This window comes from Octodon degus, unplaced genomic scaffold (assembly GCF_000260255.1).
Source record: "Octodon degus isolate 3935 unplaced genomic scaffold, OctDeg1.0 scaffold00217, whole genome shotgun sequence".
NCBI classification, from domain to species: Eukaryota; Metazoa; Chordata; class Mammalia; order Rodentia; family Octodontidae; genus Octodon; species Octodon degus.
The window spans coordinates 2,689,895-2,740,960 of record NW_004524793.1 but is presented as its reverse complement, the minus strand read 5'-3'; the positions used below and the strand labels follow the sequence as shown (position 1 = coordinate 2,740,960).

At 37.9% G+C, this 51,066-nt stretch overlaps 1 pseudogene; it reads right to left on the bottom strand.

The window, feature by feature from the left end:
• Positions 1-22,473: 22,473 nt before the first annotated feature.
• On the bottom strand, positions 22,474-23,134 carry LOC101571173 (annotated as a pseudogene).
• Between the last annotated feature and the right edge of the window lie 27,932 nt (positions 23,135-51,066).

Below are 51,066 nucleotides of genomic sequence, written 5' to 3'. Positions count from 1 at the left end.
TGGGAGAGGGTGCGGCCCACACTGCGCCTGGGCTGGGACTGGTCCCACCGGCGCAGGGTAGCAGGAAACTCTCCGCACACTCACCGGACCTGGGCTAGGACCCTTCCAGCTCTTAATGGAGGGAAATTGCACGAATAAATTACCTCCAAAGATTTGGAGGTAGTATGAAAGCGGACACTTACACTGTACTACTCTGGTGTCTTGTGTAGCATTTTGTTCAGGGAATACATTCAGTTAACATCTTCAGACTAGCTAAAGAAAGAAATTATCCAGCATGCCTTCTAAAACTCTTAAAAGGTAAATGTAAGAGGCTTCCCAAACACATCTTGGCTCACCCTTTTCTTTTTACAGTTGTATTTTACAAAATATAACCGATTTTTGCATCCAGGTTTCTTCCTGTGTAACATGATGAAGGGGAATTATGAATAATATCTATGGTTTGCTCAAATTCCCATTGCATTAAATATATCTGACATTTGAATACTATTTTCCCCCCTTGTGCACCAAAGAAAAGATCTCAAATGACCTCAGTATTTATTTGAAGCCAGAAAATAAAAATAAATAACAAGATTTACAAACTCCAGAGGTGCTTCTAACTGAATATGAAAAACTGATTTTTCATAAAGGCATCTTCTCTACTTGAGGTGTGTGTGTGTGTGTCTGTCTCTCTCTCTGTGTGTGTGTGTGTGTGTGTGTGTGTGTGTGTGTGTGTGTTATCAGGGATCAAACTCAGGACCTTATGCTTGCCAGGCAAGAACTTATTCCACTGAGCCATCTCCCCAGCCCCTTATCTTCTCTCCTTGAAAACCATATTTTTTTTTATTTTCCCATGAGAAAAGTAACATCTCATTAACAAAATCTAGACTCACTGTGGTTAGTGATATTGAACAGTGGAAAAAGTCTCTAAAGCTATTACCCAACTTCTTGTCTTCTGAATTTCCTTTGATTCCTGGAGATCTCTAGTAAGTTATTCCTGATAGCTCTGTGTTACTGTTCTACATAGTTCTCGGTAGCATCCTGATCAAATGTGATACTCTGACTCCTCATTTCACGTCAGGCTGAAACAAGGCCAGTAAGGATGAATCTGTGTCCTCTAGTTCAGAAAGACATAAGTAAATGTCCAGCCAATGTTTGGTGCATGACTTTGGATTTATTTATTTTTTCTTTTCTGTATCAGGAATAAAACTCAGGATCTCGTGCTTGCCAGGCAGGCACTTTTGACTCTGAGCTATCAAGCTGGCCCTGGTGTCTGACTTTGGACAAGTCATTTTATTCCTGAGTCCCACTTTCTTCATCTACAGAATATGTAACATTAATAGAAAAAAAAATCTGTACCATATATGATGATACATATGTATCATATGATGTATCACATGATCTGTTATCTATCTTCCCCTTCCCCTTGGACTATTGTGAGCCTTTAATTTGGCAATTCTCAAGAAGCTTAGCATAGTCCTTTGCACATAATAAGCATGAAGCACATTACAGTTATTATTTTTGTTACAAAATACATTAAGATGTGATAAAAGAGACAAATATGAGAAAAGAATATGATATAGATAATTAAGCTGCAAGAAAAAAAAATTGCTTCCCAGACTAATCAGATTTGAATCACTCTATGATTTTTCTGCCTTTATGAGAGGAAAATCTCTGATCACATTGATCCTAAAAACCAGAGCCTGGACACCAGGGAGTGACACCAGAGCACGACAGCATGTCCCTCTCACTTCTGCCAAGACTTTCCTTCCTAGTTTCATTCTCCCAACTGAGACGCTCCCTCTTCCAAGATAATGGAAAGTAGAATTGCCTTTGTCTCTCAGAGAAGAAGGGTCATGCTGATGTGGGAGAGACTCCAGTGTCCTTAGCAGGAAAATACAGCAAAACAGGCTTAACACTCATATAAAAGACACAAATAGTAAAAATGGGGACATTTCATTCCATCTAAAACTTGTTCTCATTATTCCATGATTTTCCCTATTACCTGCAAATGTACTCTCCCACGCACAATTAAGAGTTATTTTGTGTTCTCCTCTCTTTTTAAAATCCCATTAGCAGCTCCTTTCCTGGCAGGAGAGGAGTTCCCTCTGCAGTACTAACAGGAAGCAGGGTAGGGCACTGGCCAGTATGAGAAAAAGGCACTGCTGGCCATGCAGGGTCAGAGGATGTGATGTGGAGGAGGGGGAAGATGACCACAGCAACCACTCTGGCAAAGCACTGGACACCCCTAACCTAGAGCCAACCGTGACACTCAGGAACTCCAAAGATAGAGAAGGCACTTCCTCTGATATGAGCAGATACTGTGAAGGCCGTCAGAAATCCTCTTGCCAGGGCTGGGGAGATAGTTCAGCGGTCTAAGCACCTGGTTGGTAAACACAATGACCCAGGTTCAATCCCTGGTATCACAGACATGCAAGCCACCAAAACTGGGCATGGTGGTGCATACCTGTAATCCCAGTGTTGAGAAGGCTGAGACAGGAGGATCACTATGAATCTGAGCTGCATAATGAGACCCCATACCAAATAATAAATAAATACTTATTTAAAAAATAATCCTCACACTACTTCCCCACTACTCTAGGAAAGATCAAGGCTAGTACAGACTAGAATGCATTAAGAAACATATTTTGTGCCTACCTCAGGAATTACCTTGTAAATAAGAACTTTTAGAAAAAATAGATCTATGATCCATGGTAAATTGTTCTATGCAGTCAGTCTGATTGGGAAAGAGAGCTGATAGGGAATTAGAATCTTCCACAGTTGATGTAGTGAATTTGCTTTGCAGTGGCCTGGGTTCAGACCCCAGCGGTGTTTTTTTTTTTTTTTTTGTTTTTTTTTTTTGGGGGGGGGACCTAGGGATGAACTCAGGCCCTTGCCTGGGAGGTGCTTATTCCACTGAGCCATCTGTCCGGCCCCCCTCAGTGGTGGTTCTTGATCGCCATATAGTGTTAGGTACATTCTTTGATCTCTCTAAACTATAGTCTTTAAAATGCTTGTGAGACAGTCTCATTGAGTTGCCTAAACTGGCCTCAAGCTTGAGATACTTCTGCTTCAAGCTCAAGTTATGGTTTAAATTTGAAAGTAATAGGCCCAGTTAGTGCAAGTAACTGCTTCTAAACGTACACCCCAGTGTTGGTCAGAAGAGTAAATATTTTGCTTCCCAAGATCTCCCCTCATTAGCACAATAACAACTTAATTAACTTCATTTCTGAAACCTATGTCAGAGCATGCACTCCAACACAGGAAATAAATAAATCCAGGAAGATTTACTGGGTACCATCCATTCAGAGAGACCCAAGAAAAATTATAATATTTATAAGGTCAAGGGGAAAAATAGCAGAGAGTTTCTCCCATAGATAGGGCAGAACTCATCCTATTTTGGTGACTGTGAGCTTAGGTGTTGTACCCTACCTACTTAGATAAGTGCAGTTTTTCACTTTTCCTGATGGTCTGTCTCATGAGGCCAACTTCTTGTCTGCTAAGTTCTTTGGCTGTACCATCTCTTGGCTCATTTTTTTCCCCACAAAGCCTGACTTAGATGATGTATCTTTCAGGGTTTGTTTGAGAAAGCAGAAATCTATGTAATTTTAAGGCACAAATTATTCAAGAATTCGATTTCTCTGCAGAAGGCTGGGGTGCTAAGGGGTTCTATAAAGCACCTGTATTGCCTTTGAGGACTCCACTAGGACAAGGGACTCTAGAACCCATTGGAAAGATAATAGACCAGTCATGGGCACATGACAGTGAATCTTGAGTATCAACTTGATTCCCTTGAGAGATACCTAGGAGATTAGCAAACCACACTTTTGAGCTTGTTGGGGTAGGTTACAGAAGCATGACCTTGGGGACTAATACCAAAGGAACTCCTTTGTCTCTTCCTATCTTGGCTCTTCCCCTATTCCGTTTGCTGCTGCTCTGCATAGAGTAACTCTCCCTACCATGATGCCTCTGTCTAAAGCTTACTGATTTGGACTGAAACCTCTGCAATCACAAACAAAACAAAGCTCTTTGGCTTTAATTTGTAGTGTCCGGTGTTTATCTTAGCAAGAACTGACTGATGCAGGGAGGCTGCCACCACCACCACTACTGCTACTGGAGGATGGTGTTCATTGGTTGGTGATGGAATCTGGCCACTGCCTTCTTTGGAATTACCTCCTCATTGCTAGGAACCTGAAATATAGACATTGAAACAATACTGATAAAAAGACTTGGCATTTCCATGGAGTTGGTTCTCTGTAAGAATAGCCCCACAGAATTTATTTAGTCTTTCAAACTACATCCAGCTGTGTCCATAAGGTAAACTGCCATTAACACCCAGCACCTTGGCATCATGGACACTAAGAAAAGTCTTAGTGTTATGGCTCTGAGATACAGAAAGGCACATCAAAGGAATCCTAAAAGGTAGCACCATCAGAAGAAGATGGAAGATTTGGGAAGATCAATTCAGATTGTTCATTAGAAAAAAAGATAGAGAAGAAAGATGACCAATGCATCCATTGGGGAGCAAATCAGTCAACACTACCAGTTAAAAGAACAATAACAAGGCTGGGAAGATAGCTCAGTGGTCTAAGCATCTGCCTGGAAAGAGCAAGGATCAGAGTTCAATTCCTGGTACCACATATCATGCTGATCCCAGAATCCGTGGTGTGCCATGCCAGCCCTGAAACTGGAGTGGTGGTGCACATTTGTAATCCCGGCACTGGGTAGGCAGAGACAGGAGGATCACTATGAGTCCAACCTGCACAGTGAGACCTTGTATCGAATAAATAAAAAAAATAATAAAAATTTTAAAAAGTCAAACATAAAGAAAAAATAATTTGGGGAAATTGAGTGATGCTTATGAACCTTGACAAAAATGTCACAATTCAAGCTAACCACAGAATAGGGCCCCAGACAGTACGCCAGCTGGTCTTAGAGTTATGAGTATCTGGTACCCTCTTTTTTCAAAGCCTCAGCCCATGTAGAGTATAGACAGGCTTATGTAGAGGGACACAGGCTTATTCAGCTGGACTAGGGATGGAAGAAAGCAAAGGGAAAAGCAGTTTCAATGCCAAGTTCCGATCCCACTTCCCTGTCCCAATGGCTCTGGCCTCTGTTCTGGACAGATTAATTCAGTACTGTGTCTATTCTCACACCCTCTGCTCTTTGCTGTGCTTTCTTTAGGATGCAAAGTGTTAAATTGACAAAACTGAGGTCTACATAGTTATATAAATATGGTCTAAGTGTATTTTGAGACTATTGGGAAAAGATACTAACAGCCAGGGTTATACGTGCCCCTGACTTAGAGATAACAGATCTTAAATTCACTGTTAGGAAGCAAACAAAATACTAGCTCCCTTATAAAGTGTTATTATGTAAAAATTCCTAATGCAGGCAAAATAATTTACACTTACTGTAAAGTTATAGTAGATATTAAAATGAAAATTCAAGGAATAATTTAAAAACTGAGTTTTTATATAGACACAGATGTATGGCCATATGCAACTATGTGCACGCATACCCCTACCAATATACACACATCTGGCCTCATCCATGCACATACGTACTTTAAATGAAATTGTTTCAAAGGAAGACAGAGAACAACAGTACCTTTCTCATCACCAGATTTTTTATGACTTCTAAGGTAAAAAGTAGTAAGCAGTTCTCACACACCAAAAATTACTTCCTTGGCAAAATAAGGTCTTTTGTGAAAGGAGTTTTTCAGAAAACAGACTTTGACAATTGACACCCCATGAGCACCATTTGTGAAAAACATATTTTCTCTTGCTGTGATTTGATGAAGCAGGAAGTAGAAATCGATAGGACATTGCCAAATGCGTTCTCTGCCGATGCCCCTGTCTTTCTCTTCTTTGCTCCTGTTCTGTAGTAGATAAGAGACAGGAGGAGCTCAGAACACAATATATGGATTTAAAAGAAAATAACACTGCAAAGGAAGCTACAGAATACTTTTAACTCCAGAAATGCTTTCTGCACCCTGTTGTATATTGGTTGTGTAGCAGAACAGGTTTATTTTAAGTCCAAAGGTTGGGTGGGAGTTTATATGATGCCCCAGAACTTCAGGGAGAACCTTCCTTACTGGAGCTTGCATTGCAGTCACTCAGCAATGCTGGTTTCCATGACAACCCGGCCAATATGCAGCTCAGTTTTGCAAATACTTTCCAAAGCCCATTAGGCCAAAAATCTTCTCTTTAGATGCTCAAATCTGCCTTACTCCCTCCAACATTCTTTTCTTTTTAATCTTTCTCATCCAGTGAGTTGAGAAACACAAGATTTTATAGCAGCGAATATACTGAACAGTTGTACAGAAAACAAATGCTAGATAAAACACAAGCAAAAGGGAGTAATTTAGTTCCCAAGGCACCTACATTTCAGCTGCCTGATTGTTGCTTGGTGTCTCAACTTGTTTTAGACTCCGGGTTGCTTATTTGCTTGATTTTCCGAGTAGGTGTACTCCCGGCAGAAAGAAAAAAAAACAACAACAACAACAACAAAAAAAAACTAGGATTCAAGGAAGTGGCAGAAGCCCTGTGCCAGGAGAGGAGACCTGAGCTCTACCCAGATCTTTGGTCTCTGAGACCTTGAGTGACTGTAAAAGAGGGATGGGAGAGAGAGAATCTAGAGGAACCTCCATGATCAAGGTGAAACAGGACCTAGTCTAACTATCTTTGAGTACACTGGTGTTTCTCTGATAAAATATTCTTCCGGCTAATTGGTAATTAGACTAATCGTAGTGTTCAATTAAAATATTATATAAAAAAATGAAGAGTCAGCCGGACAGTTCAGTGGATTAAAGCGCCTGCTTAGGCAGACACATGGACCAGGGTTCTATCCCTGGTGTGCTGTGCCAGCCCCGCCCCCAGGGTGCACTGAGACTGCGATTGAGACTGGGTGTTGTGGTGTGCACCTGTAATCTCAGCACTTGGGAGACTGGAAACAGGAGAATCACTATGAGTCTGATCTATGTAGTGAGAACCTGTAGACCCTGTATACATAAATAAATAAATAAATAAATAAATAAATAAGTATTAGTGCTCACATACAGCCCTTCTAGGTGTGCCACCAATAGAGCCCACTTCATTCCACAGCTCAGAGTAGGAATGCAACTTTTAGGAGTATCTCTAAGGATATAGTCTTTATTGGGCAACAAGTCTGAACTCAAATACATGCTGGCATTTGCCTTATTTAAATGTTTCAAAATCATTTCCTATCTATGCACAAGATTGTTCCTAAAAAACCTTACAGAAAACTTTCTAGAGAACAAAGCCATTATCAATAGTTGGTTTAAGGTCAAAGTACAGTTATGTTTATTGTCCTGCAGTTATAGCCACTCCTATATAAGTTTAACTTTTTAATTATCTTTAGCTACTTATCCTCTGGACAGCAAAATTCATTGAATGACTCCTCTGTGCACTGGTCACTTATACACACAGAAGAACATGGTTATTCCAGACGCTGAGGTGGGAGGATCATAAGTTTGAGACTATTGACTTCTCAGTGGTACTATGTTGTATGAGGAGGAAGCCTTTATGAGGCTTGCTATCTCTGAGCACTTTCAGGAAGTTGGTTTAGGAAGGTTTGAACCAATGCCTTTTTTCTAAGCATGGGTCATGCACAATTGTCAGCGATTAGATTGGACACAAATTGGGCTCCTCTTCCATCTCAATGAGCCGTGTTTAGATAGCTCAGGAAAAAGTTGCATTGCATCAATGGATATTTCCACTCACTGTGAATGAATAAATAAAGTGCAGTAGGCAGAGGAATCATAGAATTATCAAATCTTGGTGATAAATACAGATCTTTTTATTTTGCTAAGGTTACCTGTGCTGCCTTGGAATGAGCAGGTCTTTTCATATGCAAGAATAAGGATTTGTCTGAAGGCTTCAAATATCATCATCATCATCATCATCATCATCATCATCATCATCATCATCATCATCAATCATGCTAGGTCCTAAGAACAGCCATTTGATTCTATTTAGTTCAGTTTCTGTCCACCTCGGTTAACTCCTCCCCACCCCCAACTTAAAAATATGGTGCCCACAGAGGTTTACTTCTAAGTAAAATGAGATTCTTAAAAATTGACATAAGGCTCAATAATTAATCAATTTTAAAGCAGTTGCATTAATCCAAGAGAGAAATCTTTTTATTCATGATGTCCCTGAAGGACAGGAGAAGCTCAACTTTCTGTCACCATCTTGCAGACCTTTGGCTTGGAAGGTACTTTCACAGGCTTGCTCAATGCATTTGGAGAGAATTCAGAAAGAGGCTTATACATCAAAGTGCAGGAAATCTAACATAAGCTTCAGAATAAAGACCCAAATCTCCCATCTCTTCATATCAGTTACTTGATGTAATCCATGTAAAGTAACATCCAATAATTAAGGGAGGGGTGGGAAAATGAAGAGGAGGGGAAAGTATTGAATTTGAATATCTGATTAAAGAGAAACAAATATGAAAATTCTGAGTCTTAAAATATGAATTGGACAATGTAAGTAGTTAGGGGAAAGATTGAAAGTGTTCAAAATCTGTATAAGCTGCTTATAAGAAAACATATCTCCCAGTGAGAACAATTTTCCACAAAGATTACTATAGCGTCATTGTCAAGTTCCACTTACCATGTAGGGGAAATAGAGACTGAATCTTGGTCACTATGACCCCCTTGTTTGTTGAGACGGAGTACCTACTTCATAGTTTTGTAAAAATTAGATTCAGTTAAAGTGTATTTATAATAGTAGCTGGTATATTTTAGGTATTGTCTATGAGTTCTCTATTATGATTATTTTTGATAATGATAAATAACTTTTGATGATACTTTAATACAGGCTTTCTCAGCCTTGGCATTACTGACCCTTTGGGATAATTCTTTATTCTGAAAGGATATTGTGTGTATGGCATGACAGCTGCCTAACCAATACCCATTAATTAAAAGTAGCCTTTATTCCTTCCTTTGTGAAAACCAAATATATCTCTAGACATTACTTAATGTCCCTTGTGAGAGTAAGTCACCTCCAATTGAGAAACACTGCCTATAATGTATACCATGTCTCATTCCAAGTCCTTTTGCCTATATTATTTATATGGTAGTGCTATTTTAATCTTTATTTTATAGATGCAGTAACTGAGGTAGAGAAAGCTAAGGGAACTTGCCAAAGCCACATAGTTAAAATGGTAGAGTCAGAATTCACCCTGAAATGGTCTGACATTGTCTACTGTATTAAAATATGTGTGAGATTTTGTCATAGAAAGAAACAATGATTGTTTCCTATGTAGTGTTTTATTTTAATGTTGGGGGATTGATGTGGCAGTAGTTGAATTGTAGGAAATAGGTAACAGTTCATGTGCTGTGCCTGTGGGTAGTAAGAAACTCAGCTAAAACACTTTACAAATAAAATTGTGATATGTGTATGTTAGAGTTCAAGTTTTCTTTTTTACTTTACTTGTCAAAATAATATCGTTCTGCCACAATTAAATTCACACTTGTTAGACATCTAAAGGTATGAGACAATGTTTCACAAGTAGAATGGTACCTTGATTGACAAATCTAATTTGTTCTCAGAGTTTGAAAGGATGGTTACATTTTTGTTTGTGTGAGAAATATGGCCACAGTTATGTTTGTCACCTTATGCAGAGTTTACAAACAAAAAGAAAATTTTGTCAAATGCTGTTATTTGTGAGTTCTCTATTATGAGAAACTCATAATAGACCTTCATGAAGCAACAAAGGCCTTCATGAACCAAGCTACCACTTTATTTTTTGAACATGAGAATGACTGCTTGCTATAGTCTGTGCTGATGTTGTCTAATACTTATCCATGAAAAAAATCTTTCCCTTACTCTAAATCTTTGTCTTTAACAAGGAAGCCTGCATGGCAGGATGAAGTGATCCTGCTTTCTGCAAGGGCCTGCTCCACGCTGGGGCAATGAGTTTAAAACATAGGCATTTAAATTTTAGGACAAAAAGGAGCTTATGGAATGAAAACAGGAGAGAGAAACTTTCAGAATTAGTAAGATTTCTACTACTTTCTTTTACATGGAAGGACACCATCTGCAGCCCTGGAAAGAAAAGTTGGCATACAGAGAAGAGTTTAAGATAAATTACGGATTACGGAAAATTTCTATAGCCTGGGCTTCATTTGTCGTTGGGGATAGGATATACTCCTGAGCAGCAGACAGCTGGACTGGCCCAACTGTTATGTGATTTTCTAGGTCAATGAAGTCCCATTGGGCTGATAGCAAAGTGTCTCTTGTCCTTGCCAAACAAGAGGGCTCTAACTAATATTACACCCATTATCTAGAAGCTTATAGGGCTCAAGAGGTACTTTGTCAATTATGGAGGGATTTGCATACCTTCCCACAGAAAATGCTCCTGTAAAATTCTTTCACACAGATTTGATAACTCTTTCATCATTCTGAAGGCTGGATTTGGGTACTAATACACTGGATAATGAGACCTTTTGGAACTGTTTCAGAAGTTCATGGGAAAGAAATGGAGAAAAAAGGTGTTGAATAAGATTCTAAGTAACTCATAATACAGGAACCAAGTGGTCAATGTTAATAGCTATGTCATCTTGGGAAGTCGGGTCATTAATGGTAGCCAGCAAACTTTAGCATAGCTGAAAGTAAATTGAAAGATTTCATTACCCTTGGATAGACAATGAGTCACACCAGAACTGAGTAATGCATTTACACATTTAAGGATGTGTACTGGGGCCAGGGAGATGGCTCAGTGGAATAAGTGCTTCCCTGGCAAGCGCAAGCACCTGAGTTCAATCCCTGGTTCCACAAAAAAAAAAAAAAAAAAAAAAAAAAGGATATGCATTAAGAGCCTATGACATACAATTTCCTAAATGTTTGGCTGTATCAGGGGACCAAAAAGACAAAATCTTTGTTGCCTTGAACTTCCATTCTAACAGTTAGCATGGCAGGATTTAAATGTGTTCTGGGAAGACATCAGACAAAATTTGCAATTTTAAATCATGTAGGGTCCTTTGAAAAATAACACTCGTCTGTTTTGGAGCTTTGTTTGTAACCAAGGACCACGTAGACATCAAGAAATCCACATGCTCAGAACAACACTTAACAATTTCCTCACAATTCTTTCCTTCTCCAGTAGCAAAAGCACTGTTTGTATAACTAACAAAGAGGCATGGTAGTTGGAGCGGGGATATATCAACTGAAGCCACATAGTCTTTTCTTTGTCTTGGAGATGATTTCCACCTTTTTCCTGTGAATTCCTACTGTTTTCATAAGGGCAGAAGAGCTTGGTCTTTATCATGTATTCTAGCACAAGAGACTCCCTCAGATTTAAAACCAGGAGGTACAATTAATCACACAGATTTCACATAACCAGGAGAAATAGAGAAATCATCAAAGAAAACTTGGAATCCAGTGTGTTTCTAAGTGTCTAGGTTTCATGAATCAGGAATGAGGATGGGGCTCTGTGTAATGCCCTAGACTGGTACTTGTACGCCTATGAGACTTCTGCTTCAGTGGGAATGTTTCCTATCTGTACTCTGCAATGCTGTTGCTACCATTCACAGTCAGCCACAAAGCATGAAAATACAGCTAGAGCCGCTGAGGGACTACATTTTAATTTTAATTTATTTTAATTAAAATTTCAACAGCCATATGTACCTAGTGGTAACTGTATTGGCAAGTAGTTCCCAGACTCTTGCTTTTTACAGGAGGAGTCCAGAATATTTTTCTAGTCCTAATTCAAATTACTCTAAAATAATTTTCTTTTAAGATTAAAAACTTCTGGGAGCATCTGAGCAGAAATGAGCTCTACAATTAGGTGTCTGAACCGAGTGCTAGGAAAGAAAATGATCAATTATTTCCTCCAATCTATGTAGTTACTATACAAGAAGATGTGTTTGCAGCTTTGCTACCAGTTGTACCCCTCTAGAGCCCAGGCAATAAATAAGAAACCCTTAGTTCCACTTCTAGTGAGGCTCTGTATATACCTTCTGGAGGTTTCTATCTGGGAAGCCACCACATGTGAGGGATTTATGGGAATAGCTCCAAAGTATCTTCCCTGTTAAGTTACTGCAGCCTTCTCCCCTTGCCCACAATAAATTCCTCTGCCTCCCTCTTCTTGTCTCCTCTTCCCCCTAGGAGAGATAATTGGACTGTGCAATTTCTATTAAATGTAATGTACCACATGCAGATGAAACACAATGGCAAAATGCATTAAGATAGCATCTCTTGAAAAAAATAGGCTAGATGTTTTTTCATTTGTTAAAATTAGCTACCAAATTATTTGTGTTTTTGCACAATTAAATACAACATTTCATTTACTCTTTTTAAAAGTTATTTGCATTTCATAGTCCTGTAAATAAATGATCTTTTCATAAGAGAAACATAATGATTTTCTGTTGTTATATTGTTCACACACACACACACACACATATAAAAAAAGAATATACACACATTTTTACACACACCAAAAGACCACATAGTGGTGCTCTAAACCTGCAAAAATCACACAGAGCTTTGCAGTTGTTAGATAAAAATGCAGTAAAGCCTGATTGCAGTTACAATTTTCTCTGAAATGGACTACTGATAAGTTTCCTTTAAAATTACGTCTTCCAGCCTTCATCATTTTGCGGATAGATCCTTTGTACGTCCTCACAAGTGACGAGTTGAACAAATAGCACTAAAAGAGAAAGCCATTGGAGGAAGCATGGCCCCATCTACAAGCCTGAAATAACCATGTCGATCTCTGCCCATAACTATCACATTATAAGGTTTTAATTAAGTTCGCGCTCCAGCTCAGTGCTTAGGTTTAAGAACCATAGCTGGACAAAAGGCAAAATGAGTTTAATAGGATTTATTTCAGGTTTCTTAGGTCATCAATCTCCTTGTCCCTTCCATAAACCATTTGGGCAGTTGTACTCGGTGGGCTACGAAGCCATCCACAGTGTCTGTCTCAGAGCATTGTACTACCAGAAACTATCAAGTGTTAAGCAGTCTTATTTGTTCTTTGAAGGTGGCTAGGTTTTGTCAGTTATAGGAAACATGAACTGAAATGTATCACATAGCACATGTTGTAAAAGTACAGTGTGATGAAAAACAATGCTGCCTTTTCAGCCAATTTGAAATGTGTGGGGATCTACCTTATGTTCCAAGCCAACTGTCTTTTCTTTTCATGACTGGATTTGGCTATTTCTGTTACATCTGTTTGGAGGACTATAATTCACATATCATTTAATTCTGCTTATAATAATGGGAGTGTATGACTGGGAATGGCCAGGAGACACACATTCTTCTGGAGCTGAAGAAAATGTAGAAAATGGGAATTTGGTAAGCATTGTACTGTGTATTGAACAAGGTTTTGTCTTATATTTTGGATAGTTCCAAACCAAATGATCTATGTATTAATTATGTGTTGCCAAATAAAAACAAAACCAACAACAGGGTGTGGTGGCACACACCTGTAATCCCAGAACATGGGAGGCTGAGGCAGGACGGTCATTGCAAGTTCAATATCAGCCTGGGCTATAAAGTGACTCAAGGCCAGCCTGAACTATATAGCAAGACCCTGTCTCAAAGAGATTTAAACAAAATCCAGAAAAATGAAGTACCTTAAATGACAAATATTTTGTGAATATGCCAGTTGATGGGGTGTGCCTTTTGGGTATAAGTAGATCTGTCTAATCTTGGCTACCCCCTCCCCCATGCATCCACAGGTAGAAGCAGGTCAGCTGGCAAAGGCTCTTCTAGTGTAGAAATCTGAATTTCCCCCACGTTGTCTCATACCTTCCAGAAGGGCAGAACCAGCTTATCCCAGTGCAATATGTGGGTTCTGGACAAGAAGAGCATGGGAGGATTCTACACTCTTTGAAGCAAGGACACAGGCTTGCTAACTGTTTTTTCTGCAGCAGTGTATTCTCCAGAACAGCTCCCCAAGCTCCAGACTATGGCCTGGTTCTGGTCTTCAGCCTTTTAGGAAAAAAGCCACACAGCAGAGATGAGCAAGAGGAGAGTGAGCCAAGGTTCATCCATACTCAGACTCTCCCAACTCTGCTTTGTAGCCTGACCTCCACCTCCTGTCACATCAGTCAGCTTTTGATTCCCACAGGGGAGAGAACCCTTCTGTGAACCACTCATGTGAGATATCTAAGTTGTGCACTCCTTTAAAATACTGATGCCTGTGACTTTGGCAAGACCCATTGAATATGAATCTTCAGTGTGTGAGACCCAAGCATTAGGGTTTAAAAAATGTCCTCCATGGTTCCAGTGTGGAGCTTAGATTGAGGCCCACACTCTGGGTGAGTGATCCAAAATTATGAGAATCTAATTCCAAAATCAAAACCTTTTTTCCAAAAATTGATTCTTGGTGTCAAAAAGTTTAGACACCAGTGTTCTAGAACAAGTTAGAGGCCAGCCCAAATTGAAGGACTGGGAGGAGAGACTACACTGCCAGATAGGAGACTCAGAGCCATGTTTTGCAGTAAATCCAATTTCACCTGAGTGTTTTTCACAAGACAATAGAGAACCCTGAACTCCAAAACCAAATTGGAAATAAAGAGAAGTCAATATTAGAGAATTTCTTCAGAGTCCCCCTAAATTAGCAGTGAGAAGAAACACTGCAACAAAAGACAACAGCAAATGAGAAAAGCAAGCAAGTTTATTAATGAATGTAGTAAACATCAGAAGAAACTGACATGGAAGAAACTCAAAGCAGTGGCTTATATCTCTGGACCCAATAACATGTTAACAAAAAAATAGTACATTGTGGGGTGAGACAAGACAAAGGAAAAGGACCCTGAGGTCCTCTGGGCAGCAACTTGGGGGGAAGGTAGACAAATGGCAAATGTAAGTTCATTGGTAATGCTTGCTAATTCAAGTTCCTCTAGCAGCATCTCTAGGGGATGAAGGCTGATGGAGGTTTAACACCATCTAGTAAAGGGGGAAGGACAATTTTTATCTTTGTAAATCTATTCCCTGCTTTTAGGCAAACAAAAGGAAGACTGAGAGCTTTCTGCATATTATTTGTCTTCAGCTCAACAATATTTGATATTCTGGGAGACATCTGGACTCCCACCACACCAAGTCTGCATGAGGTATGAGTACTGGATTTAAACCCTGCCCAGTGCTATCAGAATATGCAGGGTACTTAAGCAGGACCAATGTTTATTTTGAAAAAAAGTCACAATAAAACCTGATCTATTTGTTACAGTAGTTGATTACTAAGCTAGAATAGTGCTTATTTATATTTGCATGGTATTTGGTAAAATCTCTAAGCTTTCTCAATACTTTAGTAAAACCCAAGTATTGCACACTGAGGACAGGAATCTACATATTGATTAAAATTATATTAAATCACCTACAAAGAAGCACAGGAGCTGGGGGTTCCATCGCCAGGCCTGCTGTGCTGGCCACACCCCCAGGACACACTGAGACAGCAGTTGAGACTGGGCTTGGTGGTGTGCACCTGTAATCCCAGCTCTTGGGAGGCTGTAAACAGGCAGATCACTATGAGTCTGATTTAGTAGTAAGACACTGAACACCCTGTATACCCTTCCCTAAAATACAAAAAAAAAAAAAAAACCCAACCAACCAAACAAACAAAAAAAAAACAGGAATTAGTAAGCCTGAAACAACAGCCAGGCTGCAGCCCACAAGCCCTTCTGCTTTCCCAGTGAGGGTGTAAGAACTAAAATTCAGTGATCAGGCAAGGTGTTGGGGGAAGCAGTCAGAACCTCTTTCAGGCTCATTGTCTACTAGGTTTCCCAATACCTGGACAAAGGGATGTTGTCTCAGGATTTCTGTTCCTTCGCAAACACTGGCTTTTTCAAGGTGGTTCAATATATTGTTGTATGTCAATGAAAATAGAAGTTAATTCAACAGTATTATGTCCTTGAGTGACAGACACTTTTTGATATAGTATCTTACTTCATTCTTACAGAAGTCCTTCAAAATAAATACTCTTTAGATCCACCTCCTGGAGACATAGAAATGAATGCAGGAAATCAAATAGCTTTCTGGAGTAGTTTATTAACTCCTTCATCTGGTAAATACATTGGATGCCCAAACTCATACTATTTAAAATCATTCACAATGTATCAGGTTACTTATGAAAATCTGACTCCACTTTAAGTCAGGGAAGATGTTGGCCAGTGTGTGACTTTTTTCACTGGTTATGGGCAATGAGTATGGTATAAGGCAGGGATCATAAACTTGCTGGAGCTTTCAGTCATGCAAACAGCCCACTGTGGTACACTCACCATAGATTTATCACCACTACTATACAGTTTGCATTGTATACACATAAGACATATACACACAGACAGACAGACAGACAGACAGACAGACAGACAGACACAGAGTTCATCAACTCAGCTTTGCAGTTTGTTATTAATATGACCATCAGAGTTAAGTGGCACTGCTTTTGTGCACACATTGAATCTTTTCATTATATCTGTTTCCTCCAGGAACATGATGCATTCACCTACAGGCAAATTCTATTCCTCTTACAGTTTCTGACTTTCAGAACTTGAAAGTCTGAAAAAAGTTGCTTTAGTCACAAGATTTAAAACTTCAGTCTATTTCTAGGCTTTTGAACACTGGCGGCAGTTAGGTAATTAATTTGGTTTGCTATTCTCTTTTTATTTTTGGTAAAAAGTGGTGCCCAGTGCAATGTCCTTGCTCTATTTTCCCTGTAGTTACTTTGCACTAGGGAATTCCTCTCAATGAGTCATACTTTTTCTCAGCTCTAAGCAAGTCTCTTCTGTTTGGATCTCCCTTGTGGTTCCACTCCAGTCAACATGGACGGCCCATCCTGTTAAGCCGAACTTCCTGGAAAACAATGTGAGCACTGACTGTCATCACTTTGAAATTTGGATGTGTCTTTGCAAAATAGCAAATGTGTATTTTCAGAGCCAATTTTTAAAAGGTCAGTACATTGCACTTTCGAAATCTGTACTACAGTTTTGTTTCTAAACAGTTGTTCTGGCACATTTGGTTATTTGTAAGGGTAAACAAAAGAGGTTAACCATCTCTCTCTCTCATGATCATATGCCAGGATATTTCCAAAATGCAGCCTTGAAACTCATTTGAAGAAAAAAAATATCAACCTAAATGTGTAATAGCTAAACCTTTATATGCAGTTGGAATGCTCAGGAGAAATCATTGGTATGTATAACCTGGTGGAGCAAGAACTAGGCTTCTTCTCTGTGAACAGTTGATGGACTGGCTGTGTATCATGCCAAATGTGGCTCTTTTAGTGATCAGAACATAGTTTCCCTATTGTGCTGTAAGCTACTTTAACTATACTATACTAAGACCAATGGAAGAAAATGATGACATCACCATGCCTCATTTGGTATAACAAGAATGAAGCTATTGTATTAGAACATTTTCCTATAATCACTTTGCCTCGACATTTACTTTCAACAAATATCTAGCTTTACCTTGGCATTTATCTAGCAGCAGGGATCTAGTATCTTATAACAGTGTTCCAGTCCAGTGACATTGTCTCTCATATGTATATTTTGAAAAATCTGTGCAGTAATGAGGAGAATATTAAGAAACAAAAATATAAATGAAATATCTAAGTAAATGACATCATTAAGATTCATATCCTACAAGATTAAAAAAAAGTGAAACATGAGACCAACCTTGAAATTTACATTGAGAAATTTACCCAAATAGCTTCTTATTTCAGTCTACTTTTTTTTTTTTTTTGCATTATTCTTTATGTCTTTGTCCCAGCTGGTAACCATGAAAACTGTGCAGATTTTAACAAAAATCCTCAAGTATTTAAGAATGAGATCTTGAGAATGTGTACTGGGTATGTTATAGGAAATGTAAACATATATAATTATTCTAGAGGAAAAGACTAAAAGCTGACTTGTTTCAATGAGCCAATATGTGCTAGTTTAAGGCAGTCAACTAGAAAGACTCTAGCCTTTATAAATGGACTCAGAAACCTAGAGGCTGAAAATATGTGATTGTTGTGTTCTAGTTTTGTTGTGTTTCAATTTTGTATTTAGAAAGGAAAAAAAGCCTCTTTTTCATATTTGATTATGTTCCCATCTTTGATGGCAGTGCATTCCTTTAGCATAAAAAAATTACAAGCACAGTAAACATGATATTTGTATGTCTGAAAAACCATCTAGTTAGAGCAATAGATTCTAAAGAGAGGTGGATTGTAGTTCATATTCTGTTACTGATAGTTGGTTATAATCCTTTTGTACAAGGGGTTGAACTCTTTGAGTTCATTTTCTTCATCTGTAAAATATGGAGATGCCTAGTTTATTTGATACCTAAAGTCTTCCCATGTTATCAATCTTAGAATACATGGAATGCTTCCAAAAGGGGGACTTCCTTGTTGATTTCTGTATGTGAATCAGTGTATTCAGTCAGGTAGCTCTGCTATGGTGATCAGACCAGAGTAGAGTTACTACCAGGGCATCATTTTCTGTTTTGGGATTGAGTTCACTACGACTGTTTCACATAGTCTTGTTTTGCTCTAAAGGGTTATTTCCCATGTTTAGGTGGCCAGGTTGCCTTCTGTTATTTTTTTGTGAATGTGATAGCTAGGTATGTCCCCTCCTGAACTGTTTTAAGTCATTTCCATAAATTAATGTCACTGACTAGATGAGGAATAGAATGAAACTCAGGGTTTTGAAGCCTTCTCATTTGTCATGTAGATGCTTAATCATTGCTGTTAGATGAGATAATCTGCCAAGTTGAAATAACAGCGCAGGTGATATTGATGGGCTATGATATGATTAATATCATTCAATATGTCAGGACATTGTAACATAAAGAAAGGCAAAAGCATGCTTAGGTAAGCCAAACTTTTCACACATATTCCTTTAAGAGGATTATGCTGGGAATCTGGGGCTTCTTTGATTAGATAAGAGCCATACACCTTACGAGGTGACTATGACTCAGCACAGACTTTGGAAGAAATGCTGCTGGAGCCAGTGAAACTAAAATAACTATCAGTTACACATCCTTAAATGGAGATCTCTTTTAACTAAGAATCATTTCTAAAGGGATTTCTGTTTTAGAAGAGTGTGTGTGTGTGTGTGTGTGTGTGTGTGTGTGTGTGTGTGTAGGGAATTGAACCCAGGACCTAAGCTTGCCAGGCAGGCACTTGTGCTACTGAGCTACATCTCTTGCCCTATCCTAGAATGTTTTGTTTAAACAACGATGAATGGAACCAATTAATTTTCATTTCATTTATACAAAATAACATAGTGTTTTTGTATTATAATTCCAGCACATACAATTCCATTGCATTTATGTAACTCAACATATTTATTGAATTGCGTACCTTGAGAGTCTCACAATTTATCTTAGGTGCAGAAATAATAAAAATATACTAATTAGAAATCGAAATTACAGTAGGCCCTGATTATAAAAGAAGACTTAATTTACTCTGAGTTCAAATCCCCTTCTATTTTCTTTGTAATCATCAACAGAGCAATTCTGGAAAATAATTCTGTGGCTAATGACACTGGGAGAAACTTGAGGTGAATCAACTAATAGCTTCATTAGCTCGAATCACCGACAAAAGCCACATTCAGATCCTGTGGCTTTCAGTTCTTTACTAACTGTAAAACCAGTCACTTACCCACAAACCTCCAAACCCTTTTAAATATGATTTGGCTTGTTATTTTAGATAATTCATTAATAATAGTAAAATACGGAATTATGTCTTTGAGCAGTGTTAAGTTCAAAGAAAGAAAGTAGCTGTTAAGCTCACCCACTAGCTGCTCTGCAGAGTGGTGCATCATGGGGCATCTCAGGCTGACAAGAAAGCAGCACAGGCAGCTCCTGTGAAACAGGTCAGCTCTGTTTGGCTCAGCTGGAAAATATTGATTATAAGCTTCTAGTGGTTTTCCAAAATTTAGAAGATAGAAAACATATAAATTCCAGAAATATATAAATTCTAGAACTTGCTGTTAGGAGGTGGGAGCTGGCTGGAGGTAGGTCACTGGGGCGTGACCTGTAAGATTGTGACTTCCTTCTTAGCTCCTTATTTGTTTCTCTGCTTCCTGGCTTCCATGACTGGAGTGGCATTCCTCTATCCTAGGCCCTGCCTGCCTGCCAACCAAGCACTGACCTTTTGAAAGGTTGGCCAATATGAGCTTTCCATCCTTTAAGTTGCAGTTGTTGGGTATTTTGTCCCAGTGAGAGTAAAGTGGCTAAGACATAGTGTGTAAGTTGATAATAGGCATAGACAACTGTGGAAGGATGAGTTGGATCTAATAATGCATAAATCAATGAGTATAACTGTGTATCACAGAAACCTTATTTACAAAAAAACATGATAGTCACCTCCTCCTGGTTCCTTCGGAGACTTGACATATTAGGCAGTGGGAAATAAAATAATTTGGAATACATTGCTAAATATCTTAAATATTATATTAAAATATTTTAAATCAATGATATTTTAAGTTAGCATTGCTTTGAGTAATAGGATAAAAAATCATACTAATGAAGAATTAGTAATCATACTAATCTGTAAGATATTATAGTATATATACTTTCTATATACAAAATTTAAGGTGATTTTTTTGAGTTATCAGCTTTCCAAGTATCTTTTCTATCATACATCATATGGTGCATACTATGGATAGACACGAACAAGGCCTTTGTCATACTTCTATAGAGCTCATAGCTTAAAGGGCATTAAATTATATAAACAAATAATTATGGCATTAAATGGCATATAGCAAATTGCGCAAATTGGAACTGTACTAATGTTAAGGAATGATTCTATTTAAAGAGGTCAGATAATACATCAGAATATACTCTTTAGGATAGGTATTTGAGAACATGCCTATCTATGTCTCCATATAACAAGAGAAGTACTTTGGGTAGTGCACATGGCAAGGTATCACAGTAGATTAAACATGGGTACTAATTCAGTATGTCAGTCTGAATTTAATGTAAAAATCTTAAAGTGAGCATAAAGTTGTTAACTAGATAACTGAATACAGCAATAAGGGAGTAACATTACACAGGCAATAATTGTAGGAATCAGGGCTAGGAATATAACAGGAAGATACTGTAATTGCTAAAGTGTAAATCAATGTAAAAAAAAAAAAATGAGTGGGACTGGTACCCATAAACCTGAGGAGAAGGATGCATGACCAGAACTGGTATCACTGGGGGGCGCTATTAGGCCCATTTTATGCATGATAGAAAAATTGCAAAATGAATACAGATACTTACATGCGAAGAAACTAGAATTTGTGGTACAAAGAATCATTGCAAGGCTTGATGCTCACAGAAACAGGAAGTAGACAGGAAGTAAACATAAAATATACAGGAAACAAACAGAAAAGACTGCTTGTTTTCTGCTTTATTTCATCTTGATACATCTATTGTTATCTCCTGTGCGCTGGGTTTATATTTTTATTTTTATTTTTTTAGAAAACAATACTGTAGCAAAGATTTATTAGTGTGTACAAGTTAGCTTTGAGAATCTAATGATTAGCTGTTAGAGTAAATTATCAACATTCTCATTGCAACAGTATTTTCCCACACATGTTAGAATCTGGAAGGAATATGCCTTTCTCACATTGCCATTTAGTGTTTTGTCCCCCTCAAAACACAGAAATAGATTTCCGAATATCAACGAGCCATTTATGAAAGCCATGAGATACAGACATTCATAAACATTACACAAGTGACAATGAAGATAACTGGACAAACACAACCAACATTTACAAAAAAAGTTGGTTGTTGAAGTAGTTAAGTGCTAAAATAGTTTTAATCAATACTATTCATGTCCGGAAAGCAAATTGAGGAAAAATTTTATTGCCATTCTCCCAAACACCATGTATGTAACTAAAAACACTGTGCAAAGAAACATGAATTCAATGTACTTATCACAGGATTGAAACTGCAAAAAGCAACCCACTCAATGAGATAAGCTAAAAAGTAATATCAGATTTCTTTAATATACCAACAGTATTTTGGAAGCATCATCCGAACAAATAGAAATTTATTTATGGAATGGCCTGAGTTATGGTCGGTACTGAGATTATGCTTAGTATTAAAAGAGAATGTCAGACATTCTAGGAAAGATGTGAAGTCACGCTCTACCTACTCCTCAAAGGAAATCTTGACAGGTTTGGTGGTATCTGTTTACCTCCCAGTGGTTCTAAGAGTTCTACATACCAAGTAATTCAGTAATTAATAGAAGTTAAGCAAAAGAGACCAAAAGCAGACTTTGTAGTAACATGTTCTAGAGAATGGTGTTTTAAAAAAATTACATGATAAATGTGAATCATAAAATCAAATGTACTCATAAAAGCACACTTATTTTATGTTACATAAAAAAAAACTTGTAGACTACAAACTTTGCATGCTTACCATGACATTTTACCTGGGAAAGCCAATGAGTGGCATTTCTTGCAAATATTTACGGCCATGATAAAAAATAATTATGTGCAAACTGCAAGGTCCCTAAAAGAGCAGTTAGAGTTGTTTTATACACAGAAAGATGTCACTATCTCACCAAACGCGCAAGAGATAGAACTTCCCAGAGTTCATAACACAGAACAGCAACCACCACAGGCTCCTCCTCCGCGGATTTCTTCCATGTGTGACAGTTGGATTCCTTAATTGTGATTCTCACTTTCCCACAGTCCAGGTGTCTGAATGATCTTTTCAACAAGTTCCTCAAAGGCACATTGTACACCATCACAAGTTTTTGCACTTGCCTCAATAAATAACATGAAATGCTTTCATGCACATTTCAGGCCTTCATTTCTATCAACTTCATGATTTTCCTTATGAATTTTATTTCCAACTAACATATTTACTATGGCATTTTTTGTACAGTATGTTTCCAATTCATTTAACCAATTATCCAGCTTAACAAAAGTGTCTCTCCTTGTGACATCATAAACTAATATAACACCCTGTGCAACTCTATAGAAGCTGGGAGTTAATATTCGTAATCTCTCTTAACCAGCAGTATCCCATATTGCAAGTTTAGCCTTATTTCCATCCACAGAAATTGTTTTCACCTTGAAATCAACACCTATCTTTACTGCAAGTTCTGGATCAAAAGTATCATCTGTGAACCTCAAAAGCAGGCTGGATTTGCCCACTCGACTCTCGTCGATGATAAGGATCTTCAGAGTAGTCAGCACGTCCTCGTCCATCCTGACCCTGTGCCGCACCGAGCCCAGCTGGCCTCCTCAAGCGTCTCAGCCCTTCCCCCGGGGAACAGCCCGCACAAGCACATGCACGCTGGGTTTAGAAGTGAGATGCAGCACATCGATAGGATATGTTCAGTCCCGAACTCAGCTTCGTGAAACCGAAAATACCGAAGGGCGTGCTTGGAACTGAAAGATAAATTCTTGCTCACTGGAATCGTCAACATAGGTAACGTACATTGCATGCATGGGAAAATGAGGAAGTGTGCTAATCAGCTTTTGGTTCCTGTAATAAAATACTTGAGCAGATCAACTTCGAAAGAGGAAAAGGATATGTTGGCCCGCAGCTTTGGGGCTCCATTCCATTATCAGTTGGCCTGTGTGGAGAAAGTGCATCACAGAGAGATGATTCCTTATCACACTGTGGTCAGAAAGTGAAAGCGAAAAGGAGAGAGTTTGGGGTTCCAATACCCCCTTCAAAGGCACAGCTCCAGCCCCAATTTCTTCCTTCTTGGTCCCACTTCATACAGGTCCAACCACCTCAAAGAGTGCTGCTGCCTAGTAACTAGGCCTTTAATATATGGGTCTCCGTGGAACAAATATCAAACCCATAGCAGGCAGGATGTATGATCTACTCCCAGGTAATGGTCTGGGCTTTGTCCCATGGGCAATGGGAAACCACCCAATAGTGGATGGGAGAATTAATATGTAACACCATTTCTGGTTTTATTACACAGTAGACTCACAGTCTTGGCACATGCCTGCCTAGTGCTTCTGTTTCCAGAATGATTTGGTAAAACTAGCAAGTATTTTGTATGTCTTTACACAGGGATGGACTAATGCACAATGCCAGAGCTTGCCATACTCATAGGCTTGGAGCTGTTCTTTACTATAGTATTACATTTGTTTTCACTGACAGGAGACCCACTGCTGAGCCACTGATCTATCTGCAGGAAGTTTCTTCCCATTTCAGCACTTGTAATTCTGCTTCTAAATTGAATCTATTTTTTTTTTTTTAGCTGAAGAGCAGTTGAGCTTATCATTATCTATGCATAGTTCTCAATGATCAGGTTGGGCTGTGCTTTTTCAAAAGCAGACAGATGAATTACAAGAACAGAGGGCCAGGGAAGTGAGCGGGCCACACAGGGGACTGAGCAGAGACGAGCTGCCAGTGTGGGTCAGGGGTACCCACAGTCTTTCATCTTCCCTTATCTTCTGTAGGAAGGAGATGCTGAACTAAGGAAGACTGCAAAGAGACTTAGAAGACTAAAAATTGAGAGAGACTTGAAGGAGAACTTTTCTACGTAATTCAATAGATAGGGATAAATCCTACTCACACTTATTAACTTGGCTTTTTAATACCTTACAGATTCTGTATGACTTTAATGGGTACATTTAAATATGATCGGCTAGGAAAGGATTGAATCTAATAAGCAAATTCAAAAATCTTCACATAGAGATTGTGATGGTCTTTGTTAGTCTCAAAAGTTTTACCTGTTCTTTTCTATGGATAACCTTCTAAAAATAATTATTAATACTTTCAAATAATTATAAAAGAACTAAAGGATTCTAAAGGATAAAGATTTTTTCCGTATTGAGTATTTTTCTATGCTCAGTGTGTCATCATTTAATGGACTTGATATTAATAAATTATTGCAATAGAATCTATTAACAGTGGATTCCTATGTGACAAGAGCAAATTTTCATTGAAAGCGAGAACATATATTATGATCAGAGACAGGGTACTTGAATTGAAGATCACTCTATTAAAATAAAAAATAATGGAGATGATATTTGAAAAGAAAAACATGTCAAGTAGAGGCATGATATAAAGTATAGGTTAATTCAAAAAAATTTCCCATTAACTTTTCATCTTTCTAGGGATTTAATATTTCAATAGTTAGTTCTACAATATGTGCTGGATAGGTAATACAGTTTGGGAAGGCAATATGTAATTTGCCTCGCTTTAGCTTAAAGCCAAAATAAACAAATTCATAGCAAAACCCACAAAGCCTAATTAATGAAGTACAATATTAAGCTACAGTATGTAGGAAGGTATTAGAGCCATTATTATGCTCCAAAATCAAGCAAGAAAATCAGAAGCAGCGTAACTAGAGGCCAGGAGACATTTGATCAATTGGCATTACCTTGAGAAGCAATGTTTGAGGCTGATGGGAAAATAAGGTAGGCACTTTCATGGAACTTCAGGCTACTTTGAGTGGCACAGGAAGACACATGTTACTTCATTGTCTTGCATATGCATGAGGACTTGAGAAATGTTTCAGTGCAAACATTCTCCTTCCCGAGGCCATTTCCTTTGTCCCACTGTGGGGCAGTGTGCCTGAGGCTGATGGACAGCCACTGTCAGTCATCCAGCTAAGACAACAATCATCTGAGATGATTGCAGGGTACCATAAATAATGAAAACATGGTCCCCCTGTTCAAACATAAGAATTTCAAATTCATAGACCATTAAGCCAAGTGTGAAGTCTTTCTAACCTTGGGGTCCTATGCAACCTTTGGATCACATGTCCATAAAACTGGCCCAAATGATGGTATAGTTAGAATGTGCACTCTCATTTGATTTATTTGCTCATTTTTATAAAGATTTATTAAACATTTGATGTTGCAATCTGTGTTAGGGATGCAGCATGGAGCAAAATAGAGCAGTTTTGGGCTCTCAGAATCATTTCATATATGTGCTTGGGAGACTCTAATAAAAGGGATAGTCTTTTTCTAAACCCATCAACATTAAAGTCATATTGAAGAAATGTCAAGATTACTACAGGAAATATGAGACCTAATATCTATGGATACATACATGCATATATGGACATATATGTGAACATTTATTATCTGCTTCAGCAGTACTCCTCTTTGTCTCACCCATAGCGCCTAGAAGAAAAATAAAATTCTCAAATCATACCTTGTTCCTTGGAGTTATCTCTGTTTATTTAGTCTATTTATATACAATTACATGTTCTTTTGGTCATCACAAATCCATTTTACAAAGAGCATGACAAATATATCACATTCATTTGGGCTTTTGTTTCTAGGTTCCTAATAGTTGTTTAGCCATGAGGAGTTTTCTGAGCCATTGCTTGATGTCTTCTATGGGGATGGTTACTGTGTGAGCCACTCAGCTAGTGAAATATCTCTTAAAACATCAAGTTCAGGTAACAAGATGCAATTCTAAATGGGATAACATTAGGAGGCACAGTACTCTATCACTGAGCAGTGATCCTGGGTCAGGGTCAGCCATAACTACTGTCACTTATATTCAAATATTCAGTCTTCAATTCAGTTTGATAGTTCTTACTAAAGATCAGAGACAAAAATAAGTTTCTTTTTTGTAATCTATTTTTTCCATTAATTTTATTGAGAAACAAATAGCAATGAGACAGTTTCAAACCAAATTGGTAGAACAGTTTCAATAATTAACACATTGTATACATTCTTCCTAGTGGTTAATTGCTGTACAAGATGCAGACATGATATCCAATTTACAAACACCATTAGAACAAATCCCTCCATTCATTAAGAGAATGTAACTATATATCTATTCTAACCATTTTGAATACACAGATACAAAATGGACATTTATCTGTATCCCTTTTTTTGTTTAGTTCCATCATTTGAATATTATAGGTGTGTTCACTCAGCAAAATATTCTAAAAGAGTCCAGTAGTCCATAGTAGTATTGGGGCTTCTGCTTCACTGGCAATGTAAAGTATCACAACTAACAGCTGCCAAAGGCACACATGGAAGTGCCAAGTAGAACATCATCTGAATTAGCATCCTTGGGAAAGTCTTCACGAACAAGGTGCCCCTGATACTGAATGATGTTTCAATCTTCATGCTTCTTTGTCTCTTCTCCATCCCATTCAATGCATGGCCCTGAAACAACATTTGTAACAGAAGATTCCAGGTATTTTACCATGACCTCAGTGGTTTGAGGTAAATACATGTATTGGATCCTCCAGGGTCCATCAGATTGTTTCTCTTGTGTGTTTAAAATCTACACTCAATTTAATTAGCCTTTGTGCTCCAGAAAGTAATGTCAACAAAATTTAGGGATTTCTAATTTGCTTTTGTTCATTTGGAAGTACTAGAGTAAGGACAGAGAAGAGAGGGTGAGGAAGTCTTGACAAGATAGAAATAAGGAAGGAAGAAAAAGCAAGATACACACACACACACACACATTCATGCACACAAAGGAAAGCATAAAGAGACACACAAACTCTCATGAAAGGTACAGTAATTGTACCTTTTACTGATACAGATGCTATGTGGTTCCATTATAAACTGTCCACTCATTGAACAGCACAAGATTCTAGCCCGGAACCGAGGAGCTATATCCATATCCTCAGCATCCCACATCCCTTTATCCCTATTTACAATCCTTTCAATTCATTTTGCATTGATGATGTGGCTTTTTTCTTCTTTCCATAATTTTCTTTTCCTAGATAAACCTGCACAGCTGGTATTTATTTGGGTTTCTTTTTATAGCTTGAAAAATATTTAGGCATGTTTACCACAAGTGGGAATCTGGAGGCAGTTTATGTAGACGTATATATTGGCACATTTCTTTCTTGAACCTGTTTATAATAAACACATTGCTTTAATTTTTAAAATGTCGGCTGATTAACACACTACAACTGTTTAAAATAACTCATTCTTCCCCGTCAGACTCTTCTTTTTTTTTTCCACTTCCAAGTGCCTGATAACCAATGCTGTCTTTTTGGAAATAACATTAGGAAAATGTACTTAAGAAATAAAATGCTGAGTGTCTATGCAAAGTCTTTATTTCTGTGGAAATAACAAGTGAAATTTAATTCCCTTATCAGACATTAAGAGCTTCAAATGATTGTATTAACTTGACAAATGCAAGAGTGGATGCTTCTGATCAGAGCAGAAAATCATCTGGATTTTTTGTCCATAATCAGGAGGGTTCTGCTCTGTGTTTGACTGCAGTTCATTTGGGAAGGGAGTTCCACTCAGAGCCCTTCATTGCAGGGCATGTGAAGAAGCACATGCCTTACTCCTTATCTAGAGGAATGTTGCTAGCATAGCTGCCTGTAAGACTAGAAAGACAAATTGATCGAAAGATCTCAGGACATTGGTGTGCAAAACCAGCATAGACCTTACTTTTGGCATTGCCATGTGCCAAAAGGGGTGGATTCATATTTACTCTGTTCTTGGTAAGAGTCTTGCTTGATATGCATTGTTGGAAGTAGTCCACTCTGGGATATGAGTCTGCTTTATACTAAGCATACTGGCAATCAGAGAAGCAAACATTGATGAAAGAGCAGGCAGACAACTACCTACCCAGGAAATGCATATTTGGCTAAGAGAAAACCCTGGAAATCAAGATGTTCCATTTTGAGATAACTTGAAATTACAGACTATTGGCAAAGACACCAAAGTCACACGAACAAGATCAGCATAGGGAATGAAAAGATAATGCGAGTACACCAAAGAGACAATGAGGACAGAAGTGTTAGACATGATGTCAGTGTGCAGTTTCACAGCTCTCATGGGAATTCTTGTGCCTAAACCCAAGCAGCTCTCTGTAGTCATTGTTTCTCTTACATTGTAATTTTTGGCTTTCAAGAGTTGAAAATGCTCTTTGGATAACCTTGAACACAGTACATACTTGAGATATATTTCTTTCTTCTACTTTCTATTTTTTAATCTAACTTTTCTTCTTTTTAATAATCAGAAGCAGTATATTTTGGAATAAAAACAAGTTTCTTAATTGTATATCTCTTTTCAGAAGATATAATTTTTTTAAAACTTCTGGTAATTTTTTTGCCCCTCTCTTCTCTGTCTTTCTCTAGCTCTTTTGCTGTCTTTCTGTCTCTCTGTCTGTCTCCTCTCATTTCTTCCTCTCCTCTGCCTTTCTCTTCCTTCCTCCATCAAGGCTGATGGTTTATCATACTCAGAAAGAATCAGAAATACAAGCAACACCACAGTTTATGAAGTCATGTGTGAAGAAGCAAAGGAGAGCCCCAGTGGTTAGAGGAAGCTTAGCCATATCACTTTTCCATGTGCCTGCAAGTACTGTAAAGAAGAACTACTAAAACTTGAGGAGAAATTACTCATTCTCATGTGGCAACTTCATCATTTCCTATCTCGCTGAATTGTGTGTGTTCACCTTCTGCGCCTATTCTCATCCCCACCTGTGTGTCCTTTTAACTTCTATTAAGTTATAAACCCTCAAATCTCCCCTCCCACCACCAACACATACTCTCATAGCACAGAATCCTGGTAGTCCAAGAACACAATTCGTGCACTAAGAAAAAAATGTCACAGAACTCTTCTGCTACAATGCTGTACTATAACATCATGTAACTCAGTTGTGCCCCAAATTTTCTGATCAAGGAGATTATGGAGTCCCAGAGGAATGTGATTGATGATGTATAGTGTGCCTAAGGAGAGTCATATGGAAGGAGGACATTCTCTCAGTCTTTTACAGAAAGCGAATTAGTCAAGCAATGGCGGTGACTCATGCACATGACTGACACTGACAAAGGATCTACAAAGTGCAGTACAGGATTACAGGATAATTCCTGAGGGGACTTGACTGACCTTATCAGATATAAAAGTTACAATTCTTGTTATATATGTCTTTCTTTATCTCAATCTTAACCATTCAGCAGAAAAGTATAAAAGCTAGGTATACAAAGTAAAGCCATATTAATATGCCGAGCTATAAAAGACTCTAGTCAACAACTTCTTGGAATAACCCACTGCTATTGTGGACTGCTGGGTTGTGTTGGATTGTTTTGCTGAATTCAAGCACCTATAGTATTTAGCTGTCAATAGAATACCCATCTCTGACAGGACTAAACAAAAAAAGGGGATACAAAGGAAGAACCATTTTGTATTTGTATATACAGAATAGTTGGGATAGATATACAGCTACTTTCACTTAGTTCAAAGAGAAGAAAGATTTGTAGTAATAGTGTTTGGACAGGATATCCTGTCTGCATCTTGTAGTATGGATAACCACTAAGAAGATAACAATGTACAATGTATTAATTATTGAAAATGTTCTATTAATTAGCTTTGAAATTGTGTCATTGATATTTGTTTCTCAATAGAAAAGAACATATCCCATATATGAAACAAAGCAAAAAACAAAGCAAAACAAAAAAGGGCAGTGTAATATTCTTACAGATAAAAACTCACAAGTAAAATGATACCCTAGCAAAGACTAGATGAAAATTGTGACTATACAATGGACATAAATTAAGAAAATTCTTACACTAAAATTGTAAAGAAGCAAAAGATAGCAGAGAGTGAACTTCTAGCTATCAGAAACATTGGAAATAAATCAACTTCATGATAATTATGAGAAAATGCCAATTAAAAATTTAAATTAAGTTACAAGAAATAAAACAAAATTTATTTAAATGGATCTCAAGAACCAGATATCACACAAATTAATCATTTAAACTCATGAAAATTAAAAACCACTGTTTAGCAAAACAAAACAAAGCAAAAAAAAAAAAAAAAAAACACCGTAGGTAAAAACAAATGTCAAGTGATGAACTCAGAAAAAAAAATGCTAACAATTTATACAACAGCCAAAGAGATATCATTCTCAATATTTAAAGAGATCATAAATATAAAATGAAAAAGATCAGCTACCCAGTAAAATCTGGGTAAAAATTATGTAAAGAAAGCTCACTTAAAAAGGTAATATACTAAAAAATAGATAGACAGACAGACACACAAACAGACACACACAGAGACAGACGGATATAACCTCATTCATAGTAAGAAAATATACTTTAAAAACACCTATCCTGTCCTGGAACTTATTTGTATTGAGTTTGTGAAACCAACATTTTGTCAGGATATTTCACTGGTAAGGCTCCAAGCAAAGGGCACTTTCATGCACTGCTGGTGGGAGTGTCCTAGAGAAGGCAACCTTTTGGCATGTTTTACAAAATGACAAATGTTTTTAGCACCTGACCCAGTGAAGGACACTTTCTGGCAAATTTAGCAAAATAGCAAATAAATTTAGCATGTGGCCCAGCAATTCTTATCCTGAGATTGTACCCTATGGATAACTAACACACAAGAAAATAATGTATACACAATGTACATTGCTATACAATAGTATAATTGCGTATATGATTGGTTGTAATTGCCCATGCTTGGAAACTGACATTTAACAGAATGTAGCCAGTTGAATATGGTACTCTACCTGAATAAAACACAAATGTTTGGTTATTTCTACAGATTATAGGACTAAAAATTTAGATATAAAAAACAAAAGTAATAATAATGATCTTTACTGTGTCTTCTATCATTATTGTGATAATTTGTTTCATTATGGTGTGCTTAGATTTTTACTTGAGCGTGCTGAGATTTGGAGTTTTTTTCCCACTGATATCATGGGGAAAGAAGAGTTCAGGAAGGTTTTCTTCTTAATACATAAAACTTCAAAAATTAAACTAAAATGCAAATTATATCACATGAAATATCTGAAGAGCAATTAAAACATAGATTAATATTAATCTGGTGGTGTTCCAAGCTATATTTAAAAATTAAAGCATTCACAAAATGGAATGCCACTGTAGAGAAAAGAAAAGGTTAATATTTTCTAAAAATCATCTCAAAAAACTGGAGACATTTTTGAATAATTAAAAAAAATGCTACTGGCTAAAATGACTACAAGTTGACAGACAAAATCAGCATCCCAAAAACAGATCCAACATATTAAAATTTCACTCTTTTTCTCCTGCAGTAACTGACATTCTCATTCCTAGGCTTCTCTAACCGGCCTTATAATGACCATTGTGAGGACGCATGGAGCAGAACTGCAAGCAATTATTCAGTTCCCCACAACTCGCAACCAATTTTGTTCCCACTTATGATTTAGATCAAGATTGTCCCCAAAGCTTCATGCTCTCAAAATCAAGGGATTTTGGACTGTTCTTGGATAATATGTTCATAGCTCAATGTGTTTTTAGGATGTTTGGTCTGAGCAGAAAAGGTAGATAACTGGGAGTGTGGTATGGAAGGTCCGACTCCTTTCCTGAAGCTTCTCTTCTCTCTCTGCTTCCTTATCACCAGAATGTGAGCAGCTTTCCTTGGTTTGTAGCTGTGAGTCAAACACAAACTTCTCTTCCACTATGGTGTATCTGTTAAGCATTCATTTCAGCAAGAAAAGAACTAAGACAACTACCACATCTCAAGAAGCCGTTCTCTTCTCTTAGAACTATACTTTAGAGATTCACCTATTCCTGTTTAGGACAATGAAGGCTATAGTTTTATATCTTTCTTTTTTATTTTAAAGAGAAAAGAAAGATAAGCATAACACAAACAGCCCATCATGCCAGTTGTGCTCTAAGTTCACCACCACTGTTCTAGAACCAAAAATGCAGTGTCCTAAGGAGACCTATGCTGGACTTGTATTAGTAGCTTTCCTGTCACTAGGAAAAATATCACCGTAAAGGAGGAGAAATTTATTTTGCTCATGGTTTCATAATTGCCTTTCTCTAAGACACAAGTGACATATTAGAAGAGCTTGGTGGAAGAATAGAGAAGGGAGGATCCAGGAAAGGAGACAAAACTTTCCATGCCACACTCAGAAACTTGCCTTTTCTAACCAGTCCAAACTCCTCTGACACACATTCATCTATTAACACCCATGGCATCTGTGACATCTAGGGAAGAGAGATGGAAAGGAAGGATACCTACTTCCAGGTCATAGCCCCATGGCACATGGCATCTAACTACTCACTAACTCCTAGCAACATATTCAGCTGTAAAGTTCTCAATGGATCAGACCACTGATAACTATAATGCCCTGTGACCAGCCATCACTGAAAAGTCCCTTGTCTGAACCAACAAAACTTTTATGGTACATTCATATCTAAGCCATGACATTAGGCCCTTGGCTCTCAAAAGACTCATGCCCATGTCATTATGCAAAATGCATTTAGTCCACCCTAAAAACTGCCAAAACTTGATAGTTTGATCATTGCTGAAAAGTTGAAGTGCAAAGTCTACTCTGAGACTCAAGGCAAGTTCTGGGCTATGAGGCCTTACACAGATTTTTTTTTTAAGTTAAATTCTTCCAACATATAAAAGTACAGAGTAAATATTCCCATCCCATATGGAAGTAGTACAGAAACACAAAAGAATCCTATGAAAGCAAGCCTGAAAACTAGTAGGGTAAACATTAAATCCAATAGCTCTATGTATAGCACCTAGGATATGTTGTAGTGAGATAGAAAGTCTCCTGTTGTACAGTCCTGTTCCTCAACATGGTCTTTCTCTGGCTAACTCTCATACTAACTGCAACTTTGCTCAGCTGCCTTTCAGTGTTCCTGGCATCCCAAGCTTTCTAGAAAGGCCCTGTACCTTCAACTACACTCTCATAGCTTCACAAATTTTTCTTAGGAATACTGCCTGGCCTCTCCAGCCTTCTCTTGATATCTGACTAGAAGCCTCAATGGCCACACAACTCTTATACTCTGTACATCTGCAAAACCATCCCCCGCCACGTACTGGACTAGTAGAGTAGTGGCGAACTTGGTGGTACATTTTCCTAGGTGGTCGGAAATGATGATAGCACCCTGGAGCACTTTGCTCAGAGAAAAGTTTTTCAAAGAACTTTCCTCTTTTATACCTATATGCTTTCTGTGGGTGGGATATGGCTAACTCCCGAGAACCTTCCAAGCATTTTTTATTGTTTCAGTGAAAAATAATCAACTTCATTTTAGTTTTTCTAATCTTTTCAGCAACCATACTCTTCTTGGCTCTGACTAGATAGGTGCTTCCTTTTTGGCACACATGAAAAGCCTTTCTTTCAGCTCAGCATTTGCTCCTGATTCTCACTGCAAATATGGGTAAAAGCAGCCAGCAGTGTGCACACCATTGTCTGAACATTGGATCATCTTGAAATTTCCTCCCCCAAATTTATGGGTCATACACTTCTAGGTTCATTTTCCCACAAAAATCTTAATACATGGGCCAAATGTAGACAAGTTCTTTGCCAGAACTTAACTCACGTGGCCTCTAGTGTAATTCCCAAAAGACTCCTTATTCTCATTTGAAGTTGGCCTTTAATATCTACATTTCAATCAGCATTTTAGACTTCTAAGCTGTCACTAGAATTATCCATCCAACTATGCTTATAGAATTCTAGGGCTTATAAAAGCTAGTATCTCCAAACCATAACAAACACCTCCCACAAACCAGTTCCAAAGGCTCATGCACTGCATGGTCAAGCATAAGAGCTGAATCACAGCACTGACTCAACTTCTCTGGTTTCAACTTTCTGTATTAGTCACTTTCCCATCCTGGGGACAAAATGGCAAACACCTGCATATTAGATGAGAAGAGGTTCATTTTGCTCATGTTTTTAGAGGATTTATTCCAGTGTTTGATGATGTCTTAATGGAAGTGTTGAAATACCCACAACTCTATGAAACTGAGGTTATTTTGACTCATACTTTATAGAAGTTTAAGTGCATAGTCCTCTTCCTCTAAAGTGGGGCAGCATGGCAGAGGGGTATGAAACAGGAGGCTTGCCCTTGGCATGGTATGTAGAAAGGGGAGACAGAGCGACAGAGACAGAGAGAGACAGAGACAGAGATAGTCAGACAGACACACACGGAGAGACAGAACGACAGAGAGACAGATACAGAGAGAGACAGAGAGACAGACAAAGACAGAGATAGAGATAGAGACAGAGACAGAGAAAGAGAGAGGAGTGGAAAGTGGGGAACAGACCCAGGTCACACCACCAGTGACCTGACTCTTCCACCTAGATCTCACTTCCTAAAACAAGTCAGATATAATGAAAAAATTCCAACATACGCACACAGAAGCTTTGGAGTACATTTTAGATGTAAAACAACGCAGCCTGAGCCAGTGCGGAAATGGAAGTGTTGAAGTACACGTTGAACAGCTGATCAACCCGGGGCCACTAGAAAGAAGAGAGGGGCTCTTGGTTCCAGAAAGCCATCCTCGTGGCTGGACTTAGCGTCCCTTGGCTACCCAATAATTACAAATATGCTTTAGTGTCTTTACTTTAGCCATGGGTTGCACTGGGACTGGTAGATTGGAATTAACTTGGTGGGATTCCAATAATATATCTTTGGGATTACAAATATTAACTTCTTGGACTGAGACGAGAACCAGGAAGGGACTCCTGCAATTGGTGCTCAACCTGGCCAGAACACACTACCTTCTCAAAACAGTGACCACTTACAAGAATCACGTGCAGGCAATCCACTGGATCTTGCATGACCAATTTAGAGGTCACTGGTCGGAGATTAGGGGGAGAGCACATAATCTTTCTCTGACTGTCAAAAAAAAAAAAAAAAAGGGAAAATGACAAACTCTCTGTTCTTCAGAGTGGCCCTCCTTCCAGGTGGGATGACCTCCAGAGGGATCTTTTCACCCATCTCTGGTTCAAGCAGTATAGACCGTAATCTTCCATTCCGGTCGCTACGGCCACCCTGACCAACAACCATATATTCTGGTTTGGCAAGATCTTTGTGAGAATCCACCAGAGTGGCTAAGACCTTTTCTTCCTCCCGCTCCACCTGGACTGGCTACCCTCTTGCCAGTTGAGACTCAATCTTCACCTCCTGGTCTCTATCCACCCACCTGGATCAAGAAATTTATCAAGGCTGTAATCTACCATCCTACGCACCCCCTTCTTAGTTTCCTTTGCTCCTCCAAAGAAGAACTCGGAGCTGACACCCTCCACCATCCGTTGCTGACCCCCTGAAATGACTCAAGGTTTGCTGTTCTGGACACTGTTCGCAGACAACTGGCTAATTCCACCTGGTCGCACTGGCAGTTCCAACTGATAAGAAGTGGTGTGACTCCCGACCATCACCCTCAGAACCTGCTTGTTCCACCTGCCAGCCGGTACACAGATAAATTCATTATGCAGTTGTTGAAATATTGGTCAGAATGTGTTGGTAAATTTAAGCTAAACATAAAATTGTTATAAGGTTATGATAAAAAAAAAAAAAAAGAAGAGAGGGAAGAGAGAAGCTGGGGCCGCATTATACCCGTCAGATCACACTTCCAGAATCCAGGCTCTTTTGACCAGCTCTCACTTTCCTACAGCATGCTCAGCTATGAACTCATCAGTGCATTAGCCCACTAATGTGTGTAGAAGCGTCCATATTCAGTCACCTTCGAGAAGCCCCATAGCTGAACACGTAAGATTTTGGGAGCCATTGTAGATCTAAATCAAAATGAAGCCTTAACAAATCTTCACTCCCACACTGAAAATGCAACCATTTCTTTTAGACACTCCCCTACAAAATCAAGGAGAAAAACAATTAAGATGAAAATAAATGCTTACTAAACTTAGAAATGAAAGACTTTGGGATGTGAGACTCATTAAGTTCTCATTATTTACAGATGAAGCAATTTAAATTATTTTGAAGTTTGGGGTGTCTCTCTTTCAGAATATTTTTGTTACCTCCGTTACTCTACATGTAATGATTTTGTCATCATTCAGTACTCAAATTTGTAAAGCGCATTTAATTATTTTGACAGTATATAGCAAGATGTGAATCTCACATAGGAAGAAGTCTTGTTTTTTTTAAAACCCTGCTTGAATTTTCCAAGAGAAAAATCTTAAAATCTGAAAGTCTAGTTAGTAAATAATACCAAAGCTGTTAGAAAATAAAAAAGGATATGTAAAATTCAGTCATTCTTTTATAGTTCCCTTTAACAGTCAATGTGGTAGCAAAATATAATGCTGTAAATCCTTCTGGGTTAAGCAAGTAAAAAGGCCATAATAAAGGTCAATTTTACTGCCATCAATTTGCAATAATGGGACATTTGGTTGCCAAAGGAAGCAACAATACAACCCAGAATTGTAACCCTGGAAGAAAAAAAAAAAGTGCTTCTACGGCAGCAAGTGCTTTGTGGAGATTTACACTGAAATCCATACTCAGCTCAGCTCCAAAATAATGTGGATGCTTTATAAATTGTCCTAACCCTGTGCACTGTGGTGCAAAAGATAAATGCATGGTTGTACCACAGTGAAATAGACTCACTATATAGAAGATGGAGAAGTTATGATGGGTATTTGATATATATGCAAAAATAAAAAGGACAAATGGTAGTTTCATTGGCAATTAATGTGATCCATAATTACAATGTGCAAACAAAGAAACTGCCCGGGAACAATTGCACAATAATGAGATTTGGTAGTATTAATACTTCTCTGAAGTGGCAAGAATACAAATTGTACAGAAACAACAGTCGTAACAACAGCATAGAACACAAAGATGGAGACTACCCCAGTGTTCACTTCGGAGAGCTAAAAGTTAAAGCATCCAGGCAGCATTAAATAGCTGTGATCCTCCTTATCTCCTCTGCTGTCTTATTTTATTACCTAGGTTAGAGCAGGCATCATTATGTCCTGTGCTGACTTACACTTATATTCAGAACCATTTGTTAACAAGAATGAATTCAGAATAGATATTCATTTTTACATCTTCTAGGTCAGTAGTACCAGGTAGCATCCCTAAGTACTAGCCCAACAGGGAAAAAGCTACAGTGAGATAAAAATGAACCACCAGAGAAGACCACTGAAGGAACTCTTTGTCCATTAGGATAAGATGCTAAGTGGTCCATGTTTAACAGCTTAAAGAGAATTTGAAAAAAGTCATCTGGAACACCACTACAAAAAAAATAAGCACTTCAATATTTTAATGTAATTATAACTTTCCAGATATTTTTCTGACCATGTACATGTACATGTGAACATACTTGAGACCACATCACAAATAATGTTTTCCCACCTACAGTGTCACTTACTATTGTATTAGAAGTATTTCTCATGGGATCCATCAACACAGAAATATATAGTTTTTTCTTTTTTTAAATGTATTTGGTTGTTTCAGGTCTCACTACGCAGCTTGGACTCGTGGTGATCCTCCTGCTTTCAGCCTCCCCAGTGCTGGGATCCCAGGCATGCACCACTACACCCGAACTCTGGCAGGTTCAGCCTACCCTGTGGGTAGGGCTGGCATGATGTGGGGTGCAGGGGATCAAAGATCCATCCCTGTACTTGCCTAAGCAGGCGCTTTACTCTGCTGAGCTCTCTCAATGGCTCAGAAATATTTTCCATTACATGACCAAACCATAATGTAACCTATCACTTGTATATTCAATGAACAAGGATATGTACTGAGTTTCGGTGACACAATATATATGCACCAATACAGCAAAGTCATCTTGGCCTCAGGGAGTAAAGGGGTCACTGTGGTGCTTAATAATGTGAACCACATTGGATATAAGCATTCATTGGAACCAGAGGAAAGTGACTACCATATTCTGGAGAGTTCAGATAAGACTTCACAGAGCAAGTACCTATTAATATGGGACTTGCAGATGAAGAGAAGTTAAAAGGACACACAAGTGGGGATGAGAATTTGGGCAGGAGTACACACAAAGCTTATGGAGACAGAAAATGATGGAGTTGCCACATGAGAACAAGTAATTTTTCCTCAGCTCTTAGTAGTTCTTATTTGCAATACTTGTAGACACATGGAAAAGTAATAGGACTAACTTTTCTCCTATCTCTGGAGCTCTCCTTTGCTTCTGCACACATGACTGTGTAAACCATGATTTTGCTTATGTTTCTGATTCTTTCTGAGTATGACAAAACCGTCTGCCTTAAGGATGGGAGGCAGGATAGAGAAGAGAGAAAAAAGAGAGGGTGAAAGGGAGGGGAAGAGAGAGAAAGGGACGGAAAGAGGCAGACAGCATGAGAGACAGAAACAGTGAAGAGAAGGGGAGAAATCACCGGAAACTTCAGAACTCACGAAAGCCAAACAAAGTCAAAACCACAAACGAACATTGCCCCTCCCACTGGCCTTTTGGAGACTGCAGAGTATACAGAACCAGAACACCAACTTTAGAGTCAGATTTACTGGACTGAATACTGTCAGTCTCCTAGAAGCTGATACCCTTGGGTAACTTTGCACTTCAGTTTCCTTAAATTTAAAGTGGAGATAAAATGAGGGCATACATCTTGAGCTGGCTTCTATTATTCCATTCTATCCAACACTTCCAACAATAGAGACCTGGACCTCAACACTTCCTCCTACTGTTTCACAATGCAGCCCATGCTCCCTGGAACTCAGGATTTTTATCTTGCAGTGTCAAAGATTTTCTCAGAAATTTGTGCCCAGGGCTCACTGGCCATTCTCTAGACCCTTTCCCTTTGTCTTGCTCACTTACTGCATCCTGGCCAGCCTAAGTCCCATTCTCTGCAACCCCTTCCGAGGGCACACTTCCCTATTGGAAGATGTCATTTGCAGGAGCTTTCTGTACTCTGTCATCATCAAGCCCACTGCAAACTGCCCTGTTCTTCTGTGGTGCATACTCCAGACTACCAGCAAAGATGTACTGGCCAGAGAAGACTTTAGCAATGCTAATTTAAAGCCTAGACTTTGTGGACATTATTGGAATGTCAGCTTCATTAACTATTTCTTGCTTTCTCCATTGTTTTTCTTTCTCTGGATGATCCCCTAGTGGAGTAAGAGTAAGTAAAGCTCCCACTCTCTCTCACTGGATCTGATTACTGGGTGTCTTTTATGCTTTCTTTTAAAGATTAAATTGGCATTTTATTTATTCAGCATTTATTTATTTATTTATTTTTATTTTAGGGATGGGTCTACAGCGTGTTCAGGGTCTCAATACTAGATCAGCCTCATAGTGATCCACCTGTTTACAGCCTCCCAAGAGCTGGGATTACAGGCATGCACCACCACCCCCGGAGTCAATTGCCATCTCAGTGTACCCTGGGGGCGGGGCTGGCATGGCAGGCCCCTGGATTGAGCACCCGGCCCCAGCACCTGCTTGCAAGTGCTTTAATCTGCTGAGCTATTTGGCTGGCCCTTATTAAGCATTTCTTATCACATCCAACATAAAAAGCAGTTGGTTGGTGAGTGATAGAACTTCCACAGGAATTTCTTAATGCGGGCTTACTGTTCCTCTGAGTGCAGATACTCTGCACTATAGGGATCTGAGGGCCTTTGCAGAGCCTGAGAGGCTATTCCTTGATTTTAATGGTCTCTATCAGTGTGGCTTCAGAGTCCCACAGATACCACAGCACAGAGCTTTAGGATCTGGAACTGAGAAGAGATTTTCTTTAATTTCCATTGTTCATTCAAGTTGAAGAAAAGGGGGCTCCCAGGACATTGGCAGTCTGGGAATTCAGTGGATTTCACAGCACTTTTTACATCTCTTCTCCAACTACATCTTTTGATCATCTACATTGTACTGTGCACTAGGCTACATTGCTAAGTGTTTTCCATAGCTAAGTAGCATTTTCCTTATAGCAAACTTCTAAGAGGTTGCTTTTATTATATCCATTTTTCAGGGAAGGAAAACAGGAGGCAGAAAATTCATATACTTTCCTCAAAGATATATAGGGAATAAGTGGCAAAACAGGAATTTGAGTTAAGGTAGTCTGATTACAGAGCCCTAGTGTCAGTGTGTGCCTCACTCCTCTGTACTATTATTTTTGGTACTGAAGGAAACCTGGCGCCACATATATAACCCACCTGGTAGCCTGAAAAATGTACCTTACATTGGACAAATTGACAGTAGGGTAAGTAGCATTCTAGAAATCCCAAAACATCTAGATGAACGAAGCTATGATAAATTTCACTTTGCTTATAGTTAAAAAAAAATGGATTTGCTATGGATACAGCTATTTGTGATAACTTGTGTTTGTTTATATTTATGTGTCTGGAATTTCCTACATTACTAATTTGACCTTGGAAGTACCTATGAGTGATGAGCAAACAGAATAAAACAGAGGAAGTAGTTATCTGGAGGACACAGGTCCAGCACATGCAGAGCTGACTACCAGGCAATCAGCCCCCACTCCCCACCCACTGTGCTTCTCTCTTATCCTGGGATGGTGAGCAGAAGGGAACAAACCCATGAATGCCTGCGGCTTACATCTGTACATACAGATTGCCGACGGTAAGACATCTGATTCATAGACTCAACTGGAACAAAACCACTCTGCTTGGCTGAAAGGGAATAAAAAAAATAAATCCCATGTAGAAAAAAATCACAGACTAGCGATGTATTCATTTTTTACAGAAATTCTCAGTGGAGTAGTAAGACCAAAATTTCAAGTAGAGTTTTTCAGAAGCTGCTTTCATTAAAAAGCATCTTCACATTTCAGAGAAGGAGGGTGACATATACAAATGATAGGCACGGAGCCACTTAAGGCAGGTTACATTATGCCAATATTTTTACAATCCTCAAACATCAATAACCTTTACCTGTAGTACATATCTCAGGCTTCCAACCAGTAGTGATTTTCTGTTCTTATTGTAATTATTTTAAAAGAAAATGTGTTTCCAGTAGACAAGGTCAAAAGGATATTGGTTTATTTTTATTTCAGTCTTTTATTATTTGTTGGTTTACTCTCTAGTAATTTGTCCACAGAAACAAGACACTTGACTTGGAAAATATTGAAGATAGAAAGAAGAATTAGTAGGTGACTAATTACTAAAACAACTTGTTTCTGCACTGAAGATAGGATTATCTAGTACAGAATGGCAAAGATTAAAAAGTATGAAGGCTGTTCACATCTGTTTCTTTGTCTGATTTAGGAAGAGAAGGTTCTTATTTTTTGCCTGTTGATTTCACAAGTTAAGGCTCTGAACAAATATACCAGAGAGGCATCACAAAGTAATTCAAAATAACAACACATTTCCTCCTCCTCCACTCTGTCCTGGGAAATGTATAGTCTTAGCTCTTTGTATTACACTTTTGTGAAGTAAATGTAAAAATATAAACTATTCACAAACTAACTTCTTTAACTTTATTGTTTAAGGCACTATTAATCTGTTACTGTCAACTGTGATTGTTGAATACATCAATATTGGGCAGAGTATGACAACAGTTGCATCATCATACAAAATTTAAAAATATACAATAATCCATTAATTGCAAAATTATTGTTCTCTTTGACATTTTACTAATTTATAAAGAATAAGGGAAGCTCAAGCAAGGATTAAATTTTTCTTTATTTTATCTCGGAATATTTTTAATAAATTATCCTATTTTAAATTGAATCTCTGTTGCAGGATTAAGTGGGCATTAGTAAGATTTTTCAAACTTATTTTAAAAATGTAGCACATTTTAAAAATTGCTGGAAGATACCAATTAGGCATGATTCGCAGACTGATCTAGCCACACTTCTGGCTTGTAATCATTTTGCTTGTGCCTGGACAAAGATAATGTTTTCTTTCCTCATTTTTAGTATCTTTATCTTTGTCTTATGTACAACCAAACCCATAAAGAAAAAAAAAAAAAAAACTAAGAAAAGATTCAGGAGAAAATCAAATCAACAAATCAATCTCATGTTTATTTGAACAGATTGCATTGGGTAGTCTAGATACTGCAGAAATAGATGGTAGTCTTTGAACTGTAATATACTCAGAGTAACAAAGTTTGTGAAGAAATAGCACTTTTAACATGTGAATAGGACTTTACTTTTTATACTTCAGTTTTATACTTTTCTACTGGATAGTTAAGAACAAGATAAAGCAAGACCTATATAACATGAAATGCAACTTTTGTATCTGACAAGGTCAGTCAAATCTCCGCAGGATTTATCCTGAAACCTTGTACTGTAGTTTGTAGATCCTTTGTCAGTGTCAGCTATGTGGATGAGTCACGGCCATTGCTTGACCAGTTTGCTCTCTATGAAAGCCTGAGAGAATGTTTTCTCTCTATATGATTTTCCTTAGGCACACTCTACATCATTGATCACTTTCCTCTGTAGCCCCATAATATTGATCAGAAAATTTGGGAAACAACTGAGTTACATGATGCTACAGTACAGATTCTCCTATATCCTGAGTTCTCACTGACTTTGAAAGTCTAAGGCCAAAATGTTGGCTGCCCTTGCAGCCCTTCTTTTTCTATAATTTTTGGTCTGAAAACTTAAGTTGTTAACCATCCAGAAGAGAAGCTTATTATCATTATCCTACAAAGTAAGCAATTAAGCTTAACCTCACTATCTGTCTGAATATCAAACATCTTAGAGCTGTAGAAGGCTCAAGTTGACAATTTCTGACATTGCCAATCCTACAGATAACCCACTACTATTATCTATTATGGACTACTGTATTATATTGGAATATTTTGCTGAATTCATGAACCTACAATATTTAAATGACAATGGAATACCCATCTCTGACAAAACTAAACAAAAAAAGGGAATACAAATGAAGGACCATTTTTTGTCTATATATCCAAAATAGGATAGATATGCAGATACTTTCTCTTAATTCAATGAGAAGAAAGATTTGTACTAATAGTGTTTGTGGATAGGATATCATGTCTGCATCTTGTACTATGAATAACCCCTAAGAAGACAACAATAGGCAATGCAATAATTCTTGAACTGTCCTAATAATCGGTTTTAAAGCTTTCTCATTGCTATTTTTTAAATAAAATTATTTTTAAAAAACATGTGAATAGGAGCTAGCACTTGAAGATAAACATAGTATGTCTTGGCCATGTGGTATAAGTGAAGTACGGATTGGAGTTGTTCAGAGAATGAAGGGACTATAAAGGTAGAGAGGGCCTCACAGAAGAAGGTACGCTCACCCTTAATCTTGAAGGAGGTGGGATTTAAAAGAGAAGTTTTCCATTTAATTTAAGCATACTCTTAGACTGTTTTATTTAAATACAATTTACAGTTCTTTAAAAAGTTCTTATTTATTCTCTGTCCAACAACATTGGCTTCCAAACAGTACTGAATCAAAAGAAAGTTTCACTCTTTCGGCTCTTGCATTATTGAACAGTCTGAATATTCCCCAGGCCTGTTCGTTCTGAGGACACTTTTCTACCATATGCAACAGTCTGAGAAAATCTACTTGTATGCAGTAGATTGCTGTTATTCATTATTCATTAAAACATTATTTAGTTGAACAACCTACCAAAGAAAACTTGGTTCTGTTGGGGGAAATGTATAAACTCAGAGAACTAAATTATGTTACTCTAAATGCTTTAAAAAGTGCAAGCTTTATGGTCTTCATTATTTGGTCTGTGCTGGGGAAAAAAGTTTTCTCCAATGGAAAATAAGCCATAAAGGACAGAAGCTACATGATCCAGAGTATTCAATAAATGGAGTTGTAGATCCTCCCAGCAACACACTAAGTGAATAAAAAAAGATCTTTACAAGTTTCACAGTTCTCAATCAAATAATGAACATTTATTCAATTGCCATGATGTGCCTAGGACTGTTTTAACTTCAACAAACAAACATTTAACCAGTCGTAGAATAGCTGCCACGATGCATGGCTTTGGATACTCCTTAGCGTGCTGCAAGGAACACACTTCTTCGTCATGACTAATTCTGCAAATCTGCTGTTGCTTATTTCTCTTTGCTCCAGGAGGAAATCTTGTGCAGAGCAGGTATATCTCTCTGGGTGTGCTCAGATAATAAAATGTCCAATTTAGTTTAATACAAAGATTGCAGATCATTGTCCTGTGCAAATTATCTCTTGTCCCTCAGCACCTTTCCCTATTTTTCTCCCTAATGTATTTATTCCTCACTTCCTTTAATCCTTCTGAGTTAGATAATTTAGGAGATACACTGTCTTTGGAGATAAGTGGGTCTGACCCACAAAATTTTACACAAATGGTGAGTTGATATCTCAGGATGCACAGACCACCTGAAAGCAACCGCCATTCTTTATTTTAACCTGAGAGCATCTTGACTGGGTAGTAGTAGTTTCTTGGGATCACTAAAGCCTAAAGGACCCATGTAGAGTGCCCCGCGGAGTGCTGTTGAAAGATCTCTCCCTAGAGTTAAGTACATCCTCTTCACCCTGCCCATGGCAGGAACAGAACCAGGTGCAGCACTGCAGCTTTCCCCACAGTTCTCTACCAGCCTTTTATATCAGCCAAATTCTTTGTCTTCTATTAAATGATCCAATTGTAGATCAGGAACTCATGATTCTGGAGTTAGTTTCAAATCTTTTAACATTGTGTTTTACAGGTGAGAAAGCACGTCAATTTAAAACCTGTGAGTATCTGTGATGTGCTTTATTATTCTTCCTCTGTGGGCCAGGGGCTACAACAACATCCATTACATTTAGCATTCTGTTTTGCAGTTTGCATGTTGCTCCTAGAGTGATAGATTCTATTTTAGTAAGTTCAGTCTAAATCTTTAAAAATCTCTTACTAATGAGATGAAACCTAACCATAATCTACTTTGTAACAGCATTCAATATTTATCTTATAACAAATACTTGGTTAAATTAAATTTGTTTGAAAATTTTCTATTGCAATGTTAGTGATCATTGATGAGAAAAGCGCATCAGTAACTTACATAAAGTTTTGAGGTAAGTTCTTTCTATGTCCAGGGAAGATGTTGAATTCACTATGTAGCCCACATTGGCCTCAAACTCTGCCAAAGTCTCCCAAGTGCTGTGGTCTATAGACATAGATCATCATGCCTGGATCTATCACTATTTTATTACCCAGGAAAAACCTTGAAAAGTCATTAGACATAATATGCAATTTTTTGTTATGTCATATAATATTTGGCCAAAAACAATATATGCTACATAAAAATTATTATATCTATTCCTGTAAATATTTCAGAAATGCAGTTATCAGTTATCCACCTGGTTCTAAAAATTGTCTTGAGAGGTTGATTTTTTTCATAGTCTGGATATCTCTGTTAAAATTATACAAATCCTGAGAGTAAGTGTACAGCCTATGTTGGAATGCATGGCTCACGTGTATGCAGTATTAGATTTGTTCTCTTCCCTCACATAAAAAGTATGTAAATACTTTTCCAAATTTTACTTCTAATCATCAGATCATAATATGAAACATCATATTATGAATTTGAAAACTAGCCAAGATATACGAGGGCTTCTTTGTCATTTCTTAAAAAACAATATGAGCCTATATTTTTTCTTTGTGTTGTGCTGAAGGCAGGGCCTTCACACAAAGCTCCATCTCTAACCTTGTTTTTGCATGTCCAACTTAGATGTCCAGCTTGGACTCCACCGGGATCTTTCTCCCTCCTCTTCTCTGAGTACAGGGATTACAGGCTTGCAGCTCAAATCTGTAATTATCTTAATAAAAAAGAATATAAAAGATACACACATTCTAGGTGTTCCAATTCATTTTCCAGTACAACTGACTAATATCAAGGAAGATAAAAATTAGCAACATAAATTTCACAAATGTGAAAGCAGTAGCTTGGAGCAAATGTATCAAGATTTATTACATTTAGTCAGTGGGGGCTTCTGTATTGGCTCCAGGTACACTTGAGAGGCACAGTTTTCAGCTGAAGCAGCCATTTTAGCTAAGTATCCCAAGAAAGTAAACTTTGAATCCAGTCTTTGAATAACTATCTCTCAATATATTAAACTAATATTTTCAAATTCATGAAATGTGAAGTCATGTTTCTCTCATTAAAATAGTAATGATAATTTTAAGTAACTGATAAAGCTTTTTTAACTAATAATGAAGCAACTTCAAATTATGATGAACCATATATCACCAAGTTCAACTTTTTAAGGTTTTTTTACATTGGTATACTATTATAATCATTGATTGATTACACAAAAATATAAAGGAGTAATTTAAATACAAGCATTGGCATATTTTCCCCAATGTGGCATATGCTTAAAAAGTACGTCAAATCCTTTGGGTTTTGTTAGCTGGAGACTAATGAAATGTTAAGCACTTCTCTCCATGGGAATCTGCTTCTGAATCTTTGTGGGTCTCCACAGCTTAAAGGACACCCGCAAACTCCTTAGCAAGACCCAGGGGCATTTTATGTTCTAACTCATACTTACTTTTCCTGTATTGTCTCTGGCCATGTTTTCCCTTCCCTTAAGTATACCCTCATTCTCAATATACTGGACTGTTTGTAGTTCTCTAAACTGACTTCCTCCCATCTCTGCTGTCCACACTGCCCTGTGTGATCGAAAGATATGGTTCAATCCCTTCAAAATATCAGTGACATTGTTCATGAAAATCTGAAAAATAGCCAAAGTTACTATATTTAGAAATTCCTAAAATTTGAATGAAACTATAGAATAACCAAAGCTATCTCAGGAAAAACAATTAAAATGTTAGAAGCACAATAATGCTCAACTTCAGAACATCCTACAAACTGATAACCAAAACTATGTAATATGGGCATAGAGACAGACGAATAGAGTAATGGAGCAGAATAGAGAACACAGAAATAAATCTATGATTTACAGCCAATTGGTCTTTTGACAAAAGAATATACATTACAGAAAAGAAAGTTTTTTCAGTAAATGGTCCTGAAAAACTAGGTATCCAATGTGCCAAAGAAAGAACCTAGATAACTCTATCACTCTCTCTCTCTCACATTATAAAACAATCAACTCTAAATTTATCAAAGATTTAAATGTGAGACCACAAATCATGAAACTACTGGAAGAAAACATAGGGAAGCCCTCAGGATCTTAGTCTAAAAAAGTGATATCAAACCTTTTAAAGACTAATGCCCAACTTGCAACCCAAATCCCAGCTCTTTATTGCAAAATGCCAAAACTAGAATTAAATCTGAATACTTAGGTTTTAGTTTAGAGAGAAAAAAAAAGGCATGCATTAACATATGTTGTCTTAAAAGAAAAATAAATATGCATGCCATAAGTTCACCACCCCTACTAGTCCAGGCAAGGGTTGTTCAGATATGATTCCAAAATCGCAGACCATAAAAACAACTTATGATTGGGATTGCATCAAACTAAAAGGTTTCAACACAGTAAAGGAAACAATCGAAAGAGTGAAAAGATGACCTGTAGAAGGATTTTTTTTTTTTGGGGGGGTGGTGGCTCAGACTGCCTTCATGGCAAGTCCGGTGCAGCATGTGGAGCTGGGGATCGAATCACGGTCCCCTGTGACTGACTGAGTTTGCCCAAGCAAGCACTTTAAGCAACTGAGGTAAAGGGTAAGCCCCCCAAGACAACCTGTAGAATGGAACAAAATATTTGCAAAGTGTTTCTCCAATGAAAGATTAATATCCAGAATATACAAGGAGCTCAACAGCAAAAATTGGGTAATCTGATTACAAATAGGAAAATAGCTTGCATACATATTTCTCAAAATGAGATGTACGCAAACATCAAATATCTGAGAAAATACCCAGTCCATGATCATTAGGAAAATTCAAGTTAAAACCATAATGAAATGTCATTTTAGCCCCGTTAGAATGCTTATTGTCAGAAAGACAAAAAAAATAACAAATGCTGCTGATGACACAGTAAAAGAGGAATTCTACACTGTTTTGAAAATATAAATTGGTACCTTTATGGATGTTCATCAAGAAACAAACAAAAATTTCTAAAAAAAATAGAGTTGCTATGTTTTTTAATAATCTGTCTTCCAATATGCAAAGGAAAGGAAATCAGTATGTGAAAGAGAAGTCTGAATTCCTGTGTCTTTTGCAGTAGCGTTTGCAATAATTTAGGGATGAAAACAACCTAAGTGTCCATCAACTGATGAATGAAGAAAATATGGAGCACGTTTATAATAAAAAATGAAGAAGTCCTGTCATTTTGAACAATGTGATGGGTATGGATGTTTTTGTGCTCAATTAAATGTGAAACCCAGAAAGACAATACAGCACAATCTCACTCACATGTTGAACCTAGAAAAGTTAATACCACAGAGGAAGAGACAGGAAGAGAGAGGAAGTGGTAGTTACAAGAGGGTATGGAGTGTATGTAGGAAGGATGTGTTTGGAGGATGGTTGGAAGGTACAGGGGTGCAATAAGGTAGCAGGGGTGACATTGTTCTATAGCACTACAGGATAACTATTGTTAACAATATGTATTTCACAATAACTGGTGAACAGTTTTACACTTTTCCAACACAAACAAATAATAAATGTCTTAGGTGATAGGTGTTGTCAGTCATTTGGATTTGATCATTACACATTGCGTAAGTGTATTGATATGTCACATTGTACCCCATAAATATTTATAATTACTGTGTATCAATTAAACATAAAAGCACACTAAATTGTTTTCTGCTGTTTTAAGCTACCGCGTTTGGGAAAATTTATTGTGGTATCTCAAGGAAACTGAAATGCCCATGTGTTTTGTTTTTTAAAGCCATGCAATAAATATTTCTTGAGTAAGTGAATGAATGCATTTAATGACTATTTTAGGTTCCAGGAACTATAGCGGACATGCAGAATGCAAAGATTATTTAAAGTGTTGTTCTGTCATTTATTTGTATTTTTGTTTTTTCACATATGAGAAATCATGTGAGATTTAAGCTTGTGTACCTGATTTATTCCACTTAATGTTATGGTACAATAGAAACATGTACAATAGAAACAGGGAGACAGATCCTTTGCAGAAAGAAAAAGAACCAAGAGAAGGACAGAGGGAAAATAAGGTGAGGGGACAAAAAAAGGAATTAAAATTGTTATGTACATGTACCAACTCCTCACAATGGATGCAATCGCTATGCACTGCAAGTATGTGCTAATAAAAATAAAAACTATAAAAGAAAGCTAATTAAAATCTATTTATATCCCTGAATATCCAACTCACTGCTAGCTCTCTTTGGTGTCTGTTTCTTACCACTGCTACTCTCCTGGGTGAACACTGTATTATTTCTTACCTAGTGCACTACAAGACCCTGCTAACCTCTCTGTCTTTCCTTCAGATAACCAATATTTCTGCAGGAGTTCTTTTCCTATCTGCTCTTATATTTAAATCTTCTAATTTCTTTCCACAATTTTGGAAATAACGTTTTAACTTGTTAGTTAGCATGTTGCTCAAATACTCCTTCACTGGTGTCTTTACTTAGCAGCCTTCTCAATTCTCCTCATGTGCCCATGACAGTGAGTGCATAGACTGAGTGTCCACCTCATCCAGCACACTCTAATCCTGGATGTGGATTGCCACCTCTGCCTCCTCACAGGCTTTCTCCAGAGTGTGGACAATGAATCAGACTGTGTTAGTCTACTTGAAACTTTCCAGCAGTTTCTCATGTCTCAGAGCAGCACCTCTTCCTTTTGTTGGGCTAGAAGAGTGAAGAAGTACCATGAAAGCTTTCAGCAATCACCAGTGCCCTACTGTAGCATATGTGCAGGTGATTCACCACTCTTGGCCAGTTCTTGCTCCTACGGACACTCAGTCCTATTGGCCTGACAACTGCCTCTAGTGAGCTGTGAAACTTGTTTGAGCTAGTCCTTCCTGAGGGACTGTTTCCTGTAGACAACATAAGGAACAGAAAGGTCCTTAATGACTTTTTCATGTCTTTGGTATCTTTACTCAAAATTCTCCCTCAGAGAAGATCCCCTGGTCTCCTCATCTAAAGTTTGAACACCCTACCCCAAAGAGAATGTGTGTCCTTCCTACTTTTCTCTTTTTATCACTTAGCACTGTTTAACATACTATGTATTTTCCTCTTTATTTTTTTGGTTTGTGTTTTTCAGTACTAGGGTTCAAACTAGGAACCTTGCACTTTCCAGGTAGGCACTTACCCCACTAAGATATACCCTCTGTCCATATTTTACTTATTGATTTTATTTGTTGTCTGCCTGGTCCACAAAAGTCTCATCTCTATAGAGCAAGCACCTGTATCTATTTTGTTATGGTTGTATCCCCAAAGCCTAGGTCAGGGCCTGCCACATGATGTGGGGCAACTGATATTTACTAAATGCTTTGAATAGATCAATTTTCCTTGTACCTCAAATAACATCTCAGCAAGGATCTTTGAGCAAGAGAAGGATGGGTCTAAAGACAAAAGGGTAGGGGCTGGGGAGATGGCTCAGCGCTTCCCTGGCAAGTGCAAGGACCTGAGTTCAATCCCCGGTTCTGAAAAAAAAAAAAAGAAGGAGAAGGAGAAGGAGAAGGAGAAGGAGAAGGAGAAGG